This window comes from Chrysoperla carnea, chromosome 1, assembly GCF_905475395.1.
Source record: "Chrysoperla carnea chromosome 1, inChrCarn1.1, whole genome shotgun sequence".
Taxonomy (NCBI): domain Eukaryota; kingdom Metazoa; phylum Arthropoda; class Insecta; order Neuroptera; family Chrysopidae; genus Chrysoperla; species Chrysoperla carnea.
Genome location: NC_058337.1, coordinates 93275953 through 93329079, shown reverse-complemented (window position 1 = coordinate 93329079; position 53127 = coordinate 93275953). Strand labels below are relative to the sequence as shown.

Below are 53127 nucleotides of genomic sequence, written 5' to 3'. Positions count from 1 at the left end.
GCCGGTATGCTTTTCTACAAATCCAATGATTTAGTCGTTGTAGCCGATATTTTGTTATATGCGATGATCTTATAGCCGATAAATATATATAAACGAACTATTCCATTTCGTCGTTATAACTGGTTTTGACTATATATCTATTACTTCAATTAATACGAAAATTTCAAAATATACCCTTTTCATTGCTTTCCAATTCTGTTAATTTTCAATCGCGATCATATCAATTAACGATAATACTAAATGAGACATTTTGTTATAGCCATAAATTCTGAAAATTGTGTCCTTAAAAGACCTTAACATAATTACAAAGTGATGTGCTTCACACTGCAAGTGAATTATGTATAGTTACGTAGGTGATAGTTGCACAACAACACACTACCTAAAGAAGAAAATTTCTTAACAACTGTCAATGAAGTTAGCACACATTTTTTTCGATAAGAGAAAATTTCAAACTAGATGGTCTTAAGGTTGGCTATGTTATTAGTTTGGTAAAAAGAATCAGTTTTTTCGCAAATTTCACAGCGATATTTGACAAGTGTGTTATTCCGTATTTGTTTCTATTTAACTTAGATATATTAGATAACCAATATTTTAAACAGTATTTACTTTTTGACAAGGAGATAATTATTTACTTGGGTAGTTTTTGGTATAATGCCCGAAACAAAAAAAAAAAAAAAAAAGAAACAAAAATAAAGAATTTACAAAAATAAAATAAAAGTGACTTATTGTGTATCAATTTCAATTTTTCAACAAGTCAAATTACGTCCTTGACAATTTTATTTACTATCAGTGCATATTCAATACTTTCTTCGAAAATCTCTTCAAATACCACACAGTAAAGCATACAAAAATATCATACTTCAACCTAATAACTTTATCTAATAAATGCTATAGAAAATATGGTGAAAAATCTACCCGATTGTAAATTGCCTGATACTGATTATTTTTTCCAGAGAAAAGTTTGGATTTAACATGAATGTGAAAAAGGTTAAGCTCTTGATTCCAGTAAATCGAGTGAAAAAATGACTAAGCAGAAATATTTTGACGGTTGCGTCACGAATAGAGTCGACTATAAACGACAAATGGTTTCTAGAACTTAGAATGGGAACGCTTAAGATGGTAATGATGAACCATATACAGGTATTTATGGTATGAAAATATCGCCGTAATCTAAGTTCAAAAACGAGACTAACATACTCATCTTGTAGGGAAAGATACGGATTGAGGCAGCATTAGTTTTCGCTCATCTCGAAATCATTTAGAGTGATTTGATGTGTCGTCGATTTAAAAGTTTCGTGCTGTTTATGATGACCCTCCGGCCATACGCGATGATATAAGAGGAAGAATAAACTAAGCATTTTTCATTATAAACAATGCCAGTTGTGCTAACTTCACACAACTTTGCAATACTCCATTCAGAAAAAATAACTATTCTACCTTCAAATCATAATCACAAAATGCTTATCATGGAAATCCATGACTATATTAGCCTTTGTAAGCGAGTAAGGATGGTTAAGTATACGAACACATAATGTTAAAAAAAAATCACAATAAAAAAAATTTGTAAATCCAATGTGTTCCTCTAAAGTAAACTCACATAATATATAAATACATATGTAAAGTATATTGTGTATGTGCAGTCATCCAAGTCATATACTATATGAAACAACATTTTTAAAAAAGAGTATTTTTTTTCAATAAAACACTACAAAGATTCTTCCATACACAACCATACAACAACACAACCGCCAATTCTTAGTATCAGTTGCGTTGTATTAAAAAATTTTATATTTAACTCTACTCACCGCCAAGTTGTAGATAGCAGCTACTGTTATTTGAATTCAGTTATTATTGTGCTTCCTAAGAGAAAAAATAATAAAATATTATACCGGCTTACCATCATCTATAGTGAAACACCGAAAATAATGAATTTTTAATATTTTGATTTTTGGTGAATTTTTTTTTTGAGTGATTTTATTGTGTTTTTCTTTAAAAACTTTGCAGTTTTGCAGTGTGTAACTTATATACTTCTTGGTTTTACGTTTTGGGATTATCGTAAAATATAATTGTTTGAATAAAAATGGGACGTCAATCTTATATTATGGTAAGAATACCTATAGTATTTTTAATTGTAATATTAATAATTATTTATAATTAGTTTTTGTGGTTGAATAACCTTGGGCGATATAATTTTATATTTTTTTAAATGTAGATTAATTAATCTAATTATTAATATTAAAATGATAATAATTACTCATCTTCAAAATGTTCGGATTAAAAAATAAAATTTTGGTGCTCTTAAAAAAAGATAATTTTAAAATCAGTTTCACTTTTTATAATGTAAATAACTTTTAGTTTCAATGATCATTAAATGTTAATAATGTTTTGTTTTCAAATAATATGAATGGTAAAGAACTACTTACCATTTAGCACACATATGCTATCTATGATTTATTAACATGTTTAAGTGTAGATATCTTTGTTTTTAAGATAGATTAGCATCTCATACGATCCTTACGTAAAATCGATTTAAATGGTTCAATATTTTGGAATCATTTTTATGGGAATGGGAAAATCATGCCAAACTCTCACTTTATGCTCCCATTTCCTCTACTTGAAAAAGTGCAGATTTTTTAATGGAAATTGAAAGTTCTTCTCTTTTCAAGGCGTGGAATCTGGAGAAATTTAACATTGTGGGCATGAAGACTTTTGTTCATCAAATTTGAATGAAAATTTTCCTAAAATATTAAAAGATTTGACTAGCCGTCTTTTTTCTATAGAGCGAGAGATTTTAACAGAAAAAATGCAATGGAAGAATGAACTCTGATTTCGTAAAACAGATTACAAAATAGCATATGTTTATAATTGATAAAAGAAAGAGGCAACTTTATACCAGAAAGAAAGAAATAATTTTTGTCAGAGACATTTTCCATAAGCTTAATAAATTGAACAGAAATGAAGACTTTTCCATTTAGTTTCCGCTGTGTGAAATAACTTTACGAATTAATGTTTTGAATAACACGAACAATTTTCTAACATGAATTTTCTTCCACTTTTTCCAGTTACAAATGTTAGTTATTTTGTAGCCCTCTTGCGTTATGTAACATCTACAACCTCATAAAATTTCATATTCTGCATTAAGAACTGTCTTTATTTTCTCAGTATTCAAATGGGCAGGTATTCTACCATTTAATTTTTTCTGTTAAACTTCCCGATCTACAGTGACTCAATTTTTATGATTTTATAAAATCGAGTTAAACGCAAATATCAAGTAGACTTGAAGTTCTTCTTGACATTTTATCAAAATTTTTATTATTGCGAATATCGCACAAGAAGAAGATAATATTAAAACTGCATCCCAGATTTAGACTTAGTCTGAAGTTTATGATGTTTTAGTATTTCTAATTTTACGAAGAAATATCCAAAACAAGTTCATAAAATAATATTCGACATTTAAAGTTTTCATAAGAACTTATCGACCTATAGAATTTCAATGGGAACTGTCATATCTTATGTAAGGTATAATTTATGCAAAGAAATATTTTCCAGAAAGACAATTACCGCTTTGTGAAAATCATGTCACTTATTTTATTTCAATTCTAGATAAACGATGATTAGTTAGCAAGTCTCTTCTACTGGAGCTTTCATCGGCTTTCATATCTTAGTTTTTTATTTAATTTTTTTACTATGTTTGTGTCTACATGAAACAACTGGTTCATATTCTAAGAAAAATTGAATTGGTAGATACTAAAAAGCTGCTTTGTTGCACTCAGGCTATTTATAGAAGTTCTATCCGTGTCTCATAGATATCTACCAAGGGTGGGTGAATTTATTAAAAAAATATAGGAGATTTATATATGTAGGAGATTTTAGGGATTAATTTGGGAGATTGTAGTGGGGTCAGATAAGGAGGGGAGGTTGTAGGCTATATTAAATTTTTTAATAAATGCGCTGGTTTTTTTGGATCCCTCCGTCAAATTTTGTGTGTGGTTTTAATGAACATACTTATAGATTACAAAAATAGAGCGTAAAAGTTAGTAGGTTTACGCATACATTGCTTTTCTTCTTTTCGAAGTCGATTTAATTATTTTAAAATGGAGGCACTTTCAAAACGTCGGATTAACTCGAAATTTGGCCTACTTATCAAGGACCTATGATAGTATAATAATTTAATAAGATGGACAGTACAATAATTTATTTAATTGTCCTAATCCGGATTTTTGATTTCCATTTCTGAAAATATATATGCATTTATTTGCGCTCCCACCATATATTATACTGAATTTTAATGAATAAAAAATAGTCTAAAAAACTAAAAAAAAAAAAAAAAACTAAATAAATAAAAAACTAAAAAACATACTTTTGCAACTAGCTGAAAAAAATAAAAATTTTATCGTTAAAAGCGTGTTTGTTAGTTTTTTAAACTATCATTTAATTCATTAGAGAATTCTCATTTAATCAAAAATTTTTCTTACAATTCATTGCTTAAAAAATTAAAATAAGCTTTAAAAAAAAAACAATTATAAACTTGACTTAAAATCAAAAATTTAAATTTTGTTGGATTAAATAAATAATATAGATGCTACATCTTGAACTCTATCATCTTTACGCAGGCAGATTCTTAAATATTTTTCTTTATTGTACAAAAAGCCTTTGCACTTGATACTTTTAAAAAAAAGCCTTTTTTCTTAAGATGACGTTGTTTCGCAAAAATTTCAAGAAAATTTTGCTTTTTGGCCAATTTCAAAAATTCTTCTTACAGCCGTTGAATAAAGAAGGAATAATATTAAGTGAAATCCAGACAAACATGCATTTTATTTTTTCATGTTCTCATGATATTGAATTAAATGTCTGAATGCCATAGCACTTGTTAATATTAAATTACCATTAGTATCTTAGTAATAATAATAAATAAACAAAAAATGATGCATTTCTATCCGGTAAATAGATCTAAGTAATGATATTTGTTGGAATTTATTCTTATTTCATGGATAACTTTAGATTCAAAAGAGTGATAGAACTAGGTTTTATCGACTATTTATATTTTGAAATGGAAGAAAGAGTTATTATTATTTTTTATATTATCAAGATTAGAATATTATGTTACATATTATATAGACATATACATACGGGGTGATTTTTTTAAAGTTTACACTTCGATATTTTGAAAATGAATTGGAAAGTCAAAAAACGTTCAAAAATATATCAGGGATCCACTCTATTTTTTTTAAATAGAACGACATATTTTTCTTGGCATATACTTATTGTTTGTCGCTTTAATTAGAAAATTTTTTCCCTAAATCTCATTTTTTGGGAACTGGTTTTACTGTTTATTATGGTCAAAGACCGTAAAAGTAGAATATGGAAAACAAATTTTGGCAAATGTCTTTTATAAAAAACAAAAAGATCCGTCTCCGTATAAAGAAAATAATTGGTGTATTTTCATTCCCCCTAAAAATGAACCAATACGTGTTTTTTGATTTTCCGTTCCGTTTTTCATTGCGTTCTCGAAATATAAAGATGACTGGTTTTTAAAAAGCTACCCTGTATACAGATATACATATATTACTTATTATATGAAATAACTTTCTCAAACAAAACGGTAGTTTTATTGAACTTATATCACGATGTTGTAAATATTACTTAAATCAAGTTTACTTACTATTATTTATTTATTAAATGCAATCTAATTTTTTTAAGAGAGAATTACTTAAACATATTAGGAATCCGTTTCAGAAAACTTTTTAGGAGCATAGCAAATACTATTATTTGCGAAAATGAACGAAACCCGAATAATTAAATATTACGACGCTGAAGCATCCAGCGTTGCCTAGACATTTACCATTGTAAGTGTTTTGCCATATTCATAACTAAATAACGTCACATTCATAAACGAGGTTGTAAGTTGTAGCTGTAGAGCGATTTATAGCACTTACTACCTTACGTTATTTTATTGATAACCTTGATTCCTCACTCACGGCTGGATGTTGGAACAATTCCATTAACTAGGCGAGAGTTAACTATATCGCATACATTAAAATCGTACATATTTCCAGGTTTACTAATAAATAATCTATTTTCTTGCCTTCATTCTTGATAAAAACCAAATTTAACGCCATAAGAATCCGATTTCACGATCTTTGTATTTGAGCAAATCTACATAATTTCATTAGTAATAATTTCTAGATATAAGTAAATATCTTAAAAAAGTTCTAAAGATAAACATACACAGGCAAACAGATATGAAAGGTGGTATTTGTAAAGAAATTTAAGTGTATAAAATTTGGAGAAAACATGACCTTTGTAATTGACTGGTATTTTAATATTTCTAAAACAGAAAGAAGTTTTAATTTTTTAAATATTAGATTTGCTCCATAACGATTAGTTTTGTCGCATATATTGTCATGAACGAACTTAAATCAAATTAATTTTTGTCACCTTTTTTTGAAAGGGATAATAATTGCTGGGCCAATACTTTTATCGGTCCAGTTTCGTACAAGCGATGAGATCGAAACCAAACTGTTAGACTTGTAGGAGACCATATTGTTTGTGTAAGAAACTGATACAAATTTAAATTTTCATACTTAACATGGCCAAGATGATATTAATTTTTTTTTGAGATTCATGTAAATCTTGTCTTGTTTGAAGCCGTAGACAATTATTATTTTAGATTAGACAATTCTGGATTGGTAAGTTTCACGGCTACAGCCAATTTTTGATAAAAATGTTTTGCGGTGGTAGTCTTTTAACATCCCCGTTATTTGTAGTTGCCAAACTGCCGCTGCCGAGATCCGAGCCCACAAATTCTCAGTTACATTGACCTCCCGTATACTTGACTGGATTAGCCTTTCAAATAGATACATATTCAGGTTATAAATCAATATAAAATTAAATAATTGCGAGACACCTGTTACTAAAGGAAATATTGTCAACTACACACTTTTCATTTTACCGGAAGTTTATAGTTTAAATGTATCATTTCTGTCTTACAATTAGATAAGAAAATAAAAATCAAAGTAAATACTTAGATGGTGATTTAAAAAAAAGTATTTCTTTAACATATCGGCAGTAATTTTATAAATTATAAATACAGTATCGATTAAAACCCATTAATATAAGTAAAGTCAATTGTCGTAATTTTAATGAAAACATAATAGTAAGAAAGTTGTATTAATTAAAACAACTCTTGATTTAAAAAAGTTTATATTTCACGTTTTATAAAAGGGAATCGATGTTTTAAATTATTTCTATTGGCAAAATAATACTTCCTGGTAACTTTTTTCCTGTCTTCAGGTTAAAGGAATAGTTATTATTTGACTATTTCTATTCCAAATACTAATAATTAAAGACCTAATGTCATACCAAATTATAATAAATTTTATTATATTTTAGAATAGCCTTAGAATAAAACTGATTATGTTTATATAAAGACATCAGTAGACCGTGGAACACCACAGGTTTTTTTAAATGATTCTACCAAACTTTCCTATATGATTTTTTTCGAAAAGGATGTGTTTTCAAACGAGCCTGATGATGAGCAGGGAATTTGCCGGACACTATGAACAAATGATAACATTAATAATTATTAATGTTTATCTGTCAATTCCGATAGGTAGACATATATAAATACAGCCAATTAAACGTTTTTATGGGGGAAAAAATTTTTGGTGCAATATTATGCCGAAATTGCACATTTACCCTAATTTTTAAGATAAAAATAAATGAAACTGCATAAACTATGCAGTTAATTAAAAAATACCAATAGTTAATTATTTAAATGATTTATTTTTAATCTAATTTGATTTAATTAAAGTTTATTATATTAATTAGATAATTAAAAATATTAAGGGTGTATGCTAGGATAATAATTTATACCTAAATAATGCGTTTATTTACTTTCGTTTCTTTAAACTAGATCTTAGGCCAACTAAGAATTTATTTGGTAAAGGAATTTCAATTTTTGAAAGATAGGAATCTACTAAATCATCTAGTGATTTATGCTTTTATGGGATAAAAAGGTTGATAACTAAAAATAGTTTAATAACAAAAACGTACATCCTGATGTGTGTCTTTTTATCTACCAAACTAGGTTATGACTTTGTAGTTTTAACAATAAAAATCAACCTTAACGTTAGCTACGTATTTTTGTGGTTAATATTAACTAAATATTTCTCTAATGTGACTAATTAATTGACCAATTTTCAACAATAATAATACGTGATCCATTAAACTAATTATAATTAATATCTTAAACATCAGATGTTAAACTCGGAGGTTTGCTTTACTCGGAGAACGGCCTTAATGTATAAATTGTTTGAGTTCTTTATTTAGTGGGTAAATAAATATTTTTTTAAACAAATACTTGTACACCTGTATCGAATGTAAATCAGACTGAAACCAGTTGAAAAATTTTGTGTATGAAAATTTTAACATTATGAAATAAATACACATCGAATTGCTATGATAATGGATTATTTTGTTGTAGCGGCCAAAGCTATTTTAATTAGGGTAAAGCTAGTTGTTATAGAATCATTCGCCAAAGTTTTTATACAAGTAAATTATATACAAATTAACAGAAATGTACTGTATTTATTAAATTTACTTTTGATCAGTTAAAAGTTCTTACTCGGACATTTGTTAACAATCCCTACCAGGAGTTAATCTATTATTTTGTCCTACTTGCAGAGGACAGAGAACATACAATATAATCAAATATAAACATAATATTTTGAGGTTGGTTTTTTATTTCGCAAAGAGATTGTTGTCATTATCAAGTTTTATTGATAAATAATTTTTTTTTTTTTTTTTAATCAATTTTTATTACAATTTCATTTAAATTAATTAAACTAGATTTTTTTTTCTTTATAATGATACCACATTCACTAAATGCATACAAATATTCAATAATTTCTGTCGATTATAAAAACATATTTTTTAATGATTTAATATCATAAATTATTATAAAAAATTGTTCATATTATTTGTTTATATTAGTTTTTATTTATTGACATTGTTAGGCTAGTAAAATAGTCTAATAAATTTTCATAATAATATTATAACTTTCTCTGCAGTTTTGCAGTTAAAAATTGGCCTTAAGTAAAATTTTTTTGAAATAAAATTTTTGCAAAAATAAGTTTTAGGGTCGGCGGATTGATTGTCATAAATTTAATTTAAATACATTCATATCATAAATAATATATTGCAGTGAAAGTGTATGGATATCGATCATAGTTTCGGGTGCATAGATTATTTTTGAAGTTTTTAATTTATTTTAATATAATGCAAGTTAACTCAGAATAACGTAAATGAATCCTAAACGAAGTGAAAAATGTAAAATATTGATTTATGGAGGAATGAAATAATAATATTAAATCAAAAATTTAAAGAAACTCCCGGTAAGAGATCTGAAAAATTCCTACGTTCCATCATAGCTAAGGTTTGATCGATTTGCTTGTAGCATCCGTTAGAAGATCATTGCTTCTTTTATACTTGTTACCGGGTACGGAACCTTAAACTCGCACTTGAAACAAATCTAAGAACACTCTTGATAAAATAAGCTATTCAAATAAAAAATATCAAAATCTGTTCATCCGTTTAGGAGCTAGGATGCCACAGACAGGCCCACAGATACACAGTTAGGCCGATAGAAGATGGATACTAATCAAAAACTTTAATACACGTAAAACTTATACACACATCTCTTTCTGGTCAGGGGTTATCTTCAGTTCGTTTTTGTCTCAACGTATCCACCATCAAATTCCATACATGTAATTGTTATTTTACAAAATTATTTATATTCACTCCTACATACCTCGGGAGTGATTTCTTGAACCGTTTTCCTTACTATCTGTTCAAAATGGTCTACATTACTAAACGACCAATAACATTCCTATTGAACTTTCTCAATTTGTGGCACCCTGTACATTCGATGTTCAAAGTGAATACCTGAATGTTAATATTTTTAAAAGCAGAGCTTTTTATAAAGAATAATTTTTTTTCGTAAACCTTATAATAAAAAAGTTTTCCGTGTGTTGCCAACTTAGCTAGACATCCTGTATATTAAGATACTTCGTCTGCGAGCGTAGCCGTGGTCAAAAGACGACTAATTGCCCAAGGGATGGAAGTATATTTGGCATTTAAGGGGAAGTTGAAGAATGTTATGTAGTCGATCTGCCTTTAAACAGTTAGAATTGCAAATTTTGTTAGTGCTATTCAAGAGGGGTAAGTCAGAATAAGGGAGGTGTTGTTTTTAAGTAAAATTGCTCAGTGAAGCGTGAGGGTAACTGCTAGTAGATAATACATAGATAAACATGCATGTTTTTAAAGAGACTTCAATGCTCGATGAGAAAACAAACCCAAATTTTAATATCGATATTTCATTTTTTTATACATATAGACTAGGACAGAGGTAGCTACCGTTTATGTATCAACCTACCCTTTATTCCGAAGAAATGCTTAATGAGGTTATAGACGTTCTATCAAATAATATGGAAAAATTCCATATGGAAAAACTTTTTTAATATAAGGTTTACGAAAAAAAGTTATTCTTTATAAATATCTCTGCTCATGAAAATATTAACATTCATCTATTCACTTTTGACATCTAATGTATAGGGTGTCACAGACTGAAATAGTTGGATAGGAATGTTAATTGTCGTTCAGAAATTTTAACCACTTAGAACAGATAATAGGGGAAACGGTTCAAGAAATCACTCTCGAGATATGTAGGACTGTATTTAAAGAATTTTTTAAAATTACAACTACATGTATTGAACACAAAGGTGAATACGTTGAGGCAAAAATTAACTGAAGATAACTATATCTGGAAGACTGCATGCCGCAACTAATGATAGAATGCTACATCATTTTTGATTGGTGTTTTTATTTATGTGAAAAAAGTATATTTCAAATTATATAATTAATTATGTGATATAAATTGTACAATTTAATAGAAATTAATTATCGTGTTCCATAAATGGAAATTTTTTGAGAAATATATCAATTTATTTGATTTATTTATATCAATAAATTAGTGTTTGTACAACAATTGTTATTATAATTAAATAACAATGATTTACATGTTCATGTAGAAAATACGTTTTTAAAAAAAAAATCAAAATAATTATTCACTTGTTAAAGGGAGCGTTCATTTGCATGCCAATTAATTAATTATTTAATATACTTGTTGCTACGCAAAATTGTACTTTATATTTTGATTAATAAAGCCTTACTCATTTACGCAACTGACAGTAGTGCTCATAGTGAGCACTTTTTAAAAAATTATTCTACATGTGTGAGGTATATTAAACTTAATTAAAAGCTTTTAACGCTTAGAAACATTGACGTAAAATTTTGGTATAAATGTTGTGCCGGATTGATCAGCTTGAAAAAAAGAGATCACAAAGAACTTTGCGACTAGGAAGAAAAAAACAAAGTTTTGTAAATGCTTTGAAGGAAGTGATGAAAATGAACATTCAGAATGAATTTTGTTAATAGACGTAAATGCTTCAAAGCATAGGTTTAAGAAAAATTAAGGAGTTTATATTTTTAAATAGGACAACACAATGGGCTTCAAGCCTCCAAATGAGTGTTGAAACTATCGAACGAGCTCCTCAACCTCACCTAACCTAATCCGTGGCATAGACAATCATAAAATCATTCTATTAGCCTATTTCCGTTTGTCCGTCCATTGATCGTAAGCTTGATAATTTAAAAACGAAAAGAGATGGCGGGTTGAAAATTTTACTGAATTTTTTACACTTAAAAATGTCGTTGAGTTTGCAAACGACCAATAAACGAGAAGAAAGGTTTCAGTTAAATAAATGTTTTGAAATGGATTGCAATACATAACCTATTTGTCGATGATTAATAATGGTGCCTTTCTAAATCGACGATCTATTGGGTGAAAGTAAGTTGATATTATGCACCTATACCAAAATTTTCTTTGTCGATATTTTTAATCAATATTTTTAAGCGCTACAAACTTGCGACTAAACTTTGTATACCTTGATATGATATATTTCATATATACATGGTATAAAAAGCCTATGTTTACCTAAACGGTATTTGTAAATACTGTTGAATACGTGTTAAGACATATGTTTCATTTTGATTGGCTTTCATTATTTTTCAGAATTACCTATATAAATATAAATTTCTGGTATCTGCACATAATATAGGAATGATATTGACATAATGACATGCAAATAAATTTATTTATGGACAATTAATACCATTGTTTATGTTATGTGTTATGTATAAATAACACATAAAAATTTCTTGAAGTATGTATAAACATAGCTTAAAATAATTATTGTAAATAATTAACCTAACATAATATAACATCAATTCAATCTAAAGGATTGAAAGTGGTTTTCGAAAAAGTATTTCGAGTACGAAGTTAATAAATGGATCAAGTACGTACAGTACACACATAAAAGAGTTCCGTCAACATTATGAATCCTTTTATTACAGAATCATGTTGAAGTTAAGCATCCCTTCAATTTTATTTGAAAAATATGGTCTGTAGTTATCACTTAAGGTGGCTATCACAATTAAGCACTTTCAAAATCAGAAATTAAAAGCAACCTATACATTTCGTTTGAAATCAACAATAAAGTTTTATTTTATGCCGAATTGATTCTAGAACATAATTTCAAATATTTGGGACGATATAAACTAACGATAATAAAAGGAACGATTTCGGAACGATGTAAACTTTAAAAATGAATACTTTTGAACAAAAGCTTTTTTAACCAAAGAACGTCTAGTAAAGTTAATCTTGCTCATCATTACTTTATATATTCAAAATTCTAATTTAAAACATCTGCAATTGGGAGGTCCCTTTTTAACACCCCTGAATTATTAAAAATTAGTTCCCTTCCTTATAAGTGAGCTAAAAACAACATTTTTCTCTTTGTGATAAATATGTGCATGATAAAAATAAAAATACGTCAATGTCAAGTGTCAAAGTTTTAAATTTATATGAAATGAATAATGGGAATATTAAAAATAATTATGAGTAATTATTAGTAAATATTTGTTTATTATTCATGACTTGAAGAAAAGTTATTTGGACTATTAGAATAAAACTATAGTCCAAGCAAATAAGCAATTGATTATTAGTGTATTTTCTTTAAATTCTGAAACTAGTAAATTTTATTTTGGCTGCGTTATATTGAAATGCTTAATACAAATTATTTAAATAATTATTGGAATCACAAATCTATAGTAATCCTTAATAATACACCCGCTATAGTAAAGTATATACTAAACGACTTTTTACCAACAAAATTTTGACTTTAAAAACCATACCCAGGTGTTAAATGTCAAAACTTAAAATAAAATATTATTATACTTTACTTAAATGGTCATACTTGTGGCTGCAAACCCTCATTCCGTATTTAAAGCTTCAAATTGGTACTAAGCGATTTAATTAGCCTCCTGAATATGATTTTTAATAGCAAAATGAAAGTTGTAGAAAATTCATAAAATACACAACTTTAGGCGTAGTATAAGTGGATGCAAAATTTAATTTGGTACTTCAATCATTAAATTCGAACTTAGAAACACAAAAAACACCAAACCAAAGTTTTTTTTTTGGCTGCGTTATTTTAAAGAGTAAATTTGAAGATTGTCTTCCCCCATAAATTTTTAGGAGTTTGAACGAATACCATTAGGATATTACTCATGAATGATCCTGAAGATTCAAGGGCATAACCTTCATAGATTTTTTTAAATTTCTGCTCTTATAATTTTTTTTTTTGGTTTTTTCATGGAATAGTTATAGCAGAGTTAAACAAAAATAGGATATTGAATAAAAATAAATCACTCGAGCAGAAACCCTGGACCCTTGGATTAAAAGTTCAATGCACTCTATCGACTGTGCTACCCGGGCTCTTCTTAATCATCTCAAGGGCCATGTGCATAAACAACTACTATTTAGTATATTCTATATAAGTCTACCATCATTTTTTTACAAATTGCATTTACATTTGCATTATTACAGATGTGTTTGTATTATATAAGATTAAAATATATTTTATTTATAATTACAAATATAATTAAATGCATCCATACATTATATTATATGACTGAAATCATTTTGACTTTCCTTCCTTGTAGCCATACAACTAACATTTCAGGTAGCCATGCAGAGTAATTTAATGTTTTTTAATTTCAATGAATAAATATAAAAATATATTTCAAGTCACCCATCCTTTACTGACTGTAGATACTTACTGTTTGCGGTAAGCATGTAATGATGTTCAAGTAAATTTAATTTTAATATGGGGTTTTATTTGTGTAAATATGCTGGGGGCGTTATATTTTTGGTCTGTCATTAAGTTAATATCTTGTGTTGGTATTACATGGGTAAAACTGTTTATTGAAGGAATTATTGCAAGCCATTATTAATAATTTGGTTTTTCCGGTTATACATAGCGGTAAATAAAAAAAATTTCTAGTTTACTAGAAAATAGAACACGGAGAAAAAAATTTTCTATTGAAGAGAATAAATTTTTTTGAAATTTATTCGACCATTAAAACAAAAGAAAAGCAAAAATTTTAAAATGAAAATCATAGACTAGAAGACTCTAACACAAAATTTTAAACCATCTGTTAGAGTATGGTTCATGAGCCAAATTACGTAATTACAATGTACAATTTCAATATATCTATATCCATTTATTTGCAAATTTATTTAAAGTTAAGAGGGTATTATTATTCGATCGAAAAAAGATAGACAAAATATAAAAACAAATGAACGTTGTCAGTTGGATTACTAACTAGGAGATACGAGTTCGATCCACAGGTCAATTAATGGTAATTCATTCATTCAAAATTTTCTAACTAAAAATTCAATATTGAATGAATAATATGACTAAAAAATTATCTCATGTTTGATTATGTCACTTATGGTGATTTAATATATTATAAATGAGATAATGATTTATTCAGTATTAAAGATCGGAAATACTATAATTATATATAGTATCATTAAATCTTCATTCTTAAAACTTGTTCGAATAGCCAAAGAAGTGATTACAATTTGAGGTTTTACTTCTTTGGTTATTAGTACCCGGTAAGAAGTGCATGGCGTATACTACAATGCTAGAATGGTATAGCGACAGACACTGTAGTATCTATGTTAGTATAAGTAATATTATAGTATTGAAAATGGGCCTATCGCCTTACTACATTAACTCGTCCTCCATAACTATTACTAATGTTACTATTTCCTCAAAACAGTACACAGTATGGCGTTTGCACCGATACCCGTAGCCTGTAGTTGTGTGAAAGTTGGCGTTAAATGTTGTAGTTTCTTTAGCAAAGAGTCTACGTTGAAACAGATGTAAGGGTTGAATGAAAACGCAACGGAGGATTTTGTATAACTTTTGTAGCTTATTACCAGACTAAATTTAGTGAAAACTGTACATTCGGCATGCATTACTTACATTATGCAGTCAGAAAATTGAAATAAGAGTACAGAAAAAAAATACAAATATAAGAAAACATACTAAGGGAACATTTTGTAGATTCGATGGGTATCCAATGAACTATTACTATTAGAGAAACTGAGATAGGTAGGAGAGTCGTATACCCGTCTCGCTTCCTCCTCTATGAGCAATGCGGACTTCGATAAAGAGACACACAATAAAGCTTATGACACACAATAAAGTTATAACAATGGTTACTTCGACTTAAAATAACTCGCCCATGCCTGCTTTATACTAAACGATTATTTGATAATAATGTTATGTAATTGAAAACAAATTATATGAAACGAATACTAGAAAACTAAAAGACCATAGATGCAATTTTTTTACTTGCTTGTAATAATAATAATTGATAAAAAGGTGCAGTAAATAATTTGTACATTATTACTTACATTCAAAATTGTTTCGGTAAAAAGTGTGCAAATTTTAAAAACAATTTCAAATTATTGACTTTAAATATTATAATTTAAGTAGATAGTAACCATATATAGATGATTTTTGCGGTTAAAACGATTTCAAATCAAATCAACTTGTATTAGAATAACTTGATTACCACATCAAAATAATATAAGTCATAGTTAATTTATCACATAATTAACGATATAATATAATAATGATGTTTAAATTTCAATTAGTTACGTAATAAAATGAATAATGATTTACATGAAAATAAAAATAAATTTATTAGATTTTGGGTGTGATGTTTTGAAGAAGCCCTAATGATTCGCAAGTTTTTAACTTATTGATATAATTTTTGGAACTTTGTTCCTTATCGCACGTTATCGTACTGATTAGTTTGCTGGTTAGGAGGTAAAACCAAACGTTCATCAATTCTACATATCTCGGGAGTGATTTCTGGAATCGTTTCTCTTACAATCCTTTTTAAATGGTCTACATTTTTAAAAGACCATTAACATTTCTATCGAACTTCTTACATTTGTGGACATCCTGTACATTCGATGTCAAAAGTGAATAGCTGAATGTTATATTTTCAAAATCAGAGATTTTTATAAAGATTAACTATTTTTCCAAAAACGTCAAAATAAAAACATTTCCCATATGGAGCCAACTTAAGTAGACACGCTGCATATTAAAATGATAGATAGATATCTACTCCTTTAATAAAAAATTATCTTCATTTATGTAAAAATACGTAAAAAGATTAATTTTATAGAAAATTGGAAACTCGTTCTGGGTTTTTTTTAACGGTTTTAATTCCGAAACGAATAGTTTAAGAATGTTCTGCTCACAATGTAACAATACAATGTTACATGTGCGAGGTTCATTTACGACTGACAGTACATACTTACAAAAATCGTGCTAACAAAAAAAATTGAATGATGTAATCGTTGAGATTTTGAACTCTGTTGTATTTTTTTATATTTATATGTTAACAACTCTTTAACATATTAAATTAGTTCAAGTTTATTTATCAAAATAACATCTATTCATCCAATGTTAAATAAAAAACGATTTTGTATTGCTATATTTTTATAAAATATATTTTTGTTTATACCATGGAATAATGAAATTAAAAGCGAAACTTCTTATTACAAAATATATTGAATGGTGAATTGAAAAAAAAATTAATATCGGTAAAGTGAGTGATGAGTAGATTTTGTTGAACATTTTGCATGTAAATTTTAAAAAGAGTTAAAAGATAATTCATTTCCTAGAAAAATACTAAAAACATTTATTTAGTGTTTAAGCCAAGGTTTTAGTTTTCAATCAAAACAATAATTATTGTTGTATTTAAGTAAAGAACGATTCTTAATCTAATAAAATTAATCTTAAAAAAAATTTTAGTCATCATTTCCATAGTGTATTTCTACAAATGTCTGAACATGCCCCATCGCGATAACTCAAAAAACCAATTGAAACTGATCATGAATGTATGAGACTAGTAATAATCTATATTTTAAGAATAATGGGTAGATGAGAAGTTTAAAAATAATATATATAAGTTTTTTAAAAGCAAACTCAAGTCTTTGAATACAATTGCCTGATGCCGAATTTGCCATACTACCACAAAATGTAACTAAACTAAAAAATGTAAAACTAGATTTGATACAATAACAAAATTTGAAAGTGAAATTAAAATTGTTTAAAAAACGGAGAAGTTATAAGCATTCAAAGATTGTTGCCCATCACCTTTTAGCGAAACAAAATTTTATTAGTAATCTCTATGGGTAATATTGTACAATGACGTCACTAAGCAATATCTTCCTCTTTGTTTAATTATAAACTTTTAACATTCATATGTTGCATATTACTAAAGATTTTCAAAAACCAACTTCACTTTTCTGATCATCCAGTGAGAATTGTTCACTTGAAATGATAAAAAGAATTTAGTCATTACTCCTATTCACGAAATTTATGAATAGGCACATATAGATAATTCATTAATTTATGAATACTATATTCTTGTTTCGGGAAACATCGTTCGCAGCCGTGGTAAGAAGCAGTTTCAATTTTACTTCTGAAATAACGTAAATAGTTTATTTTCTAAGTCAAAAGCGTTAATTATTGTTAACCTAACCCTTAACCAAGGCGGATCCTTATAAGTTAAACATATATAGATCTTTACAAGTTAAACCTATATAGTTGGACATCACCATAAGTTACATGCATTGCTAGCTATAGTTTTTATAAAGATACCTTTAATTTTTTAAAGATACCTTAAATTTTTATAAAGATACTTTTAAGGTAACCTCAACAATTTGAAATTATTCTTGCGGGAAAAAGCGTTCCATTTTAATTAAGTTATATCATTCTTAAAAACTCTTTATATATTAAGTACTAGTCTTGAAATGGGTCTATTACCGAGAAAGTTATTAAAGTTTTCCTTTTTGAAGTTTAAACCATGTAACGACGTGGGGACCCAACGTCTCCACTGGACATTCATAGTAATCTGAAATGACAATTCATCCTTTGATATACGTATTTTTCATTCACGTATGTTATAATTTTCATTGATGAAGGAAGGTTAGCACTAATGTTATATTATCTTACTCGTGAGATTATATTCATGTTCCAGGGATGTAACACTTTGTAAACTGTACATTATACATAAAAACCGTTTGGAACATTTTAGCATTTTGATGATATTATGCAGTTATTTGATTGGCTTTCAAGTTTTTTAGTCCATTTCTTATTATAGAATTAAGTCCTTGAAATATGACATTTATTGTAAAATGATAATCAATCATTATTGTTACAAATTAATACATTAATTTTAATTAGTTTTTTTTTTTTTACTCTCTTTAATTACAAGCTATATTAACAGCATTCATCTTTAAAAATTAATAAAGTGCATTAGATATTTAGAGATAAAAATTTCCTAAATACCTAACATTTAAAAAAAAAGAAATACTTGAGTTGTTGTTTTGACAGGTTTTTATTGCTTAAATTAATTTTAAATTCTGCTTTATCATTTTAAAGGAAGATAAAACAGTATTGACGAATAATCACATTTTATCTGATAAATCTATTTATATAATATAATCAAGGGCGTCGCTAGCCAATGAAAAAGACGGGGGAGCATGATGAAAGATAAGCAAATGAATAATATGAAAAAAACTTAAAGGCCTATGATTGCTAAAAACACAAAAAGCGAGTAATTTTTGCACATGATATAGGAGTGTGTTTTTAGCTTATTATATTACATAGCTGTTTCGTTTCAATGAAGCGTAAAAATCAAATAAAGTTCAATTGAATTCGGCAAAAAAGTGTAAATAAAAATAAAAATATTTTTATTTAAATATAGTAAGATAAGGTACATTTGGAAATAAAAAAATTTAAGTTTTGCATTTGATGTGAAGAATGTTTTAAATATTAGTGTCGAGCGAGGAAAACTTGGTATCTAAATGATTGTAGCTCAAACTGAGTAAAAATTATCACAATAATGTTACTTTATTTCAAATTAAACATACTTTTATTAGCTTCATACGTAGATAGTATGTTAGTATGTAACGGAAACTTTGAACATGATTTTGATCCCTTTCAAAACGTCGTACTAACTCGAAATTTGGCATACTTATTAAGGACCGATGATAATACAATTATTTAATTTTAATTATCCTCAGGATTTTCAGAATTAACGATTTCCATATCTGAAAATATATACATTTATTTGCGCTCCCACCATATTTTATACTGAATTTTTGATAAATAATACGCTACGCTTCTTTAAGATAAAGTGATTTTTTTTTTAATTTAAAGAAATTATTTTCTACATTTTAGTTTCTACAACTTGCTACAAAAGTGTGTTTTTTAGTTTTTTTAAACTATTATAAAAAAAAAACTTAGTTTACACGGCATTTAGAATAAAAAGATATTTTCTAAATGTAATAACATAAACGAATGAATAACAAACCAAAAAAACTTGCTTTTGATTCGGTAATCAGTGGTTTCATAATACCTACATAATCTTTTCATAATAATATAAATCACAAATCCTAACTGATCTTTAAAAGAAAGATAGTAGTCATCTATGTTGTACATTTTTAGTCGACGGGGAGCTTCTCATCACCTCATTTTTCTTGTCGTTTATAATTTTCTTATGTATAAAATAGTTTTCTTCGATTTCATTCTTCGCTAAAAAACTACTACCTATATGGTTATTAAAGCGATTTTGTTTTAAATTATACTTTTTAATAATTTATTGATTTATTATTATTCATTCTTTTTATGTTTCTGGTCAAAATAAGGCGACGGATTTTAATAAAAGAGTAATTGCAGTATAAATATTGATATACAAGTATACTTAAGGCACATGAATAAAATTCCTAAAAGAGGTGTATTGGCAACATTGGGGTAGTTCGAAAACAAAAACCTGGAAGATTAAAACGATTAAGAGAAAAAAAAATCGAAAAAACAATATTCCCTAGACTAACTAAAGTTTTGCTTTAACTAACAAAATTTGAAATGTTATAAAAGGTGAAAAATTCACACATATGGAGCACGTTTTCGAAAGCATGATACTCTTTCTTAAGACAGCTAAAATAAAGACGTAGCGGATGGAAATAATTTAAACAAACATTGCACTAGATATTCAAAAGGATGGAAATATATATCCATTACTGCGATATTACATAAACTTTTGCTACAATATCCTAAATATTACAAACAATAAATATTTTTAAATTCCATTGAAACTAAAAGTGTATTGAAAATGTTCTTTTTCATGAAAAAAATACATAAAATTCGTGATTGTGTCATACATTTGTATTCTTTTATTTCATATTCAATTTATTTATTAAATGCACATTTATCGTTCGTGTATACCTATCAATACAGAGAGTACTTTTGGTATCCTTACTTTACAATATTTAAGAGTAATGAGATGCGAAATATGATGCACTCTATATTTTTAATAACAATAGTCACGATATTTATAAGAATAAGAAGAATATAAAAAAAAATAAATAAAACACAACGAAATAAGAGTAAAATTGATGAGAGTTAATGATTGGCCTACTTTTATGAAATTATTGCTTTACTTAGAGATTTGTAAAAAATAACAAATATTGATTACGCAAAATTATAATAATGGCTCTATATCAAATTAAATTATAATGTGTAGCACTTACAAGTGAATATCTAAATTATTTCATGAATATCATAATTGCTTAGGTAAGGCCGTACCTGCTACTATTTTTACCTCTATATTTTTATAAAACAGACAAGAAAGACAATTTTTTTCATTGGATCTTTATGTTCTAATATCGCTTAAAAAAATTTAATTAAAAAAATACTAAGTAGAAAATTTTATGCACTAAAAATTTAAATGGTTTTTCAACTGAGGAAAAGTTTGAGGTATTCAGACCAGATGTAATTTCTTGAACATTCTTATTTGAGCACTTTTATTAAGAATTTTAAAAACAAGATCAAGAGATTCCCGTCATGGGCTTCTTCGAAATGTATATAATATATATATATATATCTTCTCTGACTACTTCGAAGGTACATAATTGCCGCGGATCTTGTAACGCTGATTATCTAGCTGTTTATAATCTGGTTATTTCAGTCCCAAAAATTTGAAACGATCCGCAGAAATCAAGTATAAAAAGAACTTAATAGGTAGAAATTGCACACTTTAATCTCATATTTTTTCGGATAGAAAATACTCTCTGCACTAATTATTACCAATCATTTGAGCCTGTCCAAGTGAAAAAAAACTGTTCCTATGCTTATATATCCATTTTTAAAAGGGTGATACGGGGAATGCTTAATACTTACACTGTGTAAATATTACACACTTTTTGTAAATATTTTTACATATGGAGATGTTTTGTGGAGCTCACACAATACTTTTTAAACTACTTATCGATGTCCATTTTGATAAACTGGTTATTTTTATAAACTAGTAATCATAAAAGGGTATAAACGCTGCGTGAATAATTTTGTATCTAATGGTGGATTACATCAATGATGATTGAGAAGTTAATACCCAATTAACTCGAACTCTGACTAACGGATGAAAGTTAGATAATTAAAATATTATTTGATGAGTTGTATATTTCAATATTAATTTATGAATTCATCAAACCATTAAATATTATATATTTTTAAATATTTAAAAAAATTTTATAATCTAAAATATCTTTTTTTGGTTTCTACTTTATATGCAAGCTTGGATTCAATGTTGTTTTTAATAGGACTTCGGAAAATCCAGGCAAAATTAGAATCTGAAAGAAAAAATTGAACTGGAAATGAAAAAATCTATTGTTAACGTCATATGACTTCTATATAGGTACCTATAAAAGTTTTTTACGATTTCTTCTTTTTGAAAATTGACTATTAGACGGTTCAGTTATTTTCGAAAATCAAGTTCAAGAGCTCAATAATTATCGATGGTTGCAGAGTTGCCATAAGAATTTCTATCGAGTAGCCCTATCTGTGAAAAAAATTTTCAACCAATAATAATATATGGTACATGCTATTTCAAAAAACTTTTCGTACTAACGTACTAAAACGTACTTTTCGTCATAATTCACGAGTTATTTAACAATACACAATCAAACTTTATTAACCAAGAAATTGCCGCCATAATATACAATACCATAGGCAGTAATTTTGAAATTTAGTTTTCCAAGATCCAAAGCCTGGTGGTTGGTTCTTGTGATTCTAATGATTCTAAAATATAATCATTTATTTCATTTGTGTAACAATAAATTTTATCTAAACAAAAATTAGATTTAAAACTTTGATGTTGACTAATACTTATACGAATATTCTATTTTTGGGCACTTCGTATATTTATGCATCTTAACTACTTAATTTTATTCAAATTACATTAGCGGATCAATTAAAAATTATTAAAAAAACTCTTGCAACCTAAAGTCGGCCATATTAATTAAGTCACGCCTCTATGTCAGTTATCAATAGTTTTTAGTGAATTTATTTCTTCGATAGATTTTCTTTCTGGGTGTATAAGCATATTTTTTTCACAGTTGAGAGTGCTTGGAAGAAAAGCACAATATGTAATGCACATGTAGATGCTCTTCTTAAAACTTATTAGCCAAGGTACAATATTGAATAAATAAATTATATTTTATAATAAGAAACGATTAACCAATATTATAAGTGGCCCATTCAAAAATCATTAATCAAAAATATACTCATAATAATTACAATTTAGTATTACATATTATTATAAGTTTAATTAAAATGAAATCAAAAAATAAAAGAACATTAAGAAATCGTAATTGTTTTTGTTTTAAATAAATAAAAATTGTTTATTTTATATTAAAAGCCCTAAAGCTGAGATTATTTTTATATTGTCCAAAACAAAAAGTGTATACCAATGCTCCATGCAGTAAGTAAATAAATTAACTTTTATATTATGTACCTACAATTTGCTTTTAAATAATGATTTTAAAGATCCATTAATATTATAAAAATAATATATTTAAATGTCATGGTTGTCTGGATTACCAGACATTACTTGATACATTTAATACACTTATATATATATACACTGTGCTAACTAAATATTTGATACTTAATTATTTTGTATTACCTGATCTGACGCCTTATTTACGGGATAATTAACCCAATCTTAAATTAATAAAATATATATTCATCAAAATAAAATTCATCCAATAAAACAATACTTAAACAGAGGATATGTTTTATCATAGCGTGAAGCAGTGACTAAATGCAAGATTACTACAAAAAACCTTATTAGGCTACTTATATTATTATACAAATTAACTCATAAAAACCAAGATTTATAACACTCCCTTTCTTTGTAAATTAAGTTTTGTACACAAACTATTTTGTACACGGGCAAACCTCACTATGCATATTGTGTTGAAGTTGTAGGTTGATACGATATGTAAGATTTTGTTCAAAAATTTTTGTTGTTGTAGTAATATCGCATGTAGGTCACTCCTTTACGCTATGGTAAAACACATCTTCTGTTTAAGGAGTGCTTTATTAAATAAATTTTATTTTGATGGTTATTTTTTTATTAATTGATAAATATAAGAGTCAGTTAATTATCTCGTACATTAGGCCCCATATCCAAATTTGGCACAGAACATTTTGATATTTATTTTCTCAGCTTATTTAGGAAGCGAAAGTTCTGCAGAAAATTATAGGACACCCTGTATAAGTTTCGTTTTTAATCGAGAGAGCCACTAGAGTGATTATTTGTTGGGATATTCGCTTTAATATCGATAAGAATAAGTCATAATTTATTTTGTCACGAATATTTTCTTGGAACGCGACGTGAAATCTCATATCAATTATATGCTACATCACGAATAATAACAACCATTTTTGTCCATATACAATGTACAACGATAAAATAAATTTTTAGCCTGAATATTTATTTAAATAAAAAATTCCGACATACTACTTCTGAGAAGATTATAATTAATTATATTTTATTAGTATTTTAAACCGTTAAAAGTTATAAAAATGTTTTTGTGATTTCAGTATTACTAATTGTAAGTTTTATTTATGTATTCGTGACTAGAGTATAAACATCTATCTCCATGGTATAAACAAACAAAAAAACTATGAAATTTTGGATTGAGATCTTTGTCGCTAACGTTTTAATTGAATTTGCCCCTGAACTTATGTAGCAAAACTAAACGTTGTTAAAAAAAGAACAAAAGATTTTACTTCAATTTCAAATCGAAAATAATAGATTAATGTAGTCTTGCCATAAGACATTATAATGCAACGATACGTTGAAAACTTCTTAACAAATTTTCAGGTTAAAAACATAATCTCTTTATCATTACGTATACGTATAGAGATAAAAATCTTAAATGTATAAATTAATTATATCTTTATAAATATTAAGAATATTTGTATTTATACAAATCGCAATCTTGGTCGTGCGTTTGAAATATAAACTAAAGCATAAAATTTGAATCTTAATGATTGAATATTTACAATTCTATATTTATTGCTTAATTTAATTAATATAATTGATTTATTGATTTATTAAAAAAAAATATATAAATGATTAAAAGTGATTACAAAAAGTAAAATAAATATTTCACGTGATTCTAATCACGTAATAAATAAAATTTATGGTTTTGATTTTAGTTTAATTCCAAATCAATGTTTATTTATTAAAATTAAAATTGACATTCGGTACATACATGTCTAAAATAAGAAACAAGTTGCGGTATATTTGTTTTATTTTAATCACACAAAAAATTGGTTTATTTGGTTTGAACCAATTTTGTGACATTCCGTAGTCAAAATAAACACTGAAGATTAGCATTTTATTTTGTATAATTTCAGTTGATAACTTGACAATAGAAAGCGATGATATAAGAGTTGGTCAATTTGATAATCTCTAGTTTCAAGCTTCTATCTGCGTCCAAACAATATTGTGGGATGTTGTAATTTTCACATGACATAATATTTTTCTTAATTTTTGGAAGCCTCTTTTTATCGATGGGGTGAGTTTATTAAACATATTCACTTGTTTGATCCAGTTCCCAGAAACGAATGTTTTATGGTACCTACTCGTCTCTTATATGGTACCTACTCTGCTGTCATACAAGAGTGGATTGATAATAAAACAAGTGAAAACAAACAATTAACTGAGTTAATTGTTGAAATACCATGCATAGTCAGTGTTGATTTCTTTATCACATAACACATACATACATGTGACAAATACATAACTGATAATCAAGTATAGTACCTATTATAAAATTATAGCGTTATTGGCGCCCTCACGGGTAAACAGTGATGTTTACGAAAAAATGTTTCAAACAAAAGTTGTTTAATTTTTGATAAAGAACATTTTTTACATTTAAACTTTTGTTCTATCTCTAACGGTTAATAAGATGGGTCCACGGACCCAAGACCCAATTGACCTATGATGCTCATTTACGAACTTGACCTCATTTTTTACGTCCTGAGTACGCTGTAAAAATTTCAGCTCGATATCATTTTTCGTTTTTGAGTTATCGTGTCCACAGACGGACGGGCGGACGGACAACCGGAAATGGACTAATTAGGTGATTTTATGAACACCTATGATAAAATTTTTTTCCTAGCATCATTATTTTTAAGCGTTACAAACTTGGGACTAAACTTAATATACTATGTATATTTCATATATACATGGTACAATAATATACTATGTATATTTCATATATACATGGTATAATAAAGTTAATAATACACAGTTACTCATAAATTTAATTTTTATTTGCACAAAAAATGAATAAAAACTCTAAATGAATATAGTAGAAAATGTTTAATATAGAAAATATGTACGTTTTCAGCAATTCAAATTGGTAAATGGGAATTCATTGTATTGGCACCATTTTGGAAAATTTTCAAGATAACCTTTAATGAAACTGATCTAAGTAGTAAAATAGCACAATGATTGTAGTTTTATAAAAAATGTAGAAACGTTTAGAATATGTAATCATTATTTCAGGCAAATCTATCATCCTGCTGGTCGCCCTATTAGCTTAGTTGGTTAAGCGTAATCAAGTCCTTCCGCGGTATGCTTAGGGTAGCGGGTTTAATTCCCGCCGTCGCAACAAAATTAATTTAATTAATAGTTGTGATTGGCTGGTGTAGTGCATGGTATATGCATGAAGGAGGTGCACTCAGCCACTGAAATTGAGGAGCTGATAAATGAAATTATCAGCGGAAAGGTGGTGGTAAAACACATATATGGTATCACAATTGGCTCTATAGCCTAATTGTGCCCTTCGTGGACAGCCAATATAATCTAACCTATCATTCTGCTGAGACCTATAAATTCATTTTGAAAATATGAGTGAATCTCCAGCCATGACTATAAGAAGATAAAAAAGATCAAACAGGGGTGAAAATATTTGTGGATGTTGAAAACAATCTCTTTAATTTCTGTACTAAGAGTTACTAAAAACCTACCCGGACCCTCGGAACTATATATTTCTTATAGAATCCAATATAGATTCATAGCATACATACTTCACTTATTTATTTTAAATATCTACTTAGCGTGTTTTTTATATAATTATCCTGAACAATATATACTTTGGTCGATTAGTTTAATAATAATGTTTTTTGTTTAATTTAATATATTTAATAAACATATAAATAAAAAGAACTACTCATTTCTTTAATATTATTATTAAAGATTAAATTATTTATGTTTATATTTTATATTAATATTAATATATTATCATTATTATAAATAATATTAAAATTTATTTATTATTTAATATTGTTATTATTTACCCATGTGCTAAATCATATAATATAATCATTATTATTTAAATGTCAATAATAAATATTTATTTTTTAAATTCAAACACACATAAATATTTCAACACACATTTCATGTGTTTTTTTTTTTTAAAGAATCAAATCAAATTTCATTTAACTTTCTTTTTTATTTTAGTTTTTAATATTTATTTTATTTTATTAAAGATGGGTTAATATGTTAACACAAATTAATAATAATAATTATGTAATAATACAAGAAAGTTATACAAAAACAAGATTATATGACATATAATGTACGTTTACGTTGATCGATTCAGCATCATAGCATTATAATAAAAGTTTTTTATTTTGGAAAAAGGAACGGTTTTTTGTTTTTAAATTCTTTACAGTTTAAAAGTTATAATTTTTTAAATCCATTTTCGAAAGCTTATTTTGTGAAAATGGACTAGTTGATAAGAAAGAAAGTAAAAATTTTTTTAATAAAAAATACTTTTTAAGGGGCAAGCTTTTATTGTACGAAAATTCGCTCAATTTAAAATATATAAAATGAATCAGAACACCTCTTCTACTCCACATGCCTAATAATTTTTAGATTCATTCTTGATAGTAAGCGCCTCAAGCTTTTACAAATAGTCGAGTATGAGTGACTCATAGATAAAATTATTTTCTACTCTTTAGTACAGTAAAAGCTTTTCCCTTAAAAAGTATTTATTATTAAAATTATTAATTAAGGACTTAAAAAAATGTATATATCAAATATGGTGGAAGGGATGGGAAAATCAGGACGCCACAACCTTAACATGCATTCATCCAAATTAAATGTCCATGCAAAATTTCACCTCAATCGAAAACCGGGAAGTGGATCAAATTTGACTTGCAAGATTTGATTACAGACAGACAACGGGACAGGTGAAATTAAACGGGACAAGTGAAAAGCTTGTATAAAAGCAATCAATGCACCAATGCTTGTAATTCGAAAACTCAAAAAAAATGTTTTTTGCTTTACGACGCGATGCTTAAAGTCGATTTTTATTTGAACCTTTTTAATAAGAATAGTTTTTAATGAACAGCTTACACTTGTTTTAAAATTTTTTTTTGTATAAAATTTTTTTTATGTCTATAAAAAAGTTCAGTTCAAAGATATATACCCATAATTATTTCAAAAAATAATTACACTATTTATTCATGGGTAGTGAATTTTTTGTTAACTATTCACAAAAACTATGAAAATAAAATAAAAACAAAAAAAAAAAAACCAGAAAAAGTCATAAAGAACTTTTATACAATACTTCCAAATTAATTAATTAAATTGTTTCAAACAGGTATCATTTTGAATCATTAAACAAATTAAATAGTCAATTGTTTATGTTAAATAAAACAAAACAACAAAAACACAAACTAAACAAAATTTTTGTCTATTGTTTCACAAAAATAATAATTAAAAAATTTAAAATTTTCTTTACAATGAGGAAGAAGAGTAATTAGGAAATTAAACATAATCAAAAAATAATTATTTTAACGTAACCTTTTTTATTGTTTCAGATTGGATCATTTCTAACAATTGCATTGGTGATACAACAATGTTACACAATTCGAGTATCATATAACACCAGACCTGGACCCATTGAACCACCAAAGCCAACACCCACACCCTATTATGTGGATAATCATCAAACTGCATCTATTGTTCAACATATTCCAGCACCAGTATTTGAAATCACTGAGAATGATTTACCAAATCCATTAGAATATTACCCCTATTTACCATATCAATACCGTAAAAAAGTTCGGGCTAGTTTTGAGAAAGCTCCTGTTTCAATCTACTACGGTTCGGAATATGACCAAAAATATGGTCGTCAATTACCTTATGCAACATTACGTAAGATTGCACAATATAATGCATTGGCACAACAAAAAAATGCTACAAGTGCTCAACCAAAAACGTCTATAATTAGTCAACGTAGCTTGAATCGTGCTGAAGGTCAACCGCTTGGAAATACAGCTGTATTGCCCAACCCTACTGTTCCAGTTCAAACCACAACAACATTAGCTAATAATGCTGGTTTGAACTATCGTGGACCACAAACTTTTGGCCCTGATCATTTTGCACCAGCACAGCCACGATATAATACTGTACAATATTTTGGTAGACCACGTCAAGCTGATTTAAATCAACGAACTGTACCACAATTTGGTGTGTTGTATTCAGCTGGAGTACGGTATTATGTTCCACGTTTGGATGATTACGATAGTGAAAACTCTGTTTATGAACGGCATGATGTGAAAAAATACTAATTGTACATAATCGAATTACGCTGGTGCGAATAATCTTTCAAGGGCGTATTTTGATAAACATTCCAAATTTTTTTTAAAACATCATATTTTGACCTCTTGAAGACGAATTTTATTGGCCGTTTTTACCAACAATCAAAACAAAAATTCGGACAAGCTGTTCAGGAGATCCAAATAAAAATAAAAATCTTGATCCAAAATCAAAATAATCCATTGGCATATTATTCGTGTCAGTATTAAATATATTTTTATATACTAAATCCACCTGACCATGACGAAATAAATTTTTTTTTAAATTCTAAATTACATTTTGACACATTTAGGTGGTCCTTATACACAATGAGGCTCGTCGTGCCATTTCTATTATTTCGAATGCACGTCAAAATTTTGGACTACCACAATTAATTTTAATTCAAATTTGAGTGGCTAAGTCCATTTATTTAAAAATTTTTGTTTGTGAATAAAAATCTTTGTTACAAAGAATAATTTTCAATTTTAGAAGAAAAAAAAATTGTATTTATGTATAAATTAATTAAGAATTAAATAATATGACTCTACCTCAGAGATCGCCCCATGTTCCCCCAAATCCAGCGTCACTTTTTATTTTAGTTTTATTTTTTTTGTAAATATTTTTATCTAAATTTTATTTTTAAATAATAAAAAGTTTACTTAATTTTATAAAATTGTTTTTTTTTTTTTTTTTTCAATTAAACAAACTTAATATTAAATTGTTTTTAATTACAAAATTTATTATGTATTTTTTTGATAGACATTTCTTGTGTAATACGATTTGAATACATTTTGTTTAAGTTACCTTTATAAAAAGATAAGGGTATTTACTGCAAAAATGTTTCAATTTGTAATATTAGTGAAAGGTAAGATTCAAAGTAAACCGCCAGTAAATCATATCCTTTAATTTTAACAGGTTCTAAAATAATTTCAATTTTGGTAATCACTAAATTAATATATTCATAAAAAGTCAGAAGAAAATGAGCTGATGCAATTAAACTGATAATGATATTGATAATATGATATATGATAATCTGTAGGTTATGTCATTGAAAGAGACAAGAGTATCATGACGCGACAAAAACAAGTTAATTTGAGAAGAATCGAAAATGATAATCCTGGTTTTCGATAAATAATCAAGAAACAAACGATACGATTTTTTCTCATTTTTTATAGGATTTAAATCTGTAAAAACAAAGCAAAAAATCATTTTAGGTGGTAAAAATTTCTACAAAATGTGATTTTTCATAGCTTTTTTTTTTTTAAGAAGATCCTCAAAACTTTAAAAAAATTTAATATTTGTGAAAAAAACTGACTGTAACTTATCTAATATTTGCGACCAATCATAACATTGCTTACAATGGATTTAGGAGAAATGGACCGGAAAAAATAAACCCAGAAAAAATATACCAAAAACCATTTCTATAATAGTGTCCCATTTTTGAACGCAAGAGCAAAAAACTTCAGACTCCGAGAAACTATAGGTGGAAGAACGTATAAACATCCATCTCCATGGTATAAAGAAACAAAAAAACAATAGGACATTTAATCTCTTTTATATCATTCACAACTCTAGTTCGTAAGCCAATTGGTAGTAGAAATTTCCTTTTAATGTCATTTAATTATATGTTCTAAGAAAATAATCGGCTCAGTATTTTGGATTCTATAATTTGAGATGACATTAAGAAGAATTTTAAACACTAGAAAATATTATTGAACAACATCAAGTTAAAAGAGGACTTTGTGTTTATTGCTGGATATATTTTATTGAATATATTAAGAAGAAATTACTTGCTTTAAAAAAGTTTTCTTATAAAATTACCTTATAGGTAGGTACCTGAGTGAATAATTATAGATTTCTATTTTTTTCGTTAATATTTAAAAGATTGTTATTCAAAATTTTTACTAAAATGTCAATTACTATTAAAATAAAACAATAGTAGGTACAGTAATTTCCTTTCGGATTTCACTTTTTATATCAAATTATTATTATTATTGATAGATAGATATGAATGTAAAATTTTGAAATTTTGACATTCTATTATTTTATTTATTTATTTAATATTTTGTAATAATTATTTTATTTAATTATTTATCCGTAAATAATTAATAAATAATATGTTATTTATCAATAATAATGATAATAATACTAAATAATTATTGTTTATATGGTAAGTTTTATTAAATAGTGTTTTTGATATAGGTGTATTTATGGATTGTTGCACTTTTACGATTTTAAATTCACATGGGAAATTAAATATGAAATTAATTAATTTGGTTTCAATTACTAATTATTAATGCGTGTTTAAATTTTCACTATTAAATTAACATTAATAATACAAAAAATTTTTATTATTTATTTATAATAAGTGATTGTGTAGGTTTATGCATTTTTCACAAATTACTTCATTTTTTATAGTGTGTTAGTTTACACTTATTTGTATGTAAACTAATTGTTTTTAGCACTGATAATTTTAAGGGTATCTTGAATTTTTTAAATTCAATTAGAATAGCGGTACAATTAAAAAAGCGGCTAAATAATTTAATCTAAATGTCTTAGCCAACCAAAAACGAAAAATCTATGTGTAACATTTTTAGAAAAGGCGGCGTATGGCATATCAGCTATACCTATGGTTAAGAATATTACGAGTCTTGAAAGAAACAAAAGAGAAAACTGCCTAGCTCTTGGTATTTCAAAAGCTGAAGTAATTTTGATACTTTTTGTACATGGTCCTGGGAATTGCTACCTGATGTGTGTTACTTATTACAATATTTAGTCATATTTTCACCGAATTTAAAGACTTAAGCACTGTACTGACTGCTGATTTACCTGCTCCTCTCCACTTTTAGGTAAACAATTCGTGGATGTTTAAGGCATCTCTAAGGCTCTAACAAATTTTGTCTAGAGAGTTGTAAATTTATCTGAAAATTGACCAGTCCCTCTTTTTCGCCCTTTTATGTGAATATTTCATGTGTTTAAAAACATGAAACAACAAAAATCTCATTTCAATAAAAACCATGTAATAATAAACAAGATTCAAGAGATAACAGCAGAAAATACAAAACAATTGGTGTCAATAAAAGCCTGTACAGGAATTGAGAGCTTTGAATATAAAAAAAAATGGATACCGCCCTGTTAAGGGAAAAATACAAAAGTGTAAATATTTGCGAAAGTATCTATAGCTAGACGGAGAAATAAAAGTAGTGAAATTATTAATCAAAAAGTTCGATGTTTCAATGGCAAACGGTTTTTGTAGGAATAATAAATGAAAAACTAAAAACTAGGTGTCTTAAAAATGATTAGTAAATGAAAGTGCATTCTTCTCTCCATCTATCAGTGGCTTCTCTTAAGATATCCTCATTCAGGCTTGTACTTCGCAAATAAAACTCTCAGATGCCTACTGACGCTAGTGTCAAACAGCCTTGTGTCATTTCTAACATCTCGTCGACTTAACAATTCCCTGGAATGTCCCAGTGTCCCGGTACCCATAGAATATTCACATTCACATGTTCCTCCAGTTCATGTAAGGATGGTTGGCAGTCCTGCCATAAATTTGAATGCATCTGATGAGACCGAAGATATGGCTTTAGTGATGGAGATTTGTTGCTCATAAGTTTGCCGATGCGGTAGGTATCTATCGGCACGAATTAATAAACTTTTGATATAAAACATTTATTAGGTCTAAAAACTTTTTAAATCATAAAAAAAATGAATGTTTCATACATATAATGTTTATAGTTTTGTATATTTGTCTAGTTTAAAATTTATTGTAAATTAATTACATTGGATTTTTTGACTTTGGGTAAAATTTACATAAAATATTATGGGAATAAAAATAATTTATTGTAAATTAAAATTCAAGAAATAATTCGGTAGTAGGCATAAAGCAATTAAATTTTTATTAATTAATCTCATTTTAATTATATGAGAGGTGAATAAATACATTCAAGACAAAAACCTGTTATAATTACTATTTATAAATAATCTATAATTAATGATTTTTGATGTAACTTCTATGGCATTGAAAGTACAAATTGAATACATTAAATTGGAAAAAAAATCTCGAATACATTAAAACAAAGATAATATATAATAATTGCTATGGAAAATATGTTATTAACCAAATTGCAAAAAAACATTTAGAATTAATTACTCACACGACTTCCATGTACATAAATAGTTATAACATCATTAGTAAAGAAACAAAAATTCTTACCTTTTGCTTGCCTCTTTGTTAAGCTTATTGATAAAGTGAAGCTAAGCGAGACTCAAATGTCAAAATTATTGAAAATTGAGTTCTTCGATTTTCGTGAAACTACCGAAAAGGTATAAAAAAAAGGCTTAAAGGCTTTGTTTTTTTCCCGTATACTGAAAATATTACGGGACAGAAATACATAAACTCCTACCTACATAAATTTGACATTTGACGAGGCAGAAAAAGTGAATCAAGGAAATGATTCATTTATTAGAGGTTCACGGAATTCCAAAATTGGAATTTTCCCCTTGGCATTAGCCTTTTCTGTAAACGTACTGATTTTGTTCATTAAAGAATTCATCTTTCAAATTCGAAAAACAGTTTAAATACCGAATAATTAAGAAAATTATAGGGAGAATTGCCCGATTATATAAATAAATAAATGACTTTAAAAGTAGGCATATTTAACAATGGTTTTATGTGTAAAACGGTAGATGGATGATATGCTTTCATATTTTTCTCCAAAACTAGTCGATGGAAATTAAAAAAAAAAAAAAAACTATTCAATTTGAAGATAAAATCTTAATAAATTATTGAAAAAAAACCGGCTGTGCCCGACTAATTAAGGATGTATGATCACGGTAGTGGAGACACAAATTAAAAAAAAAATAATATTTTCAATTTTGAAGGTGAATTTTATGTTATAACTTGATAATACATATTAGACGAATAGTATTTTCAAAATATAAAACATTGAAAATTTTGTTTAAGAAATAATTTCAACCCTAAATCTAAAATTACCTTGGTGCTCATACTACCCTGAGTAAAATTTCCTTATATATAAAATCGAAACGAAAACTATTTTTTATTACAATACATATTTATTTTCTTTTTCTATTCTAAGTGCTTACAAATCGTTTACATATAGACGACGTACATATTAATATTATTCATGTAGGTATAGATAATTTACAAAAAAAATTATCTACAGTGTAATATAATACCGGAAATATTCTGTTATTAAACTTTTAATAGTTAGTTAATTTTTTTGTTTTTGTTCAAATATGATCTCTGAAAGGTATATTTTTGTTACTCGTCTGCAGAATCTTTAATTAAAATAAATATGTACTGTATGACGTAAATGATTATTGTGTACAAAATGCATTTATAATAATTATAATAATAAATATTATTATTCTTTGTATATAGTACATTCTTAAAATTCATTACTTTCATTTAATCTTAATTACTATAATACTTGACTGAATATACGATCATAAAAAATCTCTTTATAATAAAGATCACGGAGCCTCTAAAGTTTAAAGTTCTTTCAAAACAAAATGATCGATAGTATGGGAAGGGCTAGGTAATAGGTATTGTTATAAAGATCTCAAGGAATGAATATATCGGAAATTGATTGAATAAAAAATCTTAGTGTATATTATTACTCTGGCAAGTTTTTTTCTGCCATACCGATATCTTCCGGATTCCTTTATCAAATTTCATGATTTCCCCCTCATTTTCAAGCTTATTCTGTCTAGGGTTCACGAAAAATATACTCACGGTCAAAAAATGTACCGCTTAGGAAATAACACGCTCGACAAACGAAATAATATCACATTACTAAAAATAATAAGTTAATAGGCAAATATGTTAGTTTTTACAGATACTCTCCAATACTCTAGACATAATTACTATTTTTAATACATGTTCTTCTAATAATAGTTTAAAAACTTTTGATTTTTTTACCACTTTTCTACGAAATTTGTTGTTTGCTGTTTTTAGCCACGGGTACAGGGAAGCCACGGGTTATGGTAACTACGGGAGCGGAATTCCTCACGGGTCGAGCTAGTAAAAACATAATATACATTTAAAAAATAAATAATAATAAAAATTATGTATTATTGGATAACAAAACACAATGAAGGAATGATAATAATTAATTGTATTTAATAATTTTTTTTCAAGTTTTCGTTTATCAGGTTATGACAATAGATATTTTATTATAAATTATTATTATAAAATGTTATATTTAAATTGTACATGCGCAATACATCTAGATATAAAATTGTTTTATGGTTGGATTCTGTTCATAGTCATCAAAGAAAGATTTTTTCAAATTTTATGTCAAAAGTCATCTGTGAACAGTAATCGGAAGTAATTAAAGGCTAGAACGTTGATGGATTTTGACCTAATGACCTTCCGCATGAGGACGAGCACCACAGACACAAAGTTTGTTGGTCCCTTCTTGTTTTTTTCTAGTCGACGCGATAAAGAACATACTTTTAAAAACTATAGTTTTATTGGCTCTTGTTGTCAAATTAATCTGAGAAAAATGGTCTTACAACATCTGAGAAAAATGGTCTTACATTCATATTACATAATAATATAATATTTTAACTTAATAAAAGTTCATATATTTTTAGTATAAGTCAAAAAAAATTGGACCCTATAAAATTTAAACTTTTTAAAATTATTTTACTAAAAATTTATTGTTTTATTACCAATACTGTTCAGAATGAACTTTTATGAATTCTCGTTCGAGATTTTTATAACTAACGTACGCACTATAAGTAAATTCGAGACTTTCCAATTTGCTTAAACAGTACGTAATGCAGTGAAAAAAGCTTGCACGAGAGTTGATATGTAACTACGCATTGAGATACGCATACGAAAAGTAAAGTTTTCCAATGCAATAAGTTTTACTAAAATATTTTAAAATGTATCGAATTTGCTTTGACAGTGCATAGTTTTATTAAAAAATATCGAATCTGTGAGTAATTTAAAGTTAAAATTAAATATAAAAATGCTTAACAAAATTTAAATTCGATAGTGTTCAATTTGCTTTAACAAAACGCAGTTGGTCAAGCATGTAATATCACTTGTTCATAATCTAATATAATTTATCATGGAGACTTCAATGAGCGATTATTACACATACCCAATTAAGGTCTTAAAAGTATGCACTTTTGAGTATGGAAGGAACAGGAATTGGAACAACTGAATATATGTGTGACCAATTGCTAACACAAATGATAGAAAATAATATTTATTTATGTGATCTTTTGAGATATATTTATGTATGTCATACAATATAATAATTTTAGAATATTGCCCAAAAATTAAACAAATGATTTAACCAAAGAACAAACACATTTATGTTAACTTTCTACATCAATTTTTTTCTGGATGGGATACAGAATAGCTCGTATGGAATCCAGGTGTACTATCCTCTACCAAACATTTCAATTTCTTCGCACTACGATTTAACGTAAATTTTTTTTCTTTTATAAGACAATATTATTGAGTGACATACAGCTCATTATTCTGTCGTAACGCAAAGGTTGGAAAACCCTGATACATAATATAATTGCTTCCTATAAATTAAGGTCGTGCGAATTCTTATTTCACATATATTTTCCTTCTCACCTGTTCAACTATAAGATTATAAAATCGCTATATTCAAATTGAACAATGAACTATGTGAATCTTTATTACTTTAACCTTCAGTAGCTATAACTCATACATTCATACAATCAATCAAAAAATTATTATTTTAAAAATAAATAAAATATTAATTTTAATTTATAAAACAAAAACAAAAAAAAAACCATAAGAGAAGAGAAAGGTATTTGACTGAAACAAAATATTATAATCAAACCGGGATATCCTTTTTAGATTTTTTATTATATTTTTAACATTCAAAAGACAATCAATTTTATTTTATTTATACATCTGCATTTCTAAAATCAAGGTGAGATTACATTTCATTTCATTGATTAGGATGGTGTACCAAGTTTATTTATTATATCCGCGTTCAAATCGAAGATATATGTATTTGTACCATACCGATAATTGAGAATAAATTTTTACCATATACCGCAGCATTCAGTGAGTTAATTTTGTTTAAATAAAACGTATTCACAGCGTTAGTGCAATGCTTAGGTATTACTCTTAAATTTGTTTTGGTTCTTAAACTTTTTTTATTGCTTTTTTAAATGTAGCAAAAGTTGGTAAAATGATCACAAAAAGAGGAAAGAAGGGAAGTTTTTTTTTTCAAATCCAATTGGTAGAGCTTATCAAGTTTGTTTGTATCCCATAATATTTCGATTATTCTTAAAAAATTGAAATTCCTGAATGTAAAATTATCAAAGATGAGTTTATAAGAACTATAGAATCTTCAAGTCAATATTCATACTACGAAGCAAAATATTAATAGAATCATAAGTAATTGCTAATAATTTATAGATTTCGAGATATTTTTTAGTTTCCGTGAATAAAATTATAAAACATATTAATAAAATATTGACTTGAATATATATGAAATGATTCATATTAGATCGTGAGTCCATAATGAAACTAAATTTGCGAAAAATAGTTTTCTTGGCTCAAGAATATTAGAAGAAAACGAAAATTTGCTTGAGATAAGAATACAATTTCTTGTGTCATTTTTCTTGTTCCAAGTAAATTTAAGTAAGAAAAAGTCCCAAGTAAGAAAAAATATTATGGTTCAAGTTTTTGTGTATTATAGATGCAAAGAAAAAGTTTTTAAGAAGGTTGATAGTAAATGTTTTCTTGGTTTAAGAAACGTTTTAAAAAGTCAAATACTTATGTTTTTGAATGAAGCGGCCGAGTAAATGCGCTTACTTCAATCAAGTACTTCTACTACAATTTTTTAAAGTGTAATTTTTGAAGAATGGTAAAGGTAAGTATAGTAATCAAGAAATTAGACGTTTTAATTGTGGTCCGTTTGTAAATTTTGTAAAAATGGATTTTTTCGATTTTCGCCTACTTTTTTTTTTGTCTACCCTATATATTAAAAGAAAGATATCAACAACAGTTTGCAATTGTCTAAATACTTGCAAAATCAAAACTATTTTCCAATCCTTGCAAAATCTTCTCAACTTTCTGCCATTTTTTCCACGTATGGTTTTGTAAATATTTTCTTTTAACATACGGCGGACCAAAATTTGACACTGCAGCCAAGATTAAAACTTTAAGTTTCTTTATTAAAAAAATTACCTATATCAATAAAATAATCTTGGAAATTGCGCTTCATTACAGGCCCACGGTCTAAAATAGTCAAACAGAAAAACAGTCAGAAAAATGAAATTTTTTATTACAAATATGTGCATTGAAAATATATAAATATTCAGTTTTTTATTTAATTGTAATTAAATACCTTAATTGTAATTATTAAAAAATGTCGTCTTATTAGAAAGGATTGAAAATTATACTATTATAATTTATACGTCTAATTTGGAAACTGAATACAAATGAAAAGTGATTGAGTCATTACTAACAGATATATAATTTCTCAAAACTATCAAATGAATATAAATCATAATACATCACAGTTCTTGGGCTATATTAGTGATAAAAATTGTCCAACACTCGGTAATTATTTCGTGTGGCTTTATTTTTGTGAACATAAATATTAGACCGTGACCTCATAAATAAGTGTAAATTTCGACCATATTTTTTTGCCTGTCGTGTACTTTAACAGAAAGATAATGATAAAATGATACCTTGTCAAAAATAGTAATTGTACATCATAAAATTCTATTCTTGTTGTCTAAAAAAAATATTTATAAATAATATTTTAATTCAACCAAATTACACTACAAGTTGTGATAGAAACTCACTTTTTGTAAGTGAAAATTGATATGTAAATATTTTTGATGGTCTCTGCGATTACGAATCCGGGGTCAAACCCCATCATGAACAGTACCAGATTACTTAAACTATCTATATAAACGAAATGGTTAATAATATAACAATAGGAAATAGAAAAAAAATTATTTTATTTTATTTTTTATAATTTTTATCGATCTTTGACACCTTAATAATATTAGCAATTCAATTCAATAGAAAACATTACGTCACTTTATGTAGTAGGTAAATACATTGGTGTTAGAACGCGTCAAAATATTTATGAAACTAATTTTTTTCAGTTTGCGTGATTGATAAATTAATAATTTAATTGATATGCACTTACAAGTATGCCTACCTTACGCATGATATAATTTTGTAATTTGAGAATCTATTAAAACATGTATATATAGGCTGTCTTATAAAGTGTTTATGAGTGTACAGTATTTTAAGACGGTTGCATGTAGTTTTTGTACTGGAATAAAATCAATTTGCGATCAAAAATTGAATGTAAATGCCGCCAAATAGCGTCTGTATGCGCATAGCGTATACGGTTCAATTTAACAAAATTATTTAAGAATCAAAATTTTTTGAAAATTGGTTTTAAATAAAATTATACGATAAATTTCGTATAGGAGAAAGTCGGTTATATTGTACCAGTTTTGAGCTAGGTTCAAATAATTGGCTTATAAACACTTACAGATATGAGTGAATGGATATGCATATCAAAGAATAGTATCTTCGTTATCTTATAAAAAAAATTAATACCTTAGGATTGAGTTAACATAGTCCAATTATAGTTTTCCCAAAGGTATACATACGAATGGTATGATTTAGCCATACCTTGAACAGGTAAAGTACAAAAATTTTTAGCTACAAAACTTTTTTTTATAAAAAAAATGTTTTCATGACCCAAAATCATTAATTGAGCTCAAATTGTTTCGATATTGGTGCTTTGGGTCGCTCTTAGACTCTATTACAATCAATAACTCAAACTAGGAAGAATTCCGAAAATTCACCTTATTTTAAGAATAAACTAGGTCAATTTTCGTGAAAAAAGCAACCTGAAAATATTGAAAAATTGTAGCGCTATATAGGGTTAAGCTTAAGGGTAGTTGAAGTTAAGTATCCACATTTCTGTACTTGTTGATGTGAAGCCGCAGCCCTGAGGATATCGATTCCATTTATTATTCTAAATTATAATAAGAGAATCAATCTATAGCGAGTTTTCTGAATTACGGTGAAGCGTACCCAATTAGTAAAAAAAGAAATTATTATCTCTAGAAGTAAAAGAGTTTGGAACATAAAACTATCTAACCTTTTCTAAGTTTTCCCACCATTTAAAATGATCAGCAGATTCGAACTGAACTAAGAGACATAAAAGCCTTCAGAAAAGTACATCCTACATAAGTACGCTTTGATTTCTTACAAAATTACCCCTACCGAATCGTGAATATGTATTGCTACAATTTTGGATTTCATGTTTTACCTCCGTCACCACCAACCATGTCTTCAAAATGTTACACCCAGTAAATTTTTATGAATAGGTATACTATCAATATACTAATAATAATAACAATAATTTTATAGGTAAACATTGCATAATTTTAAAATGAGTATACATATATTTATTTATTATTTTTTAATGATAGAATGACTGTCAATTGTTACAGGTGGTTAATTACAAACAATTACATTTACCTGTTTAAATAATAAAAATAATAATTGTATTTTATATGTATAAGCAATATTTGTAAATGTAATGGATGCCTTGAAAATATTTACGTATATTTAAAACTAATTTAAGATGATATTTATGGTATTTTTTTTCTTTTAAATAATAATTATTTTTAATTAATTTTATTTTCTTCTTTGTGTACGTGCTATTGACGGTATGTAATGAACTTTCATGGAAAGTTTTTTTGTATTGAGTTACAAAAAATCTTCAGGAGATGATTCACTTATATACAATCACTTTTATTTTTTTTAATTTTTTTATTGATTAAAATTTGGATATAGTCAAGTACATAAAAATTACCAAGTAAGGGATTCATTAAGAGATTTAATATAAACAATACATTATTTTACAAAAAATTTTTTAGCATATACATTCTAAATTTAGAAGTAGCTAATTAATGAAACTTTTTGAAAAATTTATTAATAGAGAAATGAAAAACCAATTGGGTTTTACTTAATAGTAAATCATTCACAAATTTTAAAACTTCTGAATCCTACACATTTTTTTCAATTCACTATTAATCACTTTTTCTAAATTGAGTAGAGCCATTCTGGGTTACATGGGAGCAAAAATTATGCATGTTCCTATTTATAAACCATCATATCACTTGGCTCGATATATGATCGATATCAACTAACATCTCTATATAATGTAAATTGATGGTAATTATGGCATAATATCGTTCGAAATGGCTTCGGTATCGATCGAAATCTAGGTTTTTGTTCAGAAACGTGCGTTTAATTACACTGATGGTCCAATGTTTCAAAAAATGACTATCTTTTTATTTCAAAGCAGTTTTTTTATTTCAAAGTAAAAACCAATTTTTTTTAAAGTGACAAAAAAAAAAGAACTTGACACAAATAAAGGTAAAAAACATATTAAATTTTTCAAACAGAGAGGTGTTATAATTTTGACCGCCATGTTTGCGTTTGTCTGTCTGTATGTTTTAAAGGTAATTTAATTAAGAGTGTTGTTTTAGCAATGTTTCAACTGCGAACTTAGGATTCCGAACCCGAAACAACGAAAAAAGAGGCGTTTATCTTAAAAATCGATTCATTTTGAGAGTGTTAAAAGGAAAATTGTCGTATTTATCGAGTGGTTTTTTAATTTTGTAAATTTCACTAGCTAAATATATATTTATACTTTAATTTGATTTTTCCTGTCGTAAAACCTATGTCAATTATCCAGTTATTAAAAACGTATTAATCCCTTAGATTTTATTTGACATTTAAATTCATTCAGAATATGAAGTAATCGATCATTTCTCGAAATAGAAATATAGTGGAACAAGCAAATTTAAATATCTTTGAATGAGGCCAAAAAATGATAATTGCCTTAATAATATTAGTTTAAAGATTTGAAATTTTAGTATCTAATAAAGTTTTAATCTTAAAATTGTCTGAAGCTATTCTTCTTAAAACAAACTCTTGAAACAAATACACGTGAATTTATAAAAAATGGACCATTTTATAATAGTTTGTATTCGAAATAATATTTTTACCTCAAAATAAGTTTCCCAAAACCAAAGTATTAGAAGACAAGAAGATAAAATTTTATGAAAGTTACTAGGCAGTTTTTGTTAAAACGAAAAGTTGCCACTATTTATCATCTGACCATTTTCGAAAGTTTTAATATACAGAATAGTTCACAAGCTCTAAAATATAAAATTTGGTTTTTTTTTTGTCGAAAAATTTGGGTTTGGTATGAATTTAGAATCAATAGAGTCACTATTTTGAACAAAAGTTGTTTATTTTTTTTATATGAAATATTTTGTACATTCAATATTTTGTGGTTTACAATTGACCTATGTTGCTCATTTACGAAATCAAACACACTTTTTACGGCCTGCACACGCTATTAAAATTTCAATTCGATATATTTCCTATATATATGAGGTATAAAAGAAAATAATAATTTTACAATTAATATGCCCTACTTTAAAAAAGTAAATGTCGGTAATATTAATTCGTCACTTTATTCAAAATCAACAGGTCATATTTGAATTCATACAAACACAATTTATATTTTGTAGAGTGTAAACAAATAGTTGACGTTTATATATCATGGGTAGAATTTATAAATAAAAAAAGCATAACAAGTTTGAATAGTCCAGTTGAATCAGATAATCGCCTAGAAAAATGATTCCCTCGGTTGTGTTTAGATAAAACCAAGAGCGTTGATAATTTAAAACCAGACCTGGAATGGCATTTCCAAATTTCCCCCCACTTCTTATATCTCTCTTATAAAAGCACACTTGTGAAAATTATATTATAAATAGTAATGAATTGTTAAAAGAAAAAATAAAAGGTAATTATAATTTTTAGTTTAATTAATTATTCAGCAAATGGAGTTACAGTTAAACTTTTAGTTTTATACCAGAAACATTTTGAATAAAAATTATTATCCGTTTTTTAATTATATGCATTTAAATATAAATAAGCTAAAATGAAATAGGTGGAGAAAGTAGATATTTAGTCACTAAAATAGCACATTGTGCCCAAAAAAACGTTTGGAATCTGTGAATAAATTAAAAATATTAAAATTCATTTCAATTAATTAAGCTTTAATTTTGCATAATTATTTAAAAAAGTTTTCTTCGGCGATTCTTTAAAAGGCGATGTTCAATATATATTATTTATATCCAATTTATATATATATTATTTATATCCAATTTATCCGACTAAGATATGAGGTTGGCAAGGTGGGTGTAACAAAAAAACGAATTTTACTGAAGTATAGCGTTCTTTTACTGAAATGAGCCACATTTTTATCTCATACACACGCTCAATTTCATCAAAATATCGTTAGGTTCCGATAGTACACGCTTTTATATAAAATATTAGTACACGCTTATGTACCTATTGAATTAACGACAATTTAATTATAATATTGTAGCCTTGCTTCCTACGAAACACATCCAGAATTCGTCAATATAGACATTATATTACCAATAGCGGACTTATCCCTCTGATTCGAATTTTTCATTCTATATCATTAAAATCTCTTAAAGTAATCCTTACAATATCATTGATACCAAATTTTATCTATACATGACTGGAGGAATCATTTTTCTAGGGTATTGAGTTTTTCTACCTTATTTTACTGGTCTAGAAATACATCAACAGCTAAAGATTGTCAGTATAATTCTTTTATAAAGAAAAAAAAAACTATAATGCAAAAAGTAGTTTCATAATAAGAAAAACAAAGAATTCAAGGTTGCCAATAATAAAAATTATAAATAAGATGTTGAAGGTTAAATGTATTAAATTGATGATAATATTTTTACCTCATCAAATGAAGTACTTTTTTTTTATAAAAAAAAAACTGTAAGTAATAATAAGTTATTATAAAAATCATGTAATAATATGTCAACATATTTATAGAGTCCGCAAATGTTACTTTTTTATTAAATCATTCAAATCAAAGCAAATTCATATTGTTTTTGAATATTTTTAATTCTATTTGATATTTATTACTGCATATTCATTTTAAAAATATATGAATAATTTTTTATTTTAATGATACAGTATGAATATTGAAAAATAAAATTGTAGAAATTTTACATAAATAGTGTTAAATACATAGATAACAATTGATCACAAGATTCTTAAAATAACTCAGTTGGTTAAAGCGTGTGTATGCAGTGTGCCTGGGTAGTGGGATCTATTCCTGCATTTTTAATAACAGTTATTTTAATTAATAATTGTATGATAATTAATAGAAAGAAGGGAAATATATTGTCAAAAAAAATTGAGAAGCACATATAGCGTATAACAATGAACTCCTGACCTTTGATTGCTTCAACCCTTCAACCTATCTATCCCGCACTAGAGTTTCATATATGGTAGCAGGCTTAAGTCTTGATAACATTGCTGACATCAATAATTCATTGAGGAGTTATTAAAAGTTTTTTAGATTATTATAAAATTCCTTAGTACCTTCGAGAAGGTACTAAGGAATAAATAGAATTAATTCCTCTTGTTTAAGATAGTTTCTTAATAATTAAAGGAGAAATATACAATTCTTGAGTGAAAATTATTTTAATGCGAAATATGAACTCTTCGAGCTACAGCTTATGCCATCAGTTTTCGAAATAAAATAATGCTTAGATGCTTTTCGAATTTTTTCGATGTAGTTTGTATCATAGAAGGCCATGAAATGATAATTCCAGCTCAATATAGGTTGTATTAATCCAAGACCCAATTGTCCTGTGTTGCTCATTTATTAGCTAAAACTCACTTTTTATTAATTTTTTAAAATTTTTTTTTATTGTGAGATTTACAGTGAAAATATTTATACGGATAGATTAAAATGGCCCACCGTGTATATTTTGCAATTAATAAACTTTAAATGAGCAATAATATCAACTTTATAGTTGAGTGGGCTTGAAAATGAACACAAAACGGATGCGAATAAGGACTTTTTATGTTCTATCTCCAACTAATCAAAACACATACAATTAACCTGTTGTTTATTTTAATTTTATTTTAAAAATATTTTTTATTATCTATCTGTCTATCGAATTAGAACAGTACGTTAGGTTTGCGAGGTAATTTCCGAGGTAAAGAAAACCTTCATTGCATTAATACAAAATTTTAACAAAATCATAGCATACGACGTGTATTATTTACATAACTATTTATATTTCACAGATATGAAAATAAAAACAAATGAAATTAAACAATGGTCTGAGTTAATTGTAGAAATACCATAGACTTACTTTGAAGCTACGAACAAATTTTTAACTCTCTATCTGTTATAGTTTTTGAAAAAATCGAAAGTTTTCATTAATTTATTTGTTACGGTTTATAAGACGCGCCATGTTGACGTATATTGCTCGTTTCGTACTTAAAGCCACCTTTTTCGTATTAAATATACCACAAAGTCTGGAAAATAGTTCAAGCTACCTTACTACATGTTTTTTAAGGAAAAGTTTATGTGAAAAATGTAAGTGCGTAAATGATAACTTCTATAAGGACTTGTTTTATTTTTTCAAAACTGGTAAAATTTGATAAAGTTAATTAACCACTCAATCCCAATGTTCCCAATCCTATATTCTAGTTATTTACACGGAAGATATTATTACTATCTTTTTTATGAATTTATTTACAGTCAATGAGAATGTGGATTCATTTTGAATGGAAGTCATATATGGTGATTGCATTATTTAATTTTTTTTCTGTCTCAATAAATACATTATTCAATAATTTTTTTATTCATTTTCTTTGTTTAAATTCAATTCCAAAGTTATATCCGTTAATAAACATGATTTTTTGTTGATAAATTTTAATTAAATTAAAAATATACATCAAATTTAATTAAAATTATTTATTAATTTATTATATGCAGCCAATATATTTAATTATTTTGTGGCAATTCAATATAGGTACTTTTTATTATCTTAAAATTAACAAAGTTTACCATTTCCTAAGTTTAATTCATATTTGATGGACTCACTGTGCAGTTTGCACAAACACAAACCATCTGAGACGTGCCAGATGCATTTCTTGGCCGTGAAAGCTTTAAAAAAACACGAATTTTACATAGGTTTGCTAATATATACAAATTAAAAACTATAAACTAACTACACATACCTTACAAATACTTTTTTGTATGCGCTGTAGCGGGAAAATAGGAACTTCAAACTCTTTCAAACTTCTAATTATTAATTAATAAACTAAATAAAATCATTAATACAATATATATTGTACCTATAAAAAAAAAAAAAAAACATAGTTTGTAAATAAATACCAAATTTTCCATTTTACAAAAGTACAACGCACATATCTTAAATGATTGGGTATATATTACAAATAACTTTGACGTGGGTGTTGTTTCACACCATATATGTTATAATTTTACAATAATTTAATATTTTTATGAGAAAGAATATAATAATAATTTTCGTTAAATGGGTCAAACAAGGGAATAACAAAATTGGTAATTGGCAATTATAACCATTATTATGTGTAAATATTACGCTTTCATTGTAGCCTTATGTTACAAGAATATATAGTGCCATATAAAGCCATAAATACTCAAAATAAAATATCAGTAAATGAATACGAAAACATGATAAAATCGATTTGGTATTACCATTTATGTAAACTTAATATTATATTAACAAATTTCATAATCGACCATAAAAATAATAATTTTGGCTTTGATTTATTATGATATAAAAAATATTTTACGTATTATAGTTCGGACAAAATCAAAATCTTGATAAAAAATTTATAATTTAATTAATGTAATGGTATTTTAAACTCCTCTTCAGAGCTAAGCATAAAAAAAATAAACAATAAAAAAAATTAAAAACCCGACTGTGTTAAATAAATTCTGAAAAGAAAGAAACAAGCTCAGTGGTTAGCGTACAGACGTAGCGACTTTGACAGTCGGGGCCCATTATTGGGAAGATTTGTGTCGATTTAGATTTTAATGGGCCCCGACTATTAAAGTCACTATGTAAGCTACATGACTTGTTTGTTTCTTTTCTAATTATAAATTCTATTTAAACTATCGGATTTTTAATTTTATAATTATTTATTTTATTTTTTTATTAAAACATTTTAAATTAATTTATTCATCCGACTTAAATTTAAACATATGACATATTTTTGTAATCCCCTTTTTAATTTCCTTTATTTTGATATCCTACTCGATATATTTTGTTTTAACTAAAGTATTACTATTTTGCTCCCAAAATCCGCGTTTTGTTTTTTCCTATCTAAGAATACTTGGATTTTTGAAATAAATATAATGATACCTTAAATGTTGAAATCAATTGACCCGTTGGAAAGATATGAGGTAATTAAGAAATTTACAAACAAATATACATACACACAAACATATATTCGTTGTGTGTGTAGTCATGGTAGGGATAATAAAATCGATGCCATCGCTTCCAGTGAAAATTTTTGGCGATAAAGGAGGCTGTTATGACTAATTTGCAATTCTTTACATGAAAATGTTATAGAAAATGTCAAATTAAAATTATTGAAAACACTAATTAATTAAACTTAATGCATTAAAAATTGTGAAAATAAGAAATCAAATTATTATTTTTCAAATATAAATTATCATTTAAATTATTTATTTAAATTTGTGAGACAATAATATTAAATTTTTAATGTAAGTCATAAATGCAATCCATACACTTATACATGCATCTATACAATTCTATAATTAAAGTAGTGTATCGTTGTAGTGTATCGTACCATGGATCGCCTCCAATAAAACTCACGCACGGTGCGAATACAGGATACCCGTCAAAAATATAGCCACTTCTTGACAGTCGGGTAAATACACGATCAATATATTTCAGTTAGTTTTGAAGAGTTGAAATTTTCCCACACTTAATTATTTATACTGATGTCAATCATGCTCATGCTTTTAACACATAGGCCACTTTATAATATTCAAGCAATAATAATTACTTGTATAATAACTTGATCGGACGGTAAAAATACTTTATAATTATTCAGGTATGCAACTTAATATTATATAGTGATAATTTGATCAAATTATATTTGATTGCTTGAAGAAATTTATTCATCATCCAAAAAATAATAATGAATAATAATCATAAATCAATACAAAATGTATAATATACGTCTATAATGCATATTATTTTTTTAATGATTTTTATAATCAATGTCATCGATAATTATGAAAAATCAGCTATGATATGGTAAATATCTCATATTAATTACCTCTATAATATAACCATTTACATGATTATGAAATACTTTTCCGTGTAATTTACACGCTAATCATGTTATTGCTCCTTGTAATCCGTATTGAGTCTTAAATTATGTAAAATAAATTACCAAGTTTAAACCATCATGAGCTTGATTTAAACAATCATGAGCTTCGTTATATAATACAAAGATAAATAAATAAAAAACGCACATATCAAGGAACTTTTTAACGAGAAGCAATAAACTTTTCATTAACGTTTTTTGAGTACCTAATTAACCAATTTTTTTCCGCACTTAACATATACTGAGATCTTTTTCAATTTCTTGGTCCTTGCTTTTTTTCTATGTTTAAAAGGACTCATCGATTCTTTTTTCTGAAGTTGCGCTGTAGTCACTATTTCGAATTTAAACGAGAGATTGATCCACAAAATCAAATAACTTTCTAAAAAACATAATTGGAACACAAACTGCGAAACACCGTAGTAAACTGAAATTACTTTATAACGGGAAAATCATGGGTAAGGCAAATTTGTTTGTACAAAAATATTACTCGAGATAAAAGCTTCCAAAAGAGTGTGTTTCCCTTTATTCCAATATAATTTAGAAATTAATTTTATTCCATATAATTTAGAAATCTAAAAAAATGTGTCGGTAATACTTCATAAATACCTTCAACGAAAATGATTTCGAACATGATATGCTAGATATGAATCGTTACGAGTGGGGGCTACAATTGGTTAAATATTATGAGAACTTATAGGAGAAAAGTTATTGAAAATTTTATATTTCATTTTTGACGACCTATTTAACGATATATATCTCGATCTTGCATTTAAAAATTATTATATCTCGCGAAAAATATATTGGCCGCATTTTTCTTCGAAGAAAAAGATTCATATAGAACTTTAAAATGTACATCACACACTCGGTCCTTTTTTCAAAAATTGTTTTTAACAACAAAGAAGTTAAAATTAAAAATTTTGACTTCTAGCAGCCCAAGGTCTAATATTAGAAAACGCAGAGTTTCCAAACCAAGTGTAGAGGAAAAATCACCGGCTACTAGTTGATCAACCATGAGATGGGTACCGGTATAAAAAACATTTCTTCCAATGAAGGATGTTTCTTTTAAATTATATTATTTCAGGACATAAAAACACTTTAATGTATCGAGCAAATAGTTTATATTATAAATATTTTTATTATTTGTAATTAAAATTAAACCTGAATAAAAATATGATGTATAAAATCAGAACTGCAAATGGTATATCAATTAACTTAATATATGAACTAATTATTATGAACTTATCTATCATTGTCAAGCTAATATTTATTGATTGTCTGTCAGCTTCATAATAATTGACACTGAAATCACTTTGAATTAATATCTACTCATTGAACATTTTTAAATGAAAATTTGATAGTTTTTTTAGTATCCAAAAAGCGAAGAATGTATTGCCGAGAATCAATTATTGACTACTTCTTACGTTATGCTTGTATGTTCGTATGTTCGTATGTTCGTATGTTCGTATGTTCGTATGCTCGTATGTTCATATGTGAGGTGGTCTTTTAAAAAGTATCCACCCTTATAATTCAAAAAAACGTTTAGAAAATCACAAAATGAAAAAAAAAAAAACGTGTCGGCTCATTTTTAGGGGAATCAGAATACCGTAATTAGCTTTTTTATACGGGAACGTCATCATAACCAAACAGAGGTCAACTTTGTTTTTTATTTTCCATTTTGTAATGGCAACTATATACTTTTTGGAGTAGATTCTTAATCTAAGCTCCAAAACAGTAGTTTTTGTTTGAAAAAATTTGCTTCCTGGTAATCTATTTTCGGTACCTGATTTTATGGGTTTTTAAAATTATAAAAACTGTAAGAATATAATAGAAAAAATTTTATACCCGAAACACATATTTTATACTCGAAACAAGAGTATACTTTTTGAGAGGTTCTTGACATATTGAATACGAGCGCAATATTGCTTGAGCACATCACGTTTTCGAGAAATTCGCTCCTTCATATGGAAAAAACTTGTTTTTCTATAAATTTCCCGAAGTCATGTTTCACCGCTGAATTATTTTTTCTCACAAAAAAATTTACACCGTCAGTAAATACCATTCACTTCCTTTTAAAAGCCATTTTGAAATTTTCCAAATTTTTTTTCCAGGAAATAAAATAAATAAATAATATTTAAGTAGAATTAATTAACCTATACCTATAAATATTTATATTAATAGTAATACAGTATGTATTTTAACTAATACATAATAATTATCATACGATTTCTCGAAGAGCTAAGGGGAAATCGAATTTTTTTTTTTAATAATGGTGTTTAACCTCCGTTTTTATGGCATACGCCTGATCACAGAGGCCACCCACATCATTATTTGTTAATCTTTATTTATTAAATTACAAACATATTTACAATTACATTTTTGATGTGGGTGGAGTCGGTTACTTCATTCTTATCCAGGCGACGACAATGTGATCAATTCTGCACTCCCATTAATTATAAATTGTTCACACTGCCACTGGATTCGAACCCACAGTCTAAGTCTAAATAGTCCAACGTGCTAAGACTAACGCCTTAGACCGATTGGCCATGTAGACTCTTATCGGAAAAATTCAAAAAGTTTATTTAAGACACACTACCCAACGGACTTTTCCCTAGGTAAAAATATTTCGAAAAACTTGTGTATATTAGAAAAATTCTGAAGCCAACCAGTGCTATTATTATAATAATTTGTTGATTTCCGCATTTTCTCCGGAATTTAACGATTTTCTAAAATTTGTATTAACCTGTGTTACTTTCAATTTCATATAAAACCAATGGAAATGTTTATTATAAAAGAATAGAAGAAACAGTTGTTTGAAATGAAATGTAACATTATTACTTGTACTTTTAAAGGTCAATATGACGGGATCTACAGGTGATTGAATACCAATCAATCATTTATTTGTTGTTTTATTATTAATTATTATTATATTGAACATTTAATTTATCTTTAGTTTAAAATTATAAACATTAATACTTATATATTTTGTATAAAACATAAGGTCCGTGCAGAATTTGTAGTTTTACACCGCATGACAATCGTTGGTACAGACAGACACATAAGCAGAAGCTTTATTTGTTAGCAAACCAATAAGATTGTAGATACTTCAAAATGTAAATGTACCAAATAGTTGATGAAAACAATACGAGATGGAAACGATAGCAACACGAGATGAAACGAGTTGAAAAAAATAGGAAATGAACCGAGATGAAAATAATTTACCCAATTTTAGTACAAACCTAGCAATCCGTATTTGGGTTTAAGTTACAAAAAACGATTTCAAATTTCGAAATTGAGACCGACTAGCTCCCAAACGAAGCAACAAGTTTAGCTAAATCGTCTTATTTTAAACTGTACTATATCGAGTAGAGAGCGCTGTACAGATTCTTCTACTTAGTCCCACACCAAAATGCCTTTTTAAAATTATATCTTACCTTTTTGTTGTTCCCGAAACCGTTTACAATTACGAGAAGATAGAATCGAAACCTTAATAAACTTAATTAAAAAGAAATTGCTTATTAATTAAAGGACCCCGCAATATTATTTAGCAAAATGACTTTCTGTGAAATTTTTTCAAACCACCCCCAAAATGTTCTTCAGATCATTCTGATCAAAAGTTATCGTGGTTTGTGTAGCTTTGATTGCCCGTAAGAGCTTTTGGTCAGAACGATCCGAAGAACATTTTCGGGGCGGTTTCAAAAAACTTGAGAGAAAGCTATTTTCATAGTCATATAGGTTCAATAAATCTAATACATGTGTAGCTTTGATCGCCCGTAGCTCGAAAACTACTAGTTAAAAGGTTTTATGTCGGTTTTTGATCAGTACGATATAAATAACATTTTGGGGGTGTTGATCAGTACGATATAAATAACATTATAAAAGTTTTACAGAAAGCCATTTTCCTAGTCATATACTAAAACTATAATACATTAAACTTTGATCGTCCGTAGCTCGAAAACTACTCGTTAAAAATTTTTGTGGCCGTGAGAGCTTTTGATCAATCCAACGAATATTTTAGGATGAGTTAAAAAAAGTTTCGCAGAAAACCATTTTCCTATCTTATATTGCATGGTCCTTAATAGTAATATATAGACCGTAATAGTAACAAAATATGAAGATTTAAAAAATTTCCAATTTTTAGATTCTGCAAACAAAATATGTACAGAATCTTTTTTGAAGATGTCTTAACCATTCTTGTTACTTCTATGTGCTTACGGTATCTATGAGTATTTATTTACGGATATATTTAACTATTGATAAATCATAAATAAAAAAGA

General features: G+C 27.0%; 1 protein-coding gene across 1 annotated transcript; it reads left to right on the top strand.

Annotated features, from left to right (window-relative positions):
* The first annotated feature begins 1654 nt into the window (after positions 1-1654).
* On the top strand, positions 1655-29933 carry LOC123304745. The gene is made up of 2 exons (XM_044886383.1): positions 1655-2104; positions 28746-29933. The coding sequence occupies exons 1-2, from the start codon at positions 2081-2083 to the stop codon at positions 29496-29498; spliced, it is 777 nt and encodes a 258-aa protein (XP_044742318.1). The 5' UTR covers positions 1655-2080; the 3' UTR covers positions 29499-29933.
* Positions 29934-53127: the final 23194 nt, after the last annotated feature.

Coding starts and splice junctions, on each gene's coding strand:
- LOC123304745 (XM_044886383.1), top strand. CDS start 2,081: ATGGGACGTCAATCTTATATTATG. Junction 2,105..28,745: donor GACGTCAATCTTATATTATG/GTAAGAATACCT, acceptor TTATTGTTTCAG/ATTGGATCATTTCTAACAAT.